Source organism: Marmota monax, unplaced genomic scaffold, assembly GCF_021218885.2.
Source record: "Marmota monax isolate L192 unplaced genomic scaffold, Marmota_monax_Labrador192_F-V1.1 WCK01_AAM20220418_F8-fsc00038, whole genome shotgun sequence".
Classification (NCBI taxonomy): Eukaryota; Metazoa; Chordata; class Mammalia; order Rodentia; family Sciuridae; genus Marmota; species Marmota monax.
In genome coordinates this window covers 13,522,746-13,594,834 of record NW_026692498.1, presented here as the reverse complement: position 1 = coordinate 13,594,834, position 72,089 = coordinate 13,522,746, and the positions used below count along the sequence as shown (strand labels likewise).

At 36.3% G+C, this 72,089-nt stretch overlaps 6 protein-coding genes and 1 non-coding gene across 7 annotated transcripts; 3 read left to right on the top strand and 4 right to left on the bottom strand.

Moving 5' to 3' along the window:
* Nucleotides 1–5,706: 5,706 nt before the first annotated feature.
* Nucleotides 5,707–6,654, top strand: LOC124092730 (olfactory receptor 5B3-like). The gene has a single exon (XM_046444536.1). It carries the CDS (start codon nucleotides 5,710–5,712, stop codon nucleotides 6,652–6,654), a length of 945 nt encoding a protein of 314 aa, XP_046300492.1. The 5' UTR covers nucleotides 5,707–5,709.
* A 9,545-nt stretch (nucleotides 6,655–16,199) lies between these two features.
* LOC124092729 (olfactory receptor 5B3-like) lies at nucleotides 16,200–17,144 on the top strand. The gene has a single exon (XM_046444534.1). The coding sequence runs from the start codon at nucleotides 16,200–16,202 to the stop codon at nucleotides 17,142–17,144; it is 945 nt and encodes a 314-aa protein (XP_046300490.1).
* Nucleotides 17,145–24,769: 7,625 nt separating this feature from the next.
* LOC124092728 (olfactory receptor 5B3-like) lies at nucleotides 24,770–25,714 on the bottom strand. Its single transcript, XM_046444533.1, has one exon. It carries the CDS (start codon nucleotides 25,709–25,711, stop codon nucleotides 24,770–24,772), a length of 942 nt encoding a protein of 313 aa, XP_046300489.1. The 5' UTR covers nucleotides 25,712–25,714.
* Nucleotides 25,715–43,117: 17,403 nt separating this feature from the next.
* LOC124092811 (olfactory receptor 5B3-like) lies at nucleotides 43,118–44,050 on the bottom strand. Its single transcript, XM_046444620.1, has one exon. The coding sequence runs from the start codon at nucleotides 44,048–44,050 to the stop codon at nucleotides 43,118–43,120; it is 933 nt and encodes a 310-aa protein (XP_046300576.1).
* Nucleotides 44,051–44,624: 574 nt separating this feature from the next.
* Nucleotides 44,625–44,697, top strand: Trnav-cac (transfer RNA valine (anticodon CAC)). The gene has a single exon. It is a non-coding gene; the product is annotated as a tRNA-Val (tRNA).
* An 11,128-nt stretch (nucleotides 44,698–55,825) lies between these two features.
* On the bottom strand, nucleotides 55,826–56,749 carry LOC124092833 (olfactory receptor 5B3-like). The gene has a single exon (XM_046444643.1). The coding sequence runs from the start codon at nucleotides 56,747–56,749 to the stop codon at nucleotides 55,826–55,828; it is 924 nt and encodes a 307-aa protein (XP_046300599.1).
* Nucleotides 56,750–67,612: 10,863 nt separating this feature from the next.
* On the bottom strand, nucleotides 67,613–68,539 carry LOC124092790 (olfactory receptor 5B3-like). Its single transcript, XM_046444597.1, has one exon. The coding sequence runs from the start codon at nucleotides 68,534–68,536 to the stop codon at nucleotides 67,613–67,615; it is 924 nt and encodes a 307-aa protein (XP_046300553.1). The 5' UTR covers nucleotides 68,537–68,539.
* Between the last annotated feature and the right edge of the window lie 3,550 nt (nucleotides 68,540–72,089).

Below are 72,089 nucleotides of genomic sequence, written 5' to 3'. Positions count from 1 at the left end.
AAGAGGACCTCTTCGAAAAAGAGGACCCAGCAGGTTTTCTCAAGCCCTTCTATAAGTGCACTAATCCTAATCATGGTGGCAGAACTTAATCACCTCCTGAAAGGAAACTCAATCACATTCTAAAGGCCCACCTCTTATCAGAATCATAATAGGTCTTAGGTTCCAACATGTGAGTTTCAGGGGGGTGGGGACCACAACTTTCAAATATATTATAGCATATGTTAACTCAGATATTTGTGTTTTTTTAAAATTATTTTATTGTGCATATTCAAAGGTTGTATTTTGTGTTCCTCTCTTGTCAGATCACACTATGGACTACCGTACTGTCTTTACAACTGAAAATTGAGGTGGAAGTGTAGCTCAGTGGCAGAGCACAGTCTATCATGCACAAGGCTTTGGGTTTGAGCTCTAGCCCTGCCAAAAATAAAAACCCTACAAAACTACTAAAAATAGTCATAATGATTTCTATTCTATTCTATTCTATATATATGTACATATACATTCTATATATATGTTTGTGTATATATTTTATATATATGCATATATATATATATATATATATATACCCATATTATATACACAAACACACACAAAATATGAAATAATTGGTTCATGTTATTATGAAGGCTGAGAAGTCCAAATCTGCAGGGGGGGCTAGCTTGCGCATGACCTGGGAGAGCCAACGTGATATCTTCCTGCCCTGAGAAAGTTATGATAAGTGTTCTTGGGACTGTGGACTGAGAGGCAAGTATGTAAATGAGGAAAATGAATGTTCCTCTTTCGTTGTAAGAAAATTTTAAAAGCTTTTCTAGACTAAAACTATAATAATAATTTTGGTGGGTATGTAAGAAGAAGAAACAAATATATTCACTAAAATTTCTTTAGATATGTTAAAGAATGACCAAAAATGAAAGTAAAATAAAAGCAATGATTTTAAAACTTCAAATAACAAATGTTGATAAAGGTATTAGATTATGTAAGTGACTGGCTGGTATGAGTTCAAATTGCAACAATTTCTTTAGAAAACAGTTCAGCAGTTTTTTATTAAAATAAAAAAAACACCTGACTTTGACAAATCAACTTGACTCAACACATTTACTCATGTGACATGAAAGCCCATGTCCATGCAGCTGCTCCAACAGATGTTTGTGCATCAGTCTTGTTTATATTCACAGCCTTATTTATAACCACAAAACACTAAAACCAACATAAATGCTCCTCAACTGCAGAACCAAAAATCTGTAAAGTCAGGCTGGGGATGTGGCTTAGTGGTAGAGAGCTTGTGTAGCTTGAAAGAGATTATGGGTTCAATCCCAACATTACAAAACAAAACAAAACCTTGTGAATTCTACATAATAGATGCTACTGTTCAATTAAAAAAAACAAAAAAACAACAACAACAACAAAAAAAACAACCTCTTCTGTCTCACGGGTGGCCACAGGGATGGACGTGAAATGATGAGCTAAAGATGTCAGACTCAGAGATCATATAGTCAAGGAACTGCTAACAAAGGCAAAAATGTTTGTGAAAATACAGTTTCTTTGATGCCAGTGGGAGTAGGTAGGAAAAGAAATCATGAGAGAAGCCCGGAATTGGTTTAGGTGATTGTCATAGTGGTTAGTGACTACACATTAGACAAAATCCTTAGGCCTATCCACTAGTATATGTGGCTATTGCTTTATGAACAAAATGAGTTATTTAGAAAATCTAGAAAGAAGAAAAACCCAAGTGATACAAAAGCATTCATACACGGCAAAATAATCATAACTAAGTCAATTTCCTCAAATAGTTTAATTGCTTTTTCCCTAGGAAAGCAAGATCAAGGGCTGGAGCTGCCTCATGGGAAACCTCCAGGGATCTCCAGGTCTCTATAATTCTCTCCAGGTCCCCATGCGTTTGCCTCTGAAGTCCCAACATGACTCAATATACATTGCTCGGAGTGAACGCACGCCATGCTGTGCTTCGCTGGTCATTGTTTACTGTGTGAAGGACAATCACTGAGAGCACATTCAGGCCTTCTTCTGACGTGAGGATTTGCTATAGGACTTCAACCATGGTCAGGGAGACCCTCGATGATGAAAGTTTTCTTCATTGACATTTAAATGATGACCTCTCACAGGATGCTTTATAAACCTCTGTTATTTGTTATTTATTTTTGTTTTAGTTTCTACAGGCACATTCAATGAATTACATGAAAGATATAATCTTATCATGTTTATTTTGCAAATGAGGAGGAGATAAGAGATCCCTCTATGAAACAAAGTATTAACAGTAAATTCAGAACATGATCCATGTTAATGTTCTTTCCTCTGTTTTTCCATGCCTTAGACAACTTGGATACTTTGACGACTACCTGAGAGAGATCCTCTAAGAGAAGGTATGAGGTACCCCAAGGCTGACTTTATGATCAGACTGACATCTTGGATGGGATGTTCTTTCTCCCCCGGCAAGCTGGTAAGCACCTGTGTTCTGGGATTCATGCAGAAGTAAGGACAGCTATCTTACTGAGGTTACTTAAAAACAGCAAGAGGTGGCTTCAGTGTTTTTTCTAAAAATTGAGGGGAATCTGTTTTATGACTGACAAAATGAGGCCAGGGATTCTCTCTAGTAACAAGAACAAAAAATAAGATATAAGCTGGAGATTTTCTCCTTTTTTTATACATTCACCTAACACTGGAGGTGAAAACAAACAAACAAAGCCAAACAAATAGAAAATTCAGAAAAGTGAAATGATCTTCTTTAAACTACAGAAGTGTCCTAAATGAATTAACAAGCTACCTACCAACTGTGGAGTGTGGGAGAGAAGCAATCTTTCATGTTTACCTTACAAATACAGAGGAGGTATGTGGCTCTTTGAAAGACACAGAAAGAATTAATGGCAAAATCAGAACTTGATCTGTTAATCTTCTTTTTTTCATGTCCCTGCTTTAGAGATTTGGAACCTGTACAATACCCATTGCTGATTTTATGATTTCAGATTGACTATTATGGACTGACTGTGTTTTGTTTTCTTGCAAACTAGTAAGTTTCAGCAGTCCATAAACATTTTAGTGAGAAGTTTAAGTCATGTAAAAGCAGTGGCCTGTCTACACCTACTATGACATATATGAATGGAAAGAAGTGTTTTACAAATATTTCTCAAATGGTGAGGTTCAGACTGGGAAATCAATGACAAATTATGTATTATAGTGGATTTAGTGATGTATATGATAAATCACATTGTATCCTAAAAATTATAAACTAACATTAAGATAGTTGAAGCCCTGATTGATTATGTGGTGATATTATTTGCATCTCTGTGGAGATTAAAAATCAAAAAACAACAAAAAGAAACCTAGAATAAAAAATGATCTTCTTTACACTACAAAAGGGTTCTAAATGAATTAACATGTTCTGTCCTGCCTTTCAACCATTTCATGCTTATTTTTGGAAGGTGACTTTAAGTCTAGAACCTTGAGTCTTTCTCATAATATGTGTATAATATTAGAGTATCACACACCATCTCAAATTCTCAGTGTCCTTATGGATAAAGAATTATAATAATTAATGTAATTTGGTCCATTTTTCCCCATTACCTCCCCTTTCCTTCCATGTACATAGAATAATGAATCCCAATTTGAGGTATAATTATAATGCACCAATTAACCCAATGGAAGTGAAACCAGTAGAGTAGAGGAGCAGGATTTGGAAAAGGAGAATTGAAGGAAAACAGGAGGTTCTGGGGAATGAAGTTGATCCAATTATATTTGTTTATGTACAAATATGTCACAACTAATTCCACTGCTATGCATAATTCCAATGCACAAATAAAACATAATGAAGAATAATACTAACTACATTATACCTGCACACACAAAACACACTTGTATGCAAACTCCTTATCATTTGTTGTATAACATGGTACATGCTAACTGTGATCATGTGTGTTAACATCAGCCACCGTGATGTCTTCATGGAATAGACTTGTAAATTGAAGTGTCACAGGCTAAAGAGACAGATGTTAGGCAAAAGTAGTTAGTTTTGGAAGGATATTTTCCAAAGGCTTTAATTCAAATAAAGAAGTTGAAAATACTCTTTCTATGCAAGAATCAATTCAACTTAAATCTTTTACAATATGGAACTTGCCACGAGACAGATCTGTCAGCTAAAGACAGCCCCAAAACTGAGTACTCTCAAGCTTGGTCTATGATTTGGCTATGGGACATCAGTAGTGAGAGAAAGAATAGGTTTTAAGAACAATGGACTCTTATGTCCAAATTAAAATGGGTAGCAAGGAAGAAATTTTAAAATGATAAGATCTCATGGAATTTCAGAAGCAGAGATCATACACTTGAATCAGAACAGACTGAGAATCACTGGAGAGCACAGAACAGGACATGGGCCCTAACATGGGAGAAGAGGCCCACTGGGGAGTTATGTTCCAAGAGTCCAATGTCACCCCCAACGAAGCCCCGCATGTTGGCATCCACCTTGACTGAACCAGGACATAGGTCATGATCGAAGCCTAAGGAAAACATCATGATGGCTACACTCTGCAGGCTGTGCCTATGCCCAGTAGGCTGTAGTCCTCTTGGCATTGTCTTACTTAGCTCTCACAACATCAGCTCAAAGCAGGTCTCTTCACTGTCTTCATTTTACAGATGGAAATTGGATGTCTGAGGGGTTGGGATAGGACCAGTGACTCCTGGGTGGTAAATGGAAGGTCTGATATGCATCTCCTCCAAGAGTTTAAGCTCCAAGTCTTCTGTGCCTTGATGATGTACCTTCACTCAGAACAGCATCCCAGGCATCTCAGGGTCCCACCACCCTTGGTTACCCTACCACACCTACTGTGCAGAGAGATGTGCTATGATGCTTCAAAGCCAAACCCATCTTCAACCTAAATCAATAGTTTATGCTTCAATCACACCAACCATATCAACGTGGGCAGGTATGCTGAGGATAATAAACATTTTATGATGGGAAAAAGGTTAAAATGCAATTCAAATTTTTTAATTTACTTATGATACTTTTGTTATTAAAGAGGGGTCAATTTACCATTCTGGGTTTTTATTTCTTTATTTGTCATCCAATTAGAGGCAAATATATAGTGAACAAGATGAAACTACCCTCATCTATCAAACCCTTTGTTCACCATAAATTCAGTTAAAATACAGATGAGACCCTTAGACTTAGGAACTACTCAACACGTATAAAAGTTTTCATGTGTCCAGAGCCAGGATTTTCAACTAACACTTGTGCAAATGATGATTAAATTACTGTACCTCTTGTGCTTTAGTATATACATGAGGAAACAACCAATAGAACCCATGATGTTGAGAGGAGCCAGTGGATACACAGCCTCAGGGCCTTCTGCAGTTCTGGGAATGTGGGCAAAAAGGAGGGTCAGTTTGTAATGAATTCAGCAGAGGAGCCTGGGCAGATTCATCCTTAATAGTCCTTATGATCAAATTTTTAATTGACTACATGTCAGATAACAAATGTGTGTAGTTTTAAAAATTGTGTATGTGATTAAGATTCTAAAGATTTGACAGTATGTAACCCTTTGCATAATTAATGCACCAAATTTGATTCTGATAGCCAGGCTATTTCTGGCGAATCTCAAAGTACAACATGTATGCATGCTTTCAAATTCAATTAATTTCTTTATCATTCTGTTTTTTTCCCCTCATGATTATATAATATATAGTGATTGTGAGGTATCACTGATGGAAAACAGGACAAAAGTGACAGAGTTCATCCTGCTGGGACTGACCAAGGACTCAGATCTACAGCTTCCCCTCTTTGTGACCTTCTTCCTCATCTACACCATCACTCTGGTTGGGAACCTGGGGATGATCCTGTTGATTGTCTTGGACTCCCGTCTCCACACTCCCATGTACTTTTTTCTTGGTAACTTGGCTCTGGTGGATTTTTGCTACTCTTCAGCTGTCACTCCCAAGGTCATGGCTGGGCTCCTTTTAAGAGACAAGGTCATCTCCTACAATGCGTGTGCTGCTCAGATGTACTTTTTTGGAGCCTTTGGTACTGTTGAAAATTACCTCCTGGCCTCAATGGCCTATGATCGCTATGTAGCAGTGTGCAAGCCCCTGCACTACACCACCACCATGACCACACGTGTGTGTACCTGGCTGATCTTAGGCTCCTATATTGTTAGTTTCCTGAATGCCTCTATCCACATTGGGGACATGTTCAGTCTCTCCTTCTGTAAGTCCAATGTGGTCCACCATTTTTTCTGTGATGTTCCAGCAGTCATGGTTCTCTCTTGCTCTGATAGGCATGTTAGTGAGCTGGTTCTTGTTTCTATTGTGAGCTTCAATATCTTTTTTGCTCTCCTAGTTATCTTAATATCCTACATGTTCATTTTTATCACCATCCTAAAGATGCGATCAGATACAGGACATAGGAAGGCTCTGTCCACCTGTGCCTCCCACTTCACTGCAGTCTCCATTTTCTATGGGACTGTTATCTTCATGTACTTACAGCCCAGCTCCAGTCACTCCATGGACACAGACAAAATCTCATCTGTGTTCTATACTATGGTCATCCCCATGCTGAACCCTGTGGTCTACAGCCTGAGGAACAGGGAAGTCAAGGGTGCCTTCTTGAAGATCAAGAGTTTATTCATTTGCCAGAAGCAAAGTAATCTTTAGGATTTTGAATTTTGGTGCACAATTGCTGGGTTCATTTCTCTCACATTCCCTCCATGTGCTGAGTTGCATTTTATCCCCACACTAAAGTTCTTTTGTGATATTGTTACCTGTTCTTGTCTGGAAAAGAAAAAAGAAATATTTTGTCCAGAAAAACAAAATGAGAATAGCTCTCTTCAGGGTCTGCTTGTGAAAACTCTCACTGACGAAATATTTCTATTTCCAGAAATAGAGGAAATTCATGCAGGTGTCCCATGAGATCACATATAGATGGATGAGGTATATTTACCAGAACTAATTGTGATGTCACTATTTGTGGTGGTTAATTTGTTGGCTTGAGTAGGTTAAGTGATAACCAAGTAGCCACTGAAGCATGCTTCTTCATGTGTAATTGTGTCTCCCAAAGAGTCTAGTATTTGAAATAATAGGCTTATGAAAGAAGATTTGCCCTCATCTATGTCAGTGGCCATGATCCAATCCATTCAGGCTTCCATGAATACAGCTGAAATGGAGAAGCACTTCTTCTTCTCTCTCTCTCTCTCTCTCTCTCTCTCTCTCTGTATGTGTGTGTGTTTCTCTGTCTCTCTGTCTCTGTCTCGTTCACTCTTTCCCCCTTGCCCTGTCTCTCTTTCACTTCTTCAGCTGGGACACCTGTCTTCTCTTACCCTTGGACGCCAGAGCTACGGATTTGGCCCTGGGTTGTCTTAGACTGACACCATTCACACTCAACTTCTTCTTCGTGGTCATTTGAATTCAGACTGAATTAAGCACCTGCTTTCCTTGTTCTCCAGTTTGTACACAGCAGCACGTGAAGGTACTTCCCAAACTCCAAATTATATGATCTGATATTTCTAATAAATCTCCTCTTACGTATCTCTCCATATCCTACTGATCCTATTTCACTGGAGAACCCAGACTAACATACTAGTGTTTAATAAATCATAAATTAATATTTGACTTAGGTACTAGAACAAAACTTTGTCTGACATTTCTTCATTTCCTTTACTGCTGTTCTAGGAGTCCTTTTGAGAAAAACTGTGATATATTATTAGCATATGTGCTTTGGACTTTTTAATGAGAGATAAATAAATGTTATCTCATATGAATTCATATTTCCATTTGACTAACTCATTTTGTGTCTTCCACGTGTCCACATTTTAGTTTTTAAAAGGATAAAAAAGTAGATAAGAAAATTCAGGAATGATAAAAGCATTTTAATGTATTCATCTATTACCACCAACTTTCATCTTGTTTAAAAATTAAACTGAGTAACAAATATTATTTTAAATTTCATCTGCAAATGCTTTGAAATCAATGCTGACATTCAGTTTTACTTAAGCCGAGTTACATTCTCTCTTGTCATTCCCCAGTCTCTCTCTTTTTTATTGATTTCTTCTGTATTCCTTCACAACTCCAACCATGCTCATGCCTCAGGGTCTTTCACTTAATATTACTTATATGAGAATGTTCTCACCCCCCATTCAGACCTTTGCTTCAGTGTTTCTCTAACATGGAGTCCTTCCCTGACCACCTTTATATATTGGTTCCTGTCTACTCACTACCTAAACCTTCCCTCATCCTATATTATTCTTCACAGTTCTTATCACCCTCACCTATTATATACTTGTTCAGCTGTATCTCATTTATCTCCCCCAAGCAGAATGTGAACTTCACAAGAGCAGTGACCTTGTTATGTCCACAACATAAACGTCAGCGCCTGAATACATGTCTGTTTCATAATGTCTTCTAATACATGTTTGTTAAATGGATGAATAAACTAATTGAGCTTTGAGTTTAATTTTACTAATATGTTGACTCTTTGAATCATTGGTTTTGTGATGACTCCTATTTTGAAAGCCTTCTAGATCAATATCCAGTGCATTCCAAAGGCACAGGTAATTTTCTGCTCTTTTGAAATATTCTTTCTACATTTTCAGTTCTCACACTCCTTGTTTTTAGACAAACTGATTTCCTTGAAATCCCATCACAAAGTTGATCATTTCAAGCCCTCTCATAATGTTTTTTGGGAAGTGAGGTCTCATTAAGTGTCAAGTAACATTTGATAGTATCAAACAATTATAATTCAGAAGGACACATTAAATATAGAATTACTGAAAGAATTCATATGTGGTTATACTTGAGCAATTACAATATTACACAAATTATAAAAAAATTCTAAATTTTTATGTAGAATATAAATGTGACAATATTTGTCATTAGAAATGTGATATGTTAACTACTCTAATCTAAAGCACAACCTTCATGTTTTTAATTTTGATTTGGAGGGACCTCAATGTGGGGACAAGTGCATGGAGTACTGCATACATGGCATACATTAAGGGCGTCTAAGTGGCAGGCCACTCCCTTGTGAGTGGCAGACTGCGTACCCTGTAGGCACAGCCCTGGGTGTGAGGCCATGTGTCCAGTCCCTGCGCTTGCCCCATGGCCCACTCCTTAATTGGTTGCTGCAAGGACAGTGAGCAGAAATTGTATTGGTGGTTGCCTGTAATCTGCCTAGCTACTGCTTGAGTATATATACGTGATATCTGTGCAAAAAATCAGACCTGCTTCCTGCTTGTTCTCCAGAGGTCTTGATTATTGACTCAGCAGCCACACTCTCCTCTACCCTGTTCCATGGACCTCCTTGCTGGACGAGAGAGAGAGAGCTCACACACCTCAATGCTATACAAAACCTACCTATAGGAATGGGACTCCACCTGGGGTCTGATACTCCTAGAAAGCATGAGGCGTCATCTTAGCATTTGTAATACTGGGCTCTAACCTGCTGTGTGGTTGTGATGCTCCATGTGGAGCAATATCATCTAACACAGATCTTCACTTCCATATTTGTGGTGAAAGTTCTCCAACTGGAACCATTTCTAATTACTATTTTAATGATTTTGTAGTATTCTAGAATTATCTCATATTTATGGGAAAATTTCAAAGATAGTGTAGGATGTCACAGTATCCCACCATGGCAAGCTCAATAATGTCCCCCACACATAAAAAATCCGTGTCCTAATTCTGAAACATTTCAATGTTCAAGGTGCCAAAAAGGACTGTGCAGACGTGGTTTTGGATTCTAATGATGAAAAATTATGCAGGATTATCTGTGTGTGCTCCCTAAATGCAATCCCCTATACTTCACAGGATAGAGTTAAAAAGATTTAACCACAGGCAAAAGAGGAGCTGGAAAAGTCACCAAGGAAACAATATTGAAGCAATAAGACCACAAGCATGTGCCGCAGTCTGGCTGGGCACAATCAGGAGCCACTTGTCAAAAGAAACTAACTTTATTTTTAGAACCACACACGCCAAACAAAACAGCCTCTCAGGAAAAACCCTCAGAGCCTCAACTGCCACCACCGGCTTTCCACAAGCCTCTCTCTCCCCCCCAAGCTTCTCTCCACCTCCCACAATCCTCCTGCTCTTGAGGCCGATTGGCTGGGTCACGTGGGCGGAGCCAGAAAAGTCCCCCAATGAGCAGCTCCGTGGTCTGAAAGGGCAGGGAAACAGTCCAATGAGCATCACCACAGAGGAGCCAATCAGCTAGATGTTGCTGGGGCCGCTGTGAGCCAGTCATCAGCTGGCAGCTGGAAGTTTGCTGGAAGCTGGAAGTTTGCTGGGGCCCCTTCGGCTGTGGCTCTCAACATCTCCCCCTCTCTGTTTAAACAACAAGCATGTGGCTTAGGGACCGTGCCTGCCTTAGGTTGTCCAATAGTACATATGGTCCTTAGGTTGGTACCATTGCAATTGGATCTTACCCGTCACTGACTACCGGTCCAGTATACAGCCACACCTGTGGAGAGGTCTTTGTACCAGTGGGGGGGTGAGGTTCTTTGCCTCACCTCTGTTGGCCCCCAAATTTTAGCTGGACGATCATGACAAGCAGAAGGGAGGAAGATACACCAAGCCAATTGACGGCTCCTTTTGGAAAAATTGTACCACCAATGACATCATGAGCAAAAATACCCCAACACTACCACAAGTCGCTGCACCAACAGATAGTTCACAATGCGTACAGGTGAGCTCACAATGTGTCCAGGCAAGTTCTGCAAGCAGTTCAGTGATGGCTATTGTAGAAGCTGTAGATTGGTTTTATCTTTGACTTCACCAGCACTGGGATGAAGATAGGAATTCTGGCAATAATGGCTAAAGAAAAAATTATGTAACATTACAGAAGGCACTAAAAGAAAACAATTTTCTTAACAATTTACATTATCTTTAAGAGAATTACTAAATATAATGAAAAGGAAAGGTGAAAGTAAACAAACAGATCATTTAACCTTCGTTTTTAACCAAGCATGGAATTCCACAACCCCTGGAGGATGGAAGAGGCAAGGATTGCAATGTACCCTGGAGCCTAGGAAGGTACAATGGCTCATGGAGATGATTTCACACTACCGGTTTCCAGAACTGAAGAAGAGTGATATGTGCAGTTGTAACCTCCAAGTTTTCAATAACACTTTTCCAGAGTTGTAACAAAGATCCTTGTTACATTTTTCATTGTTTTTTTTTCAGTGTTTACGTGTAGTAACAGGCCATTGAGGTACCCCAATCTACCATTTTTCCTGTTTGGGTTTATATGGAATTGGTAGTTGAATTTAGGGTGCAGTAAACAAACCAGATTAATCTCTCATCTTACTATACTTAATCTACTGTAATGCCATTGTCATATAAGTTAATGTATACAGACACCAGATATTAGGTTCTGATATCTGATATCATGATTAAGCCTCCTACAGATTTGTTCCTTGCTCATGCTCCTACAAGTTCACACAGGCTGTGTGGGTTAGTTGAGGGCTCTGTCTACATCTCAAAGATGAAGGCACCTGCTGGGACAGAAGCCTGCTGGTTCCTAGGGTAGGAGAAAAGACAAATGGAGAATCATGCATGGGCAAACACATATAGTGATTCTTCCTCAGTTCATCAGCCAGAACTATTACATGTCCTACCTAGTCAAATGGGGCAGGAAGATATGAGGAGGCAGAAAAATTATTTTAGTAGCTGTACTTTTGTGACCCATGTTGTTGTATCAGATTGATAAACAGTGAACTTAGTAATTATCCTGTAGAACCCCCAATATGTGGACAAATTGTGCTATGCTTTGTGTATATGTCGTGTAACACTGTTCTTGAAAATCCTATGAGGATGACAAGATTTTACCATCTCTTTTGTTATGATAGAGAAGCTGAAGTTTGAAAAGGCTAAATCCCTGCCTCTATTTGAAGGGAAGTAACACAGATGCATAGGACAAACGTGTCATGATCACATGTGCCTGTCCTGAGAATTCTCTGATCAGTCAGCTTGAGAGTGTGAACTGAAAGCAAATGTGCAAATAAAAAAAAAATGACTCTCATCTTTCTTTTGCCAGAAGAAATCATTCCTAGGCCAGAGCTGTAATAATGGTATATGGGTAATAATGGTAGGTGTTAAAAATAAATCAGGATTTGCAAAGGAGATTTCTGGAGATGTATTAGAGAACAAGCAGAAATGAAAGAGAACAATAATAATTTTAAAAGGTACTGTAGAAAATGTTGATAAAGATGTGAAAAAAAATTTGAATGGATTGCTAAGGGGAGCTCAAATTGGAAGAGTCTCTTTAGAAGACAGGTTGGCAGTTTCTTATTCAGAAAACAATTCTTATTTGAGAAATCATCCTGCCTGCTAGGTATTGAATGACATGACATTAACACCTATGTCAACACAAAAATATTTCAGTGAACACTTAGATCAGCCTACTTATAATCACCAAACACTAAAACCAGCACAGATGTTACTCAACTGCAGAATGGAAAAAAAAATAATTTGTATATAGTGAAATACTACTTCGAAACAAAAATATTGTCCTATCACATAGGTGACAATAAGGATGATCGCAAAGGATAAAATGAAAATATCAGACTCAAAGACCAAATATTATAAGATATATTTAAGGACATTCTAGCAAAGGCAAAATAAGATGATGGCAGGTGTAAGACGTGAGAGATGTTATGAAAGAACAACTCAGAGAATTTGTTTTAGTGACTGCAGTAATGAATACAAGATGACACACTAGACAAAATTCTTGGAATTAGATACTAAAACTATAGGGGTTACCCTATGGAAATTATGCATTAATTAGGAAATATAAGAAATAACAAGTAACACCAAAACATGTGTGCACACTAAATATAACCAGCTTAACCCCCACGGACTGTTTAATTGCTTCCTCCCTAGAAAAGTAGGATGAGAACTGCAGATATTCTCCTGGGAGGAATCTCCAGAGGTCTCAAAGTCTGCAATCCTCACCAGATCTCCAAGATTAGCCTCTGAAATCCCAGTATGACTCAACGCCACATTGTTTTAAAAGGGTCACATTCATGGCCCTCCCCATTGGACACCAATTATTCATCTGAATGATAATCAGTGCTTACTATCTATGGGCCATCTTCTGACCTGAGGATTTGCTGAGCCTTCAAACCCAGCCAAAAAGACTCAAATTTTAAAATTTTGTTGGTTGACTTTGAAGTAATCAGCTCTTCACGAGATATTCACTAGACTTCCTGTGTTTGCCATATTCAGACACAACATTATGTGAGCGATGTAATCTTATCATATTTGTTTTCCAAATAAGGAGGAGGTAAGCTACTCTTCCACAACACAAAGAATCCATGGAAGACTCAGAAGTTGATACATGCTGATGTTCTTTTGTAGAGATTTTGCAAACTTTTGATTACTTCCCGGGATCTCCTCTGATGCACTCATGAAAGCCCATGGCTTACTTTATGATTTCAGATGGAATGTTCTCAATTGACTCTTCTTTCTCTTCCAATAGTATGGTAAGAGTATATATTCCATGAACATTATTAGAGGGAAGCATAGTTCATGCAAAAGCAGAGGTGCAGCTATACTTACTGTGAGTTGTTTTTAAAGAGAAAGAGCTGTTTTCAATGCTGCTCTTAAAACAGGAAGTGAGCCTGTTGTGTGGATGCCAACACTTTTGTCATGGGGAATTTAGCAGTGCTATTTCTCCAAAAATATGGACAAAAAAGTAAGACATATTGCACATTGATTGTTTAGCTGCTGATGTCATCTTTTCTCTATATATTTACCTATTGCTAAAGATAAAGAAAGAAACAAACAAACAAAAAATCATCAACAACAAAACCAGACTAGTGAAATGATCCTTTATTAAATTACAAGAGTCCTAAATGAATTGGCATGCTCTGAATGCATTATAATTTTCCCTATAGTCTCACATAAATTATTACTATATAGATTATTACTACATATAATACTAGATACATCTAGTGTTTATGATGCTGTGACTAAAAGTATACATTTTGAAATTAGGTTGAAGATGGCTTTAAATTGTGAATTTTTAGTCTTTCTCGTTATTAGCTATATAATGTTTTTGAAGATCAGATAACTGCATACAACCTGGATTTACTTCATTGTAATGTAAGAATAAAAATACAGAATAACTAATAACAATCCTTACATGCACACACACACACACACACATACGCACATTCATACACAAAGCCATTATCATTGGTTATAAAATTTAATATTTGCTAAAAATGTTCTTGTAAATTAAAGGTTGGCCAACATAATGACTTCATAAGGGCGAGCTCAAAAATTGGAAATGCCAAAGCTCTAGCAGGCAAATGGGAAAGAATAGTAGTTAATTTTGGATACAAATGCTTCCCAAGGCTGAATTCAAATAAGAAAGAGCGAGGTGCAGTGTGGCATTCCTAGAGTCCCTGTTGATCTGGAGACTGAGGAAGATGGAACAATTAAGCACGGAAATTCAAAGCCAGCCTAGGCAGAACAAAGTGAATGAAGAAGTTTGAAATACTGTTGCTATACAATGAAGCATTTAATAAAAATAGATGTTGCCACCACAATAGGTCTTTGAGCCTCAAGACAGCCCATAAATAGATCTTTCAACCCTTGAGCTCTGTGACTTGGCTATAAGAGTGACAAGAGAAAGAATGAATCTAAGAAAAATGGATCTTTACTCAAGTAAAAACACAGATTTTAAGGAAGATTTTTTTTTTTTTAATAAATAGCTCACATGGAATTGCAGGAGCAACAATCATTTGTTTAAGGTAAAGATAGAGAACACTGGAAATCACAGGAAATGTGAGTGGTCCTAATGCAGGGGAAAAGGCAAGTTGGGGAGGGAAGAGGGAAGCTTCAAGACTATAAAGTTACTACAGCCAAAGCCCTGGATGTCAGCATTCACCTTGATCAAATCAGCATGGACCATAATCCCATCCCAGTAACAGAATACCTGGCACTCAGGAGGCTAGGCTTAATACCCAGCATTCTATTATTTTTAATGCACTTCCTTATTTAACTTTCACAATAATACCTGAACATAGATCTCTTTTCTGACTTCACTTTGAAGATGAAAGTGGGATATCTTGGGGAGGTAGGTTAGGACTAGTGTCTATTGTGCGGTAATGGCAGCAGGTTTGATATTCGTCTCTTCCAAGACCTAAGCTTTGTGCCTGCTATGCTAGATGACCTGCCTTCACACAGAATTGCATCTACCCACTGAACTTGCTCCACCAACCTGTGATCCCAGCATGTGGACAGTGCATACAAATGTGCTATAATGATTCAAGAGGTAAAACTCATCTTCAGCTTGATTAAAAGTTTGCATTTTTAGGCACATGGTTTGTCAACTTATGTAGATGTGCTGGTGATAATAAGCATGAGATTGTGGGGGAAAGGTCACAGTGCAACTCAGAGTTCGAAAAGTTAGTCAGTACACATATGTGGTTGAAAGAAGGATCATTTCGCTCTTCCAGATTTTGTTTGTTTTACCACTGATGAAAGGCAAACATACATTGAGCAAGATGAGTTTTCCACCTATTCAGTCATTTTCAAATTCACCATGAATCCTAAACACTGAGTTGGAAACAAAATGAACAATGAGTAATTATGAATTTATTTAAAAACAATTTTATCTAAATTTAAATGAGACCCTTAGACTTAGGAATGAATCAACATGTGTTAAAGATTGGCATGGGTCCAGGGCTGAGGTTGTCATTAACACTTGGGCAATTATGACTAAATTTCTCTTGTGGTTCACTATATACTTGAAGTAACGGCCAATTAAACTCATAATGTTCTTGGGAGGAGACAGTGGATATACATCCACAGGGCCTACAGCAGTTCCAGGCAGGTGGGCAACAAGGAAGAGTCAGCTTTTACTAGGTCATCAGTAGTGAACTGACCCATAGAGTCATACAATTAATTTTCATCAAGCAATTAAATTGTCCACAAGTGATAAAATTTCAAAATTGCATACATAATTAAGATTCTACAGATTCAAGGGTATGGTACCCTGCATGCAAGTAATGCATTCATGGTTTTTCAAGAACATGCTTTTCTGGAAATATTCCAAGTACAGGTTATTGTTATACTGGCAGTATTGTAAAGTATAGTTACATGTTCTAATTATACTTTCCAGTTTTGATTCAAATTCTTTGTCATTCTGTTCTTTGTTGCTGATGTTGTTACAGACCATGTAGGATTCTCAGAAAACATCAATGGAGAACAGGACAGAAGTGACACACTTCATCCTGCTGGGACTGACCAATGACCCTGGTCTGCAATTTCCCCTCTTTGTGACCTTCCTCCTCATCTACACCATCACTGTGCTTGGGAACCTGGGGATGATCCTGTTGATTCTCTTGGACTCTCGTCTCCACACTCCCATGTACTTTTTCCTGGGAAACCTGTCTCTGGTGGACTTTTGTTCCTCTTCTTCTGTCACTCCCACAGTCATGGCTGGGCTCTTGATAGGACACCAGGTCATCTCCTACAATGCTTGTGCTGCTCAGATGTACTTTTTTGCAGCTCTGGTTACTGTGGAAAACTACCTGTTGGCCTCAATGGCCTACGATCGATATGCAGCAGTGTGTAAGCCCTTGCACTACACCAGCATCATGACAGGAAGTGTGTGTGCAAGTCTGGTCACAGGCTCCTATGTGATTGGTTTCCTAAATGCCTCCATCCATATTGGAGACACATTCAGTCTGTCCTTCTGTTTGTCCCATGTGATCCACCATTTTTTCTGTGATATTCCAGCAGTCATGGTTCTCTCTTGCTCTGACAGACACATTAGTGAACTGGTTCTTATTTATATTGTGAGTTTCTGTATCTTTTTTGCGCTCCTAGTTATCTGGATATCCTACATATTCATTTTTGTCACCATCTTAAAGATGCACTCAGGCTCAGGACATAGGAAGGCTATGTCCACCTGTGCCTCCCACTTCACTGCAGTCTCCATTTTCTACGGGACAGGTATCTTCATGTACTTACAGCCCAGCTCCAGTCACTCCATGGACACAGACAAAATTGCATCTGTGTTCTACACTATGGTCATCCCCATGCTGAACCCTGTGGTCTACAGCCTCAGGAACAAGGAGATAAAGAGTGCATTCCTAAAGGTCAAGGATATTTTTATTTGTTGGAAGAAAAATAATCTTTAGAAGTTTTGTCTTTCCTTTGTGGATGCATGATTTCTGGATTTATTTCACTTAGCTCTTTTCCATGTATGTAGACATTTTATGGACCACACTGAAGTTAAGTTCTAGAAATGATATCCTTAGATCTGCAAGTATTATTTCTTGAATTTAGTACCTAAAAGAGAATGGTTACAATATCTTAGGACCAGCTTGTCAAAAACCCCATTTTTTAAAGATATTAATGCATCCATTCATTTTACATGTGGTTTCTTTCTACCACATTCAAATGCAAATGTACATAATACGGACTCTAATGGACCCATAAATAGAAGAAACGCATGCAGGCATCCCATGATGACAGGTACCCATGGATGTAGATGATTTACCAGAATTACATGTAATGTGGTTCTTTGTGGTGGTGAATTTCATGTGTTCAACTTTACTGCATTGAGATATCCAAATAATATGATCTAAGTCAACACATCTTGTGTTTCATAATAATGGGATTACATAGGGAAGAAATAGATTATACAAGAAGGCAAGCACACATATATCAATAACAAAATAAAGAAGAGATATTCATTACAATAGCAAATTTAATTTATTTAATGGTGTTGTAGTCAGAACTGGTATTCATAGCTGCCCTCTTCTGCTAATCATTCTGTTATTACCTTTAGCTTTAGCAAGCACATCAGCTGGTCATGTTCTTACTTGGTGTGAATATCCAAAACTTCATTTCTGAAGGATCTGGGATATTAGTTGTTCTGCTTTAATTGAATTGTTATAATTTTCCTTGATACTTAATCACAAGGCACATTTATACTGAGAGAAGTCCTAAGGGATCTCCTTTATTCCTGATGTTTTCTTCTTACCCAATATGCTCAGAATTGTTATCAACAAGTGATTTTGTTTCTCTCATTGTCAAGATTCATAGGTCCAGAAATAGGTAAAAATGGAAGTGACATCAATGGGAGTGAGAAATGCTTCTCCAGGAGATATGAGAGTGATTCTATTGAACTGGAAGTTAAAATTGCTGCTTAATCACTTTGTGTTCCTCATGTCTCTGAACCACCAGGCAATGAAAAAAATTAATGGTGATCGATCCTAACCTTTGGATGGATTGAATCATGAGCTTTCCTACATCTCTGCCTCACATTGAAAGGCAGCCTTCAATTCTTCAGCCTTTGTTAACTCTCCAAGCTTACTGATTTGGACTTGCTCACCTCCAGAATTGTGCACAGTCAATTCCCAATAATAAATGCCTCTCTCTGCTTTTTTCCTCTGTTTCTCATTCTATCTCTCCCCATTTTTACCTCTTTGCCTCTGTACACAGGTATGCACGTGCACACACTTGTATATATACCAAATACCAAAATGGAGATGTAAATGCTTCATTTTCATTAGGAACTTAAGTGTAAATTCACCAATTAAAATAAAGATTTGAAAGAATTTATAAGAAAAATAGAATTAACCTGAATAATGCCTATAAACACCTGTTTGCATTGAAAGAAACAAACTGGAAGTAAAAGGAAGGAATATATATATATATATATATATATATATATATATATATATATATATATATATATCATACTAATGGAAACCAAAACAGGTTTCTTCTTAGTATGATGATACTAATAATAGAATAGACTGGCAGTCAAAAATTGTTCTTAGAAGAGTGAAATAAGACATCGTATATTGATAACAGGGACAATTAATTAGGAAAGTGAGTGTAGATAATATATAAATGTGTATATATAAAAATGTGTACACACACACACACACACACACACACACACACACACCAGAGGCCCAGAATATAAAAGCAAATGTTGACAACAGAAATAAATGGTTCTGCAATGAGGGCTGAAGACCTCGGTACCCCCATTTCAATAATGAATACAATAGCTAGAGATAATCAATAAGAAGCAGAGCATGTGAGCAAACCCACAATCTAAGCCATACAAACAGATATATACAGAGTACTGTTCCCAAGAGCAGTGGAATTCCAAATTGCCTATGAATCAGTCAGTTTGACAAACCCTATATTAGGCTGAAAACCCAGTCTGAATAAGCTTTAAAGATTTAACTCAGATAAAACAGCTTCACCAATCCCAATGCAATGGCACTAGAAATAAGTAACAAGGAAAATATTAAATATTCACATAAAAGTGATGAACAAACTCATCTATAATCATTCAGTAAAAAATACATCAAAAGAAATGTAAAAAATAGTTATAGAAAAACAAATTTGAAAGAACAACATATCCTGTTTTGTGATAGGAAGCAGACACAGTGGTCATAGGAAATTTATAACTCTAAGTGACAAAAAATAAAAAATAATCTCAAGTGTTTAAGCTAACTTGAAACTTTAAGAATTAACTGTGAAAACAGAATCTGAAGGAGCACAAAGAAGGAACTATGATTAGAGCAGAATAAACAAAACAGAATGTAATAAAATAATAATAAAAATCAACAAACAAAAAATTGATTATTTGGAAAGATTATTCAAAATGATAAATCTCTATAGACTGACTATGAAAAAAGAGAAAACTCAAATTATTAAATTAATAAGTGAAAGCAAGGATATCATGTCTGCCCTTATAAAAATAATATAACAAAATATTATATATAGCTGCATACCAACAAACTGGATAACAGATAAAATTCAAATTCCTGGAATACACACTACTAAAACCGACTGTAGAGAAAAAGGAAATCTGAATATATCTACAAGTGTAGAGAGTGAATCAATCACAAATAACTTCCCAACAAATGAAATTCCAGGATTTTCCTGGTGAATTCCCCCAAGCAAATGTGCCATAGTAATAAAAATTATCACATGGATAACACCTGGTGAGGATTTGTATTCATTCCAGTGACTGCTGTTAACAAAGTACTGAAATGTGGAGGTTTACAACAGCACATATTTTTTCTTCCACAGTTAAGGAAACCAGAAGTGTGAAATCATCTCCACGAGCAGAATCAATGATCTCTCAGAGCCATGGTCCCTTCATGGGCTCCAGAGACACTGCGTTTCTTGCCTCTACCATCCTCCATGGGTTGTGGAATTTCATGCCCTCTGGTCACCTGGCTTCGGTTTGTCACCCTGGTGACTTTGTGGAATCTTGTTTTGCCTATGGTTAAATGTTTCTAACTGTATTTCATAAGGATACAAGAATTTTTTTCATTTTTATTAGTGCCTTATAATTACACATAACATTGGGGTTCATTTTGACATAATTATACAAGCATTCGCACCATTTCAATTCCCAGTACATCCTCTTTCCCTCTTCTCCTCCCTCACTTGCTCCCTTTCCTCATTCTACTGGTCTTTCTTCTATGTATTTATAGCTCTTTAAAATTAGTGCATTATAGATATACCCAAAGAGGAAACTCACTGTGATACATTCATACACACACACACACACACAGTAGTTTGGTCAGCTTCATTCCACCATTGCTCTCTTTTCCCATCCCTTCTCCCTCCTCTTCAATCCCCTTCCTCCATTCCACTGATCTCTCTTCTATTTTCGTGGGATTCCCCCCCTACCTTTTTTCTCTATATTTTTAGGACTCACAGAGATAATCCTAGATGATGTCATATTCTTTTTAAAACATTTCTTTTTATTGGTGTGCATTAATTATACAGAATGGTGAGTTTCATAGTGGTGTCTTTGTACATACAGGGAAACTTAATTTGGCCAATCTCCTCTCCAGTATCTTCCTACTCCTTCCCATGCTCCCTCCTCCTAATTCCTCCTTTACCCTAAAGGTTTTCCTGAACTCTTATTCTTCAAATCCTTAACTTGCTCACATCTACAGAGTCCTTCAGAGCCACATAGAGGAACACTGAAAGTTTCAGAATTGGGACTTGGATCTCTTTGGGATCCATCATTGTGCTGCCACAGTATCATATGGCAGCATTACACAGTCTCTCATAATTTTCCATAAATCCTCTGAAACTATATAATTAAATAATCCTTACAATGATAATTAGGAGTGATTTCCCTAGAACCAGGACTATAGAAGAGAAGTGAATACTTGTTTTATATTACACAGCTGCACAAGGAACAGCAAGACCATTATTGTACATTTGATCCAAAACTACAAATAAAACAATGCTGAGGCCTCCTAATTTATAGGAGTTGCAAATCACACATGGAGACGTGTTCCTAGGTATAGGTTTTGCTTACTGTTTAGCTCCCTGAAGATTGAAATGAGAAGGTTGTGTTTCCTATTAAAATGTTGAATGTACTTTATTTTTTTTCTAATGGCAAATATTATCAAGTTTATATTCTACTTAGAATTTAGGATCATTTCCATTTATCATATAATTTGTATATGAATAGCAATTGTTCAAACATAATCAGATAAGAATAGTCTAATTTATATTTCATGTGTTTTATGATTATAAGATAATACTTCTATAATATATCGCTTGTCTCTTAATGAGACAACACTTCCTACTAAACATTATAAGAGGTTTGGAATGACTGACTTGATGTTGGGGTTTAAGGGAGGCATTTTTCCTATAAATAAGGAGTGTGAGATTGAGTGGCAATGCAGAAAAATATTGTTCCAGCAAAACAGAAAATTAGCTGTGCCTCTTCAAATGCACTGAATGTTGATCTAGAAGGTTTTCATTATGCAGGATTCATATCCTAAAAAAAGACTCAAAGCTTCAAAATATTAAACTCAGTACAATTAACACAATGATTTTATTTATTTATTTAATAAATATTTATTAGAATCGACTGTAAAACATTTATGCAGGTGCTGATGATCATGAGAGCATAACAAAGTCACTCTTCTCAGAGTTGACATTCTAGTTGGGGGAGATAAATAAGATATAGCTGAACAAATGTATACTGGGAGAAGGTTGATAAGAACTATGAAGACATAGGAGGAGGGATCATCTTACGTGGTGAGTGAAGAGTGACTATTTCATGCAAGTGGTCAGGGAAGGACTCCATGACAGGGTGACATTGAAGCAAAGACCTGAATGGAGTGAGGGCATTGCCTCAGGGAACACGGCTCTCAAAGGCCCTGGGCAGGAGCATGCTTGGAGTTGTGATAAGAGAGAACACAACTCAACTGAAATAAAAATGAATGGTCCGATTTAACAATCAACAATCTCAAAGAATTTGCCAAAAGCAAAATGCTTACTTAGTAGTCTGAAAGTTTGAGGTAATACAATTCCACTACAAACTTTGATTTTTAAATACTCTGAAAGTTTGTAGTAATACATCAGTATGTTAAATATACTTTAATTTCTCCGGAATTTTCTTATTGTCTATTTTATCCTTTTGAAAATTAAAATATGGCTATCTTGCTTGTGAGAAGGACTTAGTCAAAGAGAAATATGCTTTACTCCTCACACTTCAGATAGAGCCCTAATATCCAGAGTATACAAAGTACTCAAAAAATTAGACAATAAGAAAACAAACAACCCAATCAACAAATGGGCCAAGGACCTGAACAGACACTTCTCAGAGGAGGACATACAGTCAATCAACAAGTACATGAAAAAATGCTCACCATCTCTAGCTGTCAGAGAAATGCAAATCAAAACCACCCTAAGATACCATCTCACTCCAGTAAGATTGGCAGCCATTAGGAAGTCAAACAACAACAAGTGCTGGCGAGGATGTGGGGAAAAGGGTACACTTGTACATTGCTGGTGGGACTGCAAATTGGTGCAGCCAATTTGGAAAGCAGTATGGAGATTTCTTGGAAAGCTGGGAATGGAGCCACCATTTGACCCAGCTATTCCCCTTCTCGGTCTATTCCCTAAAGACCTAAAAAGAGCATGCTACAGGGACACTGCTACATCGATGTTCATAGCAGCACAATTCACAATAGGAAGACTGTGGAACCAACCTAGATGCCCTTCAATAGACGAATGGATAAAACAAAACGTGGCATTTATACACAATGGAGTATTACTCTGCATTAAAAAATGACAAAATCATAGAATTTACAGGGAAATGGATGGCATTAGAGCAGATTATGCTAAGTGAAGCTAGCCAATCCCTAAAAAACAAATGCCAAATGTCTTCTTTGATATAAGGAGAGTAACTAAGAACAGAGTAGGGATGAAGAGCATGAGAAGAAGATTAACATTAAACAGGGATGAGAGGTGGGAGAGAAAGGGAGAGAGAAGGGAAATTGCATGGAAATGGAAGGAGACCCTCAGGGTTATACAGTAGAGGGGGTAGAGAGAGAAGAGGGGAGGGGAGGGGAGAGGAGGGGAGGGGGGATAGTAGAGGATAGGAAAGGCAGCAGAACACAACAGACACTAGTATGGCAATATGTAAATCAATGGATGTGTAACTGATGTAATTCTGCAATCTGTATATGGGGTAAAAATGGGAGTTCATAACCCACTTGAATCAAAGTGTGAAATATGATATATCAAGAAATTTGTAATGTTTTCAACAACCAACAATAAAAAAAGAGAAATATGAATTCATATGAGATGCCACCATTTTTGCATCTCTTGTTAAACTGTGCTAATAAAAGTGCATATATAGCATATAGTTGTATAGCATACTTTTTTTCTCAAAATAGAACTATTAGAATGATAGTGAAAAATTAGAAAAATATCAGCCAAAATTTGTATTATAATACCAAATCAATATATTATATTATGTTTGTTAAACTTGAGTATATAATGTTTTTATCAAAGGATATATATATATATATATATATATATATATATATATAAAATAAATTTATATATATATCCTTTATTTATATATTATTTTCATATAAGAGGAAATTTATTATGGGTATTGCCTTTTGTAATTGTAGAGGCTGTAAAGTTCCTTAATGTGCTATATTTAAGCTGGAGACAAAGGAAAGCAAGTGGTTTATTCAAAGCTCTAAAAAGGAGGTAAAGTAGCTGATGCTACTCTTGAAGGAAGACCTAAGGCCCAAAATTCAGGAACAGATCAGAGGACAGATCATAGAGCGAGAGAAGATGGATGTCTCAGTTAAAAGAGAGAGAGGGAAATAGAGAGGAGTGGAGAATTTGCCCTTCCTCTACTCGTTTGTTCTATTTGGGTGAGCCCTCGTTGGATTGGATGATAGACATGTACATTAATGAGGACAGATCTTTTTACCTACATCCACTGTTTTAAATACTAAACTCTATCAGAAACACAATCACCAACATAAAAGAAAAAGTATTTTCCCAGCTATCTGGGAATCCAGTCGAATCAACACATAAAATTAACCACCACAGTTACATTACATTTAATTCTGACAAATTCACCACACCCTTATGTGAGTAATAGCATAAGACACCTGCTCCATTTTTTTCTGTTTGTGGGCTATTTTCTTCACTTGTTCTACATATGTGTGTGTTAACATGTGGTACAAAGTTTACATGTGAAATGAGTGAATACATAAAAACCCTTAATGAGGGTTTTGACAAGAAGATCCCAAGATAATTTAGTCATTCTCACTCAGGTATTTATTTCTGGGTATAATATTTCCTTTTTCCCAGTAAATAAAGGTTTACAGAAGTAAGGGTATCACGGCAAGAGTGTAACGTTAGTGTACTCTCAATGTAACTCAGTACAAGAAGATTTGATAGGGATGAATCCAGGAATAGTGCATATCACAAGGGTAAAATCAAGATCCTAAAGTTTATTTTGATTCCAAAAATTTAATGAATTTTTGAGCTTTAAGAAAGCACTCTTGACCTCCTTGTTCCTCAGGCTGTAGACCACAGGGTTCAGCATGGGGATGACCATAGTATAGAACACAGATGCAATTTTATCAGTGTCCATGGAGTGACTGGAGCTAGGCTGTAAATACATGAAGATAACAGTCCCATAGAAAATAGAGACTGCAGTGAAGTGGGAGGCACAGGTGGATATAGCCTTCCGATGCCCTGAAGCTGAGTGCATCTTTAAGATGCTGATAAAAATGAGCGTGTAAGATATCCAGATTACCAGAAGAGCAAAAATGATGTTGAAACTCACAATGTACACTAGAAGCAGCTCATTCACGTGTCTATCAGAGCAAGAGAGAACCATGACTGCTGGAATGTCACAAAAAAAATGGTGGACCACATTGGACTTGCAGAAGGTGAGACTGAATGTGTCTCCAGTGTAGATGGAGGCATTTAGGAAACCAATGACATATGAGCCTGAAATCAGCCAAGTACACACACTTGTCATGGTGGTGGTGTAGTGCAGGGGCTTACACACGGCTGCATAGCGATCATAGGCCATTGAGGCCAAGAGACAATTTTCCACAGTAGCAAAGACTGCAAAGAGAAACATCTGAGCAGCACATGCATTGTAGGAGATGACCTTGTCTCCTAGAAGGAGCCCAGCCATGACTGTGGGAGTGACAGCTGAAGAGTAACAACAATCCACTAGAGATAAGTTACCGAGGTAAAAGTACATGGGAGTGTGGAGACGGGAGTCCAAGAGAATCAACAGGATCATCCCCAGGTTCCCAGCCAGAGTGATGGAGTAGATAAAGAGGAAAGTCACAAAGAGGGGAAGCTGCAGACCTGGGTCATTGGTTAGTCCCAGCAGGATGAAGTGTGTCACTTCTGTCCTGTTCTCCATCAGAGTTATCTCCAAGTAACTGCATGCCCTATAACCACTAGAAAAAAAAAAAGAAATGAAATAAAATTGGAAATTATAGCATAAGATGTATTCTGGTACTGTAGAAACAACTAGTATTTCAAGATTGTCTGGAAAAATTATGAACTTCATAATAAAATTGAATGCATTAATTATATTATAGTGCTGCATAACATGAATCTCAGGAATTCATTGGATCATGTGAACAATGATAAAATCTTAAACATTTGTTAAGTCACAAACAACTCAAAATGATAAATATGACTTGCCTGGATGTATCTATTTATGAATCAACTTCTCTTGAGCTCAGTAAAAGCTAAGACTTCCATGTTGCTCACCTGCAAGAACTGCTGTAGACATTTGAGGTGTGTGTTCAACATTCTTCTCTTCAAAATACTATGAGTTTGGTTGGTTGTCACATTCATATAAATTATACAGCAGAAGAAGTTAAGTTATTCCTATTTGCAAAAATATTAATTGATGATCTCAGCAACCCTTCAATGTATAATAAATGTAATAATAAATCTAAATCCAAAGTTCTGAAGTGAATTTAAATAAAACTGTGTTTAACTGAGCTTAAAATGACTCATTATCTCCTTTGGTTCAAACTCAGCATTTGAGATTTCACAGTGAATAAGATAATGGTTGATTAGATGGTAATTCCATTCTCCTCTCATTGGAGGTAAAACAAAACAAATAAAACAAAAATTCAGAATAGTTGAAATGACCCCTTTTTTCAATGACAATAGTGTCCTCAATGAATTAACAAGGTCTGGGTTGAATGGTAAAATTGCCTGGAGCTCTCAGCATCAAGTCTGCAAATGTTGACATGGATGGTGTGGTTTTAAGCATTAACTATTGATTAGCTTGAAGAGAAGTTTCCCTTCTAAACCACTGTAGCACATCTCTTTGCATAGTAGATGCAGTTGGATAACTGTGGTAGTGGGAGCAGGCTTATCTTGCAGGTGCATTTCTGGGCAAAGGCATATCCTCAAAAGTAGCAGGCACAGAGCTCAGGTCCCTGGGAGAGACACATATCACACTTACCGTTTCCACCTGAGTGATACTGGTTCTGAACCATCTCACCTGAATATCATATTTCTACCTATAGGATCAAGAAAGCAATGAGACCTACTTTGAGGTATTATTGTGAGAATTAATTAAGATAGTAAATACATAAAATACAATAAAATGCTAAAAAAAACTTAGAAATGTTAACATCCCATTATTATTAGGATGGGATAACAGCTCATCTTGGTTTGATCAAAGTGGTTGCCAACAAGCAGGCCTTCAGTCCTCAGTGAGATAAAAGAATTCTTGAAGCTTCTCCTCCCAATTTACCTTCTTCCCCATTCAGAGTCACTGTAATATTGTGTGATCATCAGTGTTTCTCAGTCTGCCCTTAACCAAGCATGTGATTGCTGTTCCTAAATTCCATGTGGGCCACTGTTGTTAAAAATTTCTTCCTTGAAATCCATATTTTAGCTTGTGTAAGAGTCTGTTGTTCTTAAAACTCATTCTTACCCTTATTGCTGTCATCAAATAGCCAAACTATAGACACAGTATTGAAATTTTTCATTTTATGGCCTGTCATTAGGTCACTAACTTTATTGTAAGATCCCCATTGTACCATATTTTATTTGAATTTGTTTCTATGTCATAACAGTAACTTTCATTTTTTTGAAGTCACTATTATTCCTTAACATTTCTCTCCTAAGCCTTTGGTCACTTCAATTTATGAACCTGCCCCTGAAGACATTGTAGTTGCCAGTCTTCACACACATGATCACGTTTACCATATACCATGCTTTAGAATATATTTTCTAGAAGAATAACACATGAAAGTTATAATGTATTTATAAGTAAGTGTGCATGTGTAAGTTAGGCCGTGTGCTTATTCCTACTGCACAGTAAGGAAGCAGGATTTGAAAAGGTATGCAAAGTTAAATAGAGAGTATGAGGAAGATTTGAGATTTCCAAGTTAAATTCACCTCCTGAGAAAAAAATGATATGATTATGAAAGTGTTGTAATGCAGATCAGAGCATGTTAATTCACTTAGGACCCTTTTGTGGTTGAAAGAAGGATCATTTCACTATTCTGAGTTTTAGGGTTGTTTTGTGTGTGATTATCTTTTAATCCCTAATAAGGTACAAATGTATAGTGAATAAGATCATATCACAAATAAATAAAGCTTCACCTCTTAATTTTGACTCGTGTCTTCAGAAAGAAGCATGATTTGTTATATAAATCATTGAATGTATCATGCCCACCATTTTGACCTTTAGACCCCAGATTTACATCATTATTTTAGAAATATTTTGAAAGCATCTCTTTCTATTTGCAAATAACTCACATCAATATTTTAGGAATATTTTGAAAGCACCTCTTTCTATTTGCAAATAACTCATAGGAGGTTTGACAACCTACTGCTTTTGAATGAATTCCATTTCTTACTTAAATGTTTATGAATTATAGAAGTTTAACACTTTGTTACAGATGAAAGAGGAGTCCATCCAGAAGAGTGATTTTGAAATATGAAAAACAGATGTGCAATTTTGCATAGGTACTGTTAGAACTTTCTCTCAGGTCATGATAAAAACATTCCAAATTCTCCAAGGAGGGGAAAATGGAGGCAGCGATATCAACACTGGTCAACTTCTGAATCTACAAATTCTTGCTGTGCTTTGTAGAAAACTACTTACCTCCTTCTTATTTGTAATACAAAGATGATCAGCAACTTCTCTCACAATTCATAGATCATCTTTGTAAATAATAAACAAGAGAGGTCCGTAAAACGTGGTGAAGGTATTGCCATTTAAAAATCAATCCATGTGATTTTTATCTTCTGTTTCTCTGATCTTGATTGAAGGCTCACAGGAAATCCTCACTTCAGAAGAAGGGCTGTTTGCACTAACAACAATTGTCATTCATATGAAAGACACAGAGTGGGGAATGGCATGCATGTGTCCCTTCTAAAATGACAATATTGTTTAGTCCTACTGAGATTTCAGAGGCTAATGCATAGAGATCTGGAGTGAATTATAGAAACTCAGAGATCTCTGGAGGTTTCCCCTATGAGACTATCTGAGCATCCACATTCCGTTTTCCTAAGGTTGAAGCAATTAACCTGTCTGTGGGGATCAAGGTGGTTATCATATTTTTAAAATAAAATTTTTTTTCAACTGATAAATGCAAAACAAAAATAGTATATATACATATGGGTACCTAAGATGTTTATATATGTGTATATATGTGTGGATGTATACATTGTTTAATGGTTAAGTCAGGTTAAACATGACTGTCCAACACTTACCATTTTTTTTAATACTAACAACTTTAAAACTCTTTTGTCTACTATTTGGAAATGCATGGTACATAATTGCTATCTATAGTCACCCAAATATGCATGGTTCTCTCTGATATTGTAAATAGTGCTGCAAGGAACACAGTGGTGAAGAGGTCTTCCTGACATGCTAACTTCATTTCCTGTGAATTTAGAGTCAATATGGGATTGCTGTACCACATCGTAGTTCTATTTTTTAATTTTTTCATAACCTCCTTACTGACCAGGCTAATCTACTTTACCACGAGCAGGGTGGGTAGAGTTCCTTTCCTCCACATCCTGCCCAGGCAGGGCTGGTTATTTTTAATTTTTTTTTTTGAGAAGGCCATTTGTACTGTGGTGAGGTGATATCTCATTGTGGTTTTGATTTGTCTTCTGCAGATAATTAGTGAACTGGAGCATTTTGTCATATTCCCACTGACCATTTTTATGTCTTGCATTTTCAAATGTCTATTGCCCAGTTTTCATCCCATTTTTTCTGTTGAGTTTCAGAGTTTCTTCTGTGTTCTGTATATCAATCATTTTTCAGATGTACAAGTTTCAAGTATTTTCTACCATTCTGTAGGCTTTCTTGCTAATCTGTTGATTGTTTCTTTTGCTTCTTAGTTTGATGTGATCTCATTTGTCTATTTTTGGTTTTGTTTTCTGTGCTCTTGTACAGGCAGTCTTCTCCGAAATTCTTTGGCAATTCTTATGGTTGAAGCTTCACCTTACATTTCTTTCTATTAGCATCACAGTTTATATTTATATACTTAAGCTTTTAATTCATTTTGAGTTGATTTATAAAACAGGCAAGAGATAATTGTCTAGTTTCATACTTTTTTTCATGAGTTTTCAGTTTCCAAACATCACTTATTTAAAAGGTTCTCCTTTCTCCAATCTGTGTTCTTAGCACCCTTGTCAAAAATCAGTCTGAAGATAATGTGTGGGTTTACTTCTGGCCTATTTTAATCCCTGGTGTATGTGTCTATATTTATGCCACTCTGCTGCTGTTAGAAGCATACAGTTTGGGCAGAATATTGTCAAAGTAGCCATACTACCAAAAGCACTGTACAAATTCAATGCATTTCACATCAAAATTGCGTTGATGTTCTTCATAGGAATAGAAAAAGCAGTCATGAAATTTATTTGGAAAAATAAGAGGCCCAGAATAGGCAAAGCAATATTAGCAAGAAAAGTGAAGCAGGAGGAGTCATAATATTGGAACTTAAATTATACTACAGAGCTTTAGGAATAAAAACAGCATGGTTTTGGCACCAAAACTGACATAAAGACCACATGAATATAATAGAAGACACAGAGACAAGCCCACATAAATACTGCTATCTCATACATGTCAAAGGTGCCAAAAACATACGTTGGAGAAAAGTTAGCTCCTTCAACAAATTGTGCTGGGAAACTAGGAATTCCCATAGAGTAGAATGAAATTTACCCTGTATCTATCACCCTGCACAAAACCCAACACAAAGTGAAATCAAAGACCAAAGAATAAGAATAGAAATCCTGCACATGCTAGAAGAAAATGTGAGCACAACACTCAAAAGCTCAGGAACTGACTTCCTTAACAAGACTCCTAAAACATAATAATTGAAATAATAAATCAATATTTGGGATGGCATCTAAGTACAAAGCTTCTTCATAATAATGGAAACTATCAAGAGTGTGAAAAAAGAGCCTACAGAGAAAATCTTTGCCCCTTGCAAATTGGATAGGGCATTAATGTCCAGGATAAACAAAGAACCAAACCAAACCAACCAAACAAACAAAAAAACCCACAAATAAACCAGTCAATAAATGGGCAAAGGAACTAAACAGACATTTCTCAAAAAAATAAATAAATACTAATGGTCTGCATTTATATAAATAAATGTTCAACATCTCTAGCAATTAGAGAAAAACAAATTAAAATTACACTGAAATTTCATCTCATTCCAGGAAGAATGGCAACAATCAAGAATTCAAGTAACAAAAACAACATTGAAAATCAGCAGAGGGAGGTAGTACCCTAAAGAAAAAACTAATTGAAGAAGAAAATCAAGTAAATTTAAATAACAAAAATAAACAATTGTGGCTGGGAATACAAACCATGTAGCAAAAATAACCCTGAATGTTAATGGCTTAAACTTACCAATCAAAAGACATAGGATAGAAGATTAGATAAAAAAAAAAGACCCAACAATATGCTGCCTCCAGGAGACTCATCTGATAGGAAAAGACATACACAGACTGATGGTGAAAGGTTGGGAAAAATCATACCACTCACATGGACTGCGGAAGCAAGAAGGGATTTCCATCCTCATATCAAGTAAACTAGACTTCTAGCCAAAGTTACTCAAAAGGGATAAAGATGGACATTACATACTACACAAGGGAACCATACACCAACAAGACATAACAATCATAAATATATATGCCCCAAACAATGGTGCAGCTATGTTCATCAAACAAATTCTTCTCAAGTTCAAGAGTCAAATTGACCACAACACAATAATCTTGGGTGACTTTAACACACCTTTCTCATCACTGGATAGATCTTCCAAACAAAAGTTGAATAAAGAAACTATAGAGAATGGAGTAGTTTTCCTCATTTCCCCTTCTGAGGATTTGTCACTAATATACAGAAATGCCTTTGATTTATGGGTGTTGATTTTATATCCTGCTACTTTGATGAATTCATTTACTAGTTCTAGGAGTTTTCTGGAACTTTTAGGGTCTTCCAGGTATAGAGTCATATCATCAGCAAATAGTGCCAATTTGAGTTCTTCATTTCTTATGTGTAAACCTATAATTTCTTTCATTTAACTGCTCTGGCCAGTGTTTCAAGAACTATGTTGAATAGAAGTGGTGAGAGATGGCATCCTCTTTTATTCCAGTTTTTAGAGGGAATGCCTTCAATTTTTCTCCATTTAGAATGATGTTGGCCTGGGCTTAATATAGATGCCTTTATGATGTTGAGATATGTTCCTGTTATCCCTAGTTTTTCTAGTGTTTTGAACATAAAGAGGTGCTGTATTTTGTCAAATGCTTTTTCTGCATCTATTCAGATGATCATTTGATTATTATCTTTAAGTCTGTTGATATGATGAATTATATTTATTGATTTCGGTATGTTGACCCAACCTTGCATTCCTGGGATGAATCCCACTTGATCATGGTGCAAAATCTTTTTGATATGTTTTTGTATTCAATTTGCCAGAATTTTCTTGAGAATTTTTGCACCTATGTTCATTAGACATACTCGTCTGAAGTTTTTGTTTGTTTGTTTGTTGTGTGTGTGTGTGTGTGTATCTGTGTCTTTGCCTGGTTTTGGAATCAGAGTGATATTGGCATCATAGAATGAGTTTGGAAGTGCTGCTTCTTTTTATGTTTCCTGAAATAAATTGGAGAGTATTGGTATTAGTTCCTCTTTAAAGGTCTTTCAGAATTCGGCTGCGTATCCATCTAGTCCTGGGCTTTTCTTGGCTGGTAGACTTTTGATGGCTATTTTGTCACTTGAAATTGATCTGTTTAAATTGTGTATATAATCATGATTTAATTTGGGCAAACTATATGACTCTAGAAATTTGTTGATGCCTTCGATATTTTCTATTTTATTGGAGTACAGGTTTTCAAAATAATTTCTAATTATCCTCTGTATTTCTGTAGTGTCTGTTGTGATATTTCCTTTTTCATCATGTATGTTAGTGATCTGAGTTTTCTCTCTCCTTCTCTTTGATATCATGGCTAATGTCTGTCAATTTAATTTAGTTTTTCAAACAACCAACTTTTTGTTCTGCAAATTTTTTTCAATTGTTTCAATTTCATTGATTTCAGCTCTGATTTTAATTATTTCCTGTCTTTTGCTGCTTTTGGTGTTGATTTGTTCTTCTTTTCTAGGGCTTTAAGATGTAGTTTTAAGTCATTTACTTGTTGACTTTTTGTTCTTCTAAGGAATGAACTCCATGCAATGAACTTTCCCCTTAGAACTGCTTTCATAGTGTCCCAGAGACTTTGATATGTTGTATCTGTGTTCTCACTCACCTCTAAAAACTTTTAAATCTCCTCCTTGATGTCTTCTGTAACCCATTGTTCATTCAATAGCATATTATTTAGTCTCCAAGTGTTGGGGTGGATTTTATTTCTTATGTTATCATTGATTTCTAATTTCATTCCATTATGATCTGATAGAATGCAGGGTAGTGTATCTACTTTTTTATATTTGCTAAGAGTTGCTTTGTGGCCTAGTATATGGTCTATTTTAGAGAAGGATCCATGTGCTGCTGAGTAAAAAAGTATATTCTCTCATTGAAGGTTGGAATATTCTATATATGTCAGATAAGTCTAAGTTATTGATTGTATTACTGAGCTTTATAGTTTCTTTGTCCATCAAAAAACTTTAAATTCCTTTGTCTACCTTTCTGAAATGTAGGGTACATTATTGTTATCTACAGTCACTCTATTTTGCAAGGTTGTTTCTATTTTTATTGTAAATAGTGCTGCAAGGAACATGTGCAGAGATCTCTCTGACATACTGACTTCATTTACTTTGAATTGATAGTATTGGGATGGCTGGATCATGTTGTAGTTCTATTTTAACTTTTTTGGTAATCTCCACAATTTTCCACAATGGCTGTGTTAATTTACTTTCCTGCCAGTTGTGTGCAGGTCCCTTCCCTCCACATCCTTTTCAGAATGAGTTATTTCTGAGAAGGCCATTTTTACTGCAGTGAGATGGTACCTAGTTTTGGTTTGATTTGCCTTCCCTTGATGATTAGTGAAGTTGAGCATTTTGTCTTTACCTGCTGGCCATTTGTGTGTCTTGGATTTTCAAACACCTTTTGCCATTTCTTTAAATTTTTCTTTTTCTGTAGAGTTTGGAGTTTCTTCTGTGTCCTGTATATCACTTCCTTTTCAGATGTACATGTTTCAAATATTTTCTACCATTGTGTAGGTTTTCTTGCTAATCCCTTGTTTCCTTTGCTGTACAGAAGCTTCTTAGTTTGATGGAATTCCATTTGTCTATTTTTGGTTTTATTTTCTGTGCTTTCAGAGAAAGAGTCTTCTGCAAAATTCTTTGGCCAGACCTATGTTAAAGTATTTCTCCTATGTTTCTTTTTATGGGCTTCATAGTTTCTGTACATACACTTACATTTTTAATTCATTTTGAGTTGATTTGTGAAACTGGTGAGAAATCATTTTCTACTTACCTAATTTTTTTCATTTGAATGTTCAGTTTTCCAAACACCATTTATTTAAAAGGAATTCTTTTCTCCAATGTGTGTCTTAGCACCCCTATCACAAGTCAGTTGACTGTAGGTGTGTGGGTTTCCTTCTGGTCTATTTTGTTCCCCTGGTGTATGTGTCTGTATTTATATCACTATTTTGATGTTTGAATATTATAATTTTGGCATTTTGTTAGGGATGACATTGAATATATAGGTTTCTTTGGGTAATACAGACATTTTAATATTTTAACAATGTTGCTTTTTTTTCAATCCAGGAACATGAGATGTCATTCCATTTCTTTGTGACCACTAATTTTTTTCATCAATATATTATAATTTTTATTATAGAAAATTTTTACTTCTTTAGTGAAACTTATATCCAGGTATACTGTTGCTATTGTAAATGGATTGCTTTCTTTATTTGTATTTAAGATAATTTTCTATGGTGATATAGCAATGTTGCTTATTATTGGATTTTCATTTTGTAGCCTGCAATTTTTGCTGAATTTATTAGTTCCAAAAGTTTTTCAGAACCTGTTTTTTTCTGAACCAGGATTTTACCACAGACCCTTCAAATGACCCAAAACAATCCTAAAAAGGGAAACTCAAACTGCTTGTTCCACATCACCTTCCCTCAGCCCAATCCAGCCAGAGCAGTAATCCATTTTCCTCTACAACAGTAAGACTTCCCTTAAAACAGAGGGTGGATTGAGATGGGGCAAAAGGACAGACAGTGCAGATAATGAATGACTGGGTCAGGAAGGTGGGGGCTGATTCAAAAGGAAATACAATCCTAATATCCCCAGAGCACTTCCCACTCCTCCAACCTGCTGCCAAGGTTACCTGAGTCCTGGGAATTGTTCTTCTCAGCAAGTACCCCCTGGTGGCTCTATCTACATCTTTGCTCTCTGCCGCAGCCCGGCTGGCTGGGCAAAATAACTGGGGGGTGACGAACAACTTGTGTATGTTGATACAGCAGGAGTAGGAGCCGTTTATTGCAGGACAGGAGCAGTATTTATACATTCCACACAGCTTATCTAATTAGCATAAACTAGATACATCAGTCAACCAATAAGGAATCTCCACACTTAATGGCTCGCTGGTGTTACTTCACAAACCACTCCCTCTGGCATTTTGCCAGGCACCATCCAGACTTGTTTACAGACTCTAACAGGTCACTCCATCTTTTGGTCATCATATAGGTAAAGTGAGAGGAGAGAACATGAGAAGAAAGAAAAGAAAATCTAAAATCTATAAAAGTGGCAAGACACCTCTACTCCCTTGGGCAAGAGCTCTGGACCCCCTCCTCCCCCACCTTCTCTGTTCTATTCTTTAAACAAAACTTTTTGCTCTTGCTCAGCGTTTCTCACTGTTCTATCTTCAACACTGGGGAAATGAGACCTGATCTTGGTTTATAAGACTGGTTTCAGTAGAACTGTGGAATATAGAAGAAACAGAAATAGAAAAAAAAAAGTTTTTCGGTGTGTCACGAGCGGTTTCTACAGACTCAGTCTCAGGCCCAGTTAGATTCAACCAAATCTATTTTATTAATGCTCATCACACTTCAGACACACATTCTAAGTCCTAACTAAGTCTCCACCCAAGGGTCCCAGACACTCACCTGTGACATGTGTTAAGTCTGTGTCGCTAGAACTAGATCTGGGATGGAGGAGTCTGGTGCAGGGGGACAACAGCGATGGTCTTTCTGTCCGAGTCCTGTTAGTCCCTCTGGCCCCCAAAGACTGGGTTTTTTAAGTCTTAGTTCGATTTTTTTTTTTTTGTGCTTGCAAATGATAACTGGGTGAGCTCTGGGGTTTATGCCCAGGCATAGACTCTCACATCACTATCTAAGTCTGTCTAAGTTCTGCAGTTTATCTAAGTTTTGCAGTTTACATTACATCATGTACACAGTGCTTACAGACATTATCGAACTCACACGTTAATTAATATACTGCACAGTCAATAATCCTATAACATTTTCTGGCACTCATATGATGGTGGAGATTTGGGAGTTTTCTAAATGCAATAGCAAGGGTTCTTCAAACAGTAACAATTTGACTTTGTTGTTTACAAGACAGATGTCCCTTAATTCTCTCCTCTGCCTGGGACTTCTAGCACTAAGTTGAATAAAATGTGATGAAAATGAGCATCCTTGCCTTGTTCCAGATCTTAGAAAGATTCCCACATTTTCCCATTCATCATAATGTTAGTTGGTTACATAGTATGACATTTATTCTGCTGAGCTATTTTCCTTCTAGTTTGTTATGTATATTTTTAATCATGAAAAAAATCCTTTTCTGCATGTATTAAGATGATACGGTTTTTGTCCCCAGTTCTATGGATGTAGTGTATCTTGTTTACTCATTTCCATATCTTGAACATCCTTACATCTGAGATACACTCCACTTGACCATGGTGAATAATATTTCAAACAGGCTATTGAATTCTCTTCATGAGTATTCTGTTGGAGAATTATGCATATATGTTCATTGATACTCACCTTCCAGTTTCATTTTTGTTGTTCTTGTGCCCTTTATGTGTTTTGATATGATGGGTAATAATGACCTCATAAAGTGTATTTGGAAGGATTCTTCCTCCTCCTCCTCCTTCTCCCTCCACCCTCCCCTTCCTCCTCCTCCTCCTCCTCCTCCTCCTCCTCCTTCTCCTCCTCTTTGGAACAACTTAAGGAGAATTGGTATTATTTCTTCTTAAAATGTTTCCTAGAACTCAGCAGTTTTTGTTTTTGATAGTAGGCTTTTTATTATTCCACATCTTAACTGGTTATTGCTGTATTCAAGTTTTTCTATTTCTTCTTAATTCCATCTTGGTTGTTATATGTGTCTAGAGTTGTCTCCATTATTTCTAGGTCATAAAATTCGTTTGTGGAGCATTGTTCATAATAATCTCTATTGAGCTTCAATATTTCTGAAGCATCCATTATCTTTCCTTTAATCTCTAATTTTATTTAATTAAATCTTCCCTCTCATTACTGTAACTAATGACTTTCTATTTTGTTCATATTTTCAAAGAACCAGCTCTTTATTTTCTTGATCTTTTTTAAGTTTTGTTTGTTTTTATTTCATGTATTTTCCTCTGTTCTATATTATTTTGAACCTCAGATTACTTTTTCATTTAGATTCTTCTTCTTTTATTTAGTTCCATGAGTTACAGTGATAAACTGTTTATTTGCAGTCATTTTGTTTCTTTCTTTTAGATATTAACTACTACGAACTTCCCTAAACACTGCTTTTGATGTATCCATTGACTTTAGAATGTTTCCATTTTCATTTGTTTCAATAAATTTTTAAATGTCCTTCTTGATTCCTTTCTTGACCATCTGCTTGTTCAAAAATAAATTGTTTAATTTTCATGTATTTATATACTTCTTAAAGATTTTTCTTGTTATTGATTTTGACTTTCATGTATTGTGGCCAGAAAAGGCATTTGATGAGATTTCAATATTTAAAGATTTGTTGAGACATTTTATGGTCTTATTATCTAGCCTCAAGAACATTGTATGGGCTGAAGAGAAAAATGCTAATTCTGCCTTTGTTGAGTGCAGTTATTGGATGAAGTGTTCTCTAGATGTCCCCTAGTTCTGGAAGTGATGGTTATCTCCTGTAGATTTAGTGCTAAAACTGCTGAGATGAAATCAATCCTAGGGGCACTTAACTTAAAATGCAAATTGTATTCCTAACCTAACAGTGTGTCTACTTTAAGACTGAAGGCACTGACTGTGAAGGTATTGAATCGTGGTGCCTGGAATAGAGATATGTAGGAAAACCCTATAGAAACTCAAGACATCCAGCCCATATATTCTGATGAGTCTTATTTGTCAGTAGAATTAGCCTTTCTACCTCCAGCAAAATAAACCTCTACATTGTACCTCAGGGAATTAATCCTGATTTGCCTAAGGTAAGTTTCCTTTGACCTTACACTTAACAGTCAAAATTTGTTGAATCACATTAAGGCTGTTGCTCTGCAAGATAAATGGATGGGTTGCAGGACCTACCACCATGGCTCTTTGCTTCTTGATCTTTACTAGACTCAAGTCTCAGATACCCCCTAAGCAGCATGTGACATATGGGGAAATGGACTAATCTCCATATGAACTGCTTATGTTTTATAAATACGTGGAATGAAACCTTGGGCACATATATAGGAAAAGATAGTAAGGTTTTAGTTCTTGTGGAAGAAAGCAAAAGCTGAATCAGGGCAAAATAATAAGATGAAGACTCTCTGTCAGAGATTCTGCATTAAATGTTTATTTCAGGGAGTTAGTAAGGGTTCAACGGGTTGTTTGTTTAGTTGGCTTAAAGGTAGAATCAAAGGTGGCAATAACATGAGAATTAGAAAACCTGACACACTGTGGCTTCATGAAGAGACTCAAATACAAGGACAAGTGGAATGGTAGAGAGGATGTGTTATTTTAAATCTGCTACCCACTGTAGGATGGTAAGAAGCAAACCTTTGAAACTGAAACCATCAGATTAATTGGGTCCCACCATTGCAGAGTAAATGCTACCACCCAAGAACAAAAGACACTAATACTGAGCTCCCCGAAGATATAATTTAAAACATGAAGGTCCAGATCTATATTAGTGTGCAGAATTTACCTATGTTTTCTACTAACATACCCAGTCATGTATAATCTACCTGCAATGTTAGAATCATTTCAGTTAATTGCATATTTTGGTGTATGTAATAATCACTCAAATATAAGCAGATATGCATCTTTTCTCATTTATCTCTAAGTATTTTTTTTATTTCATACTTGATTTTTTCAACTATCCATTGGTCATTCAATCATGTATTAGTTAGTCTTCAGGTTATTAGCATAGCTTCTATCTTTTATTTTATTATTAATTTCAAATTCATTTCTTTATGACCTTATAAAATACAAGGTATTATTTCTTTATTTTTTTATTTTTTTTATTGGTTGTTCAAAACATTATAAAGCTCTTGACATATCATATTTCATACATTAGATTCAAGTTGGTTATGAACTCCCAATTTTACCCCAAATACAGATTGCAGAATCACATCGGTTACACATCCACATTTTTACATAATGCCCTATTAGTAACTGTTGTATTCTGCTACCTTTCCTATCCTCTACCATCCCCCCTCCCTCCCCTCCCATCTTCTCTCTCTACCCCATCCACTGTAATTCATATCTCTCCTTGTTTATTTTCCCATTCCCCTCACAACCTCTTATATGTAATTTTGTATAACAATGAGGGTCTCCCTCCATTACCATGCAATTTCCCTTTTCTCTCCCTTTCCATCCCACCTCATGTATCTGTTTAATGTTAATCTTAACTTTCAGGAAGAGCAGGAAGACAAGGTATTATTTCTAATGTTTGGTACTTGCTAAGAGTTTCTTTGTGGCCTAAGATATGGTCTATTTTAGAGAATGTTCCATGTGCATCTGAGAAGAAAATGTATTCATTCATTTATGGATGAAATATTTTATATATATATATATATATATATATATATATATATATATACACTAAGTCCAAATTATTAATTGTATTTTTTAGTTTTATTGCTTCTTTATTTAGTTTTTGTATGGAAGATCTATCGATTGGTGAGAGAGGCATGCTCACCAAGTATTATTGTAATATGATCTATTTGATTCTCAAGATTGTGAAGGATTTGCTTCATATATGTAGATGCTCCATTATTTGGGTCATAAATATCTAAGATTATTATATCTTATTGATATATATTCCCTTAACAGTATGACATGGTCTTCTTTGTTCCTTTTGATTAATTTTGACTTGATGTCTACTTTCTCAGATGGAAGGATAGAAACCTCCACTTATTTACAAGATCCATATGAATAGCAAATTTTTTCCATCCTTTTACAATCAGTCTGTGGATGTTTTTGTCTATGAGATGAGTTTTTTGAGACAACATATTGTTGTGTCTTGTTTTTTAATCCAATCTACCAGTCTGTGTCTCTTGATTGATGAATTTAGGCCATTTACATTCAATGTTATTATTGAGAAATGATTTTTATTCCCTGTCATTTTGAATTATTTCTGGTTTTTAATTTAAATTAGTTTCTCTTTTGACTGATTTTTATTTTAGTACATTTTCTCCCTTTGCTGGTTTCATGTTTAAGTTTTTTCTTTCTTTTTCATGATATATTTTATTTATTGAGAATGTTTTGTAGTTCATTCAATTAGTTGTGAATTCTTTTAACTTCTGTTTATCATGTAAAGTTTTTATGTCATTGTCAAATCTGAAGCTTATTTTTGCAGAGTATAATATTCTTGTTTGGCATACGATTTCTTTCAGAGCTTGTCATATATTATTCCAAGACCTCCTAGCCATGCACCCAGAACCCAAGTCAGAACCACTTTAATACCTCTGTGAGACAGTGGAGGGAAGTCAGAGTAGGAGTTTAGATCCATGAGTTCCTGGCTGAAATCAATACATGAATCTGGCAGATGCCAACTATGAGATCTAAAGTGAGCCTAGAAAATAAGGAGAATCTCTTGCACAGTGAATTTCTGGCATGGAGACCATTTTGCTGAGGGGTAATGCAGATTAGAAAGGCCAGAGAAAGCCCACCCCCTGTTTCTTTGAACCCTACAGCAAGCAGGACCAAAGGAGATTCTAAATGGGATGGAGTGACTGAGCACAGTGCTGGGAAACAGTCCTGAGAAGCCAACACAGCACGGTATCCCTGAACAATAGAACCAGTTAGGGGTTCAACTTCCTTTCCCACGTGGTACCCTGGGGAGAGTAATGGGGTACAGTCCTAGAATTGTATTGACTAATTAACACCCCAAACTCCCCTCATAATAAAGCACCTGGGGCATTACCAGTCCAAATGCCCACCCCTGAGAGCTTCAATTGCAGCAACTCATCACACAGAGCCCAAAGACAATGCCCAGGAAGTCAATCTGTGAGCATCTTCCACAACTCCTCACACCACCCAGCTGAGAAGGGAAGCTGAGAATCAGAAACTCAGTTTGGCACAGACAGGAAGCAAAACCCCTCATTGACTATTTTGCTATTTTTTTTTTGCTTTTGTTATGTTTTGATTTGTTTCTGAATACGTACTGATTGATAAATGATGGAAATTTATGTATTTATATACATACATATTTGTTTCTGCTTTTTTTAAGTTTTAGCATTTCTTGATGATAGCTATTTTTTCATGCATTTTATTTCTTTTTTTCCTTGAAATTCAGGTTCTTGATTAGCATATTTTGGATTGTTTTCTATTGACTTTTCACAACTATGTTTTCATTTGTCCAAATTTTTCTCTTTTTTCTTGCCAATAGCCAAATTCTGTTGCTCTATTACTCTTCCTTTAATTCTCTTCCCTCTATTTGTTTGTCCTCCACTCTTATAAACACATCATACATCACCTCAGCATATATCCTACTCACCTCTTGAATCTACAAATATTTTTCTATCACCTCAACTTTTCTGATTTTCCTCTTAAAGAACTCTGCGTTTAACTGGATACTTATGCATATTTATATATCTTTATTTTTTCTCATTTCTACCCTTGCACTTGAAGGCAATTATTTTTCATGGATCAATATATTGAGGACTAAGATATTTGATTGTATATATGAACTTTGTTCTTATACGTTTTTATTTCTTTTCTGTATTTTTTCCCATTTGAAATTTCCTATTTTAAAATTTTATTTGTATTTTTCTCTCATTTTTGGATTCCCCCAAATTTTGGTGTCTTTTTTCCTCTGCTAATAGCCAAACTCTATCCTTTCTTTCATTCTTTCTTTATTTTTTTACTTCTACTTTTCTCCTCCTCTGACATAATCATCACATTCTACATTACTTCTGTTCTATCCCTGAAATTGTAAACTCTTATATAAACTCACTGTTTTTACTGTGAGCAAGAACTGATCATATAATTTCTGATTATTGTAACAATCAACATTGTAGATTTTATCACAAGATCTATTTGGTTTAATGTTGTAAATTGTTTGCATTGGTTGTTGTTATTATCTGTCTCCCTCTAAACTGTCAGGTACTAGAAACCTTGAGGGACAGTATAATTCCACAAGATAAAATTCTACTGCCTCGAAATCAACTGCTAGATGAGCAGACACACACACACACACACACACACACACACACACACACACACACACACAATAAAAACCAAAAAACCCAAAACTTAAAAACCCAGGGAACAAATTGTCTCAAACAAAAATACAACAAAACTGAATTCACTGACTGAATTCAAAATTGATTTCAGGAGTTTAGAATGTTCATATTTAAATTCATCTGTGAGGCAAAGAATAATGTAAGGGGAAAAATGCAGAAGAAAAAATTACATTAATAAAGAGATATAAATTCTGAAAAAAATTAAGCAGAAATTCTCAAAATGAAGGAATCAATAAACTAAATAAAATTTCATTGGAATCTATCAAGAGCAAAGTAGACCATTTAAATATGGAATCTCAGGCAATGTGAACAAAATATATAATCTTAAAAATAAATTTGACCATGGAGAATAGATGTTAAGACACCATGAGCAGGACTTTAAGATATATAGGATAAAATGAATATACAAAACTTAAAATTTTCCAGGATAGAGGAATGCTTGGAGATACAAACAAAAGGAATGCATGACATTTTCAATGAAATAATACCTAAAAATTTTCCAAACCTTAAGAGTGAAAGGGAAAATCAAATATAGGAAGTATACAGGACCCCAAATATACAAAATTACAATAGATCCCCACCAAGGCACATTATTATGAAAATGCCTAACATTGAGAATAAGGATAAATTCTAAAGGCTGCCAGAGAAAAACATCAAGCCACATGTAGAGGGAAACCAATTCAAATCTCACCTGATTTTTCAACCCAGACCCTTAAGAATGCAATCTTGACCTCCTTGTTCCTCAGGCTATAGATTAAAGGATTCAGCATAGGGATGACCATACTGTAGAACACAGATGCAATTTTGTCTGTGTCCACAGAGTGACTGGAGCTGGGCTGTATATACACGAATATTAGGGTCCCATAGAAAATAGAGACTGCAGTGAAGTGGGAGGCACAGGTAGATATAGCCTTCCTATGTCCTGCAGCTGAGTGCATATTTAGGATTGTGATAAAAATGAACATGTAGGATACTAAGATAATGAGGAGAGAAAAAAAGATACAGAAACTCACAATATAAAAAAGAACAAGCTCACTAATATGTTTATCTGAACAAGAGAGAACCATGACTGCTAGAACATCACAGAAAAAATGGTGGACCACATTGGACTTACAGAAGATGAGACTGAAAGTGTTCCCAGTGATGATGGAGGCACTCAGGAATCCACAGACATAGCAGCCTATGATCAGGTATGAACACACACTAGTTGTCATGGTGGTGGTGTAGTGCAGGGGCTTACACACTGCTGCATAGCGGTCATAGGCCATTGAGGCCAACAGGTAGTTTTCCACAAAGGCAAAGGTTCCAAAAAAGAACATCTGAGCAGCACAAGCATTGTAGGTGATGATTTTGTCTCCTAGAAGGAGTCCAGCCATGACCGTGGGAGTGACAGCTGAAGAATAACAAATGTCCACCAGAGACAGGTTGCCAAGGAAAAAGTACATGGGAGTGTAGAGACGGGAGTCCAAGACAATCAACAGGATCATCCCCAGGTTCCCAACAAGATTAATGGTGTAGATGAGGAGGAAGGTCACAAAGAGGGGAAGCTGCAAACCTGGGTCATTGGTCAGTCCCAGAAGGATGAACTGTGTCACTTCTGTCCTATTCTCCATCAGTTACCTGAGAATCACTGAGTGTTCTATAGCTATGAGAAGAAAGAACAGAATAGTTGAAAATTGAAATTATATGCACAATATTTATTCTTTAATTGTAGTAATAAGTTGACATTCTCTAGTACAAATATGACCTTCAGGATCAAATTGAGTGCAAGGCTAATATAGATGGTCGCACGCTGTAGCATCTCAGGAATCATGTAAACAATTCATTTTTTTTTTCAAATATTAATCTGAGATGTAGTCAGTTAAACTGCTTAATGAAAATTATTTCTATGGTCATATCTCTCAATCCACCAAAGCCTCCTAGGAAAAAAAATGAAACTTTCACATTGCTCACCTTCTAGTAATTGCTGGAGGCATATTAAATGTGCATTCTGTGTCTCCTCTAAACAACATTATGAATTTGTTTCATTGTCACATTCATGTAAATATTGATGTAAAACAGGTAGAATAACTCATTCATATTGGTGAAATCTTTAATTAGCCATCTGTGCTCTGGACCCATGCCAATTCTTAACCCATGCTGAATGGTTTCTAAGTCTAAGGAGCTAAAGTGAATTACAAGGGGGCTGGGGATATAGCTCAGTTGGTTGAGTTTGTGCCTCACATGTACAAGGCCCTGGGTTCAATTCCCAGCACCACCAAAAAAAATAAAAAATTAAAAAATAAAGTGAATTACAAACAGCATTTGGGGTTTCATAGTGATCTATAGGAGTGATTGATGAGATGGTGGATTCATCCTCTTTACAATAATGTGTGCCTCTCATTAGAGATAGAAGAAATAAGCAAATGTATAACAGTGAAATGGTTCTTGTTTCAAACAGAGAAGACCCTAAATTAATTGATAAGCTCTGCGTTGTATATTAACCTTCCCCAGCAATCTCATGCTTATCATCAGCAGCACATCTACACATGTTGATACTGATGTGCCTAATGGCATGACCTTTGATTAGGCAGAGATGAATCTGACTCTTGAACCAAAACAGTAGCTGTAGTTGGTTAGCTGGGATGGTGGGATCATTTGTTGCCTGAAGAGGGGATTGAGACTGAAGGCATATCAGATTCAGATGTCTCAGAGTTCAGATTCCTAGAAGAGATGCACAACGGACCTACTGTTTACCACCTAAGTGTCACTGGCCCTAACGTAACTCCTATGAACATCATATTTTCATCTGCAAAATGAAGACATTAAATAGACCTACTTTGAGATATTCTTATGAAAACTAAATAATACATAAAAGAAAATAAAATGTTGGGTGCCTAGAACATCCTGATAGGTGCTAACCATCATGTGGCTAGAATGGGATAACAGTCTTGCTGGTTTGATGAATGAATCACATGTGAGGTGGATGCTCATATTCGAGCCTTCAGTTGTGGGTGACCTTGATGCCTTAAGCTTCTTTCCCCATTTTTTCTTTTCTCCTCACAATTGGCCATTTAGGTTTGTATGTTCTCCACTGATTCCGTCATTACTCTAAGCATGTGACTGCTGTTGCTGCAATTCCATGTGAACCAGTCCTGTTGAAAATTTCTTTCTTGAAATCTATAATTTGGATACTGCCTACCCTACTTCTTTTAAGTATTTGACACCTTAAATTTGGAGCATTCCCATGAAGACATCATGGTTGCCAGTCTTAATGCCCTTGGTCACTTTTGGTATATACTGTGTTTTTATCTATATCCTAAGGGATTTGAACAGAAGTGCTGTGTAAGTGTGCAGGTGTAAAGTAGGTTGTATTGTTGTTTATATTTTATCAGAAAGGAAGCAGAATAAGAGAAGTTGGGCGAGGCTCTACAATTTAGGTAGAATGAGAAAGACTCAAAATTCACAAGTGAGAGCCACCTCCCAAGAATCAGCCTAAGACAATGGTGAAAGATTTAAATGCAGTTCCGAGCCTGTTAATTCATTTAGGATCATTTTGTACTTTTAAAAAAGGATCATTTCACTTCTGGGATTTTGTTTCTGTTTGCATTTTAAACTTTGATGACATTCAAATATAGACTGAACAAGGTAAGTTCTCTAATCAATCAAAGTATCATCTGTCATACTTTTTGTTTTTATTTCTTTAGTTGTTGAAAAAAAAGCAAGATTTGTTCTATGCATCACTAAAGTCTCCATCATAGATGTTTTGATGTTTATTCATAGACTTGCTTCAGTTATTAGGAACTTTCTGAAATATTTCTTTCTGATTTCGAATAACTCATAGCAGGCACAGGTAGCCCAGTGCTTTTGCATGACTTACACATCTCCCTGAAATGTTACGGAATAGAGAACTCACCACTCTGATAGAAGTGAAAGGCAGTTTATCCAGATGGGTACTTTTAAATTCATTAAGTCAGGAATGAAAAATGGAACAAGTGCTCTGAAGGAGGCCTCTCTCAGGTAGTTGTCAAAAGACTCCATGTTCTCTAAGGCAGCAGAAAAGGAGGAAAGACAGTTAACATGGATCTAGTTCAGACTCTATCATGAGTTCTTTCTGTTCCCCAGGAAGAATTATTTACCCCCCCCCTTCTACATAGAATACATAGGATAATGTTACTTCTCTCAATTCATAAATCATGTCCATATATAAATGAAGCATCCAAAGAACATCTCATAAAAATAATATCATTTAAAAGTCAACCAAAGTGATTTTTTTCTTGGAATGTTTCTCTGACCATAATTGAAGGCTCATAGCAAACCCTCAGGTTTGAAGAAGGCTGCATACCAACAATAATCATGCAGATGAAGAAAGGATATCCAGTGGAGCTGGCATCTAGTGTGTTTCTTCTAAAACAAAGTGATGTGGAGTCTTTGGGATTTCAGAGGCAAGTACATGGAGATCCAGAGAGAATTATACAGATTTGGAGACTCTGGAGATTTCTTCTGTGAGACTATCTACAATTCCCTGTGCTGATTTTCTAAGGAAGAAGCAATTAAAGAGACTTTAGGGATCAAGCTCATTATTATATTTTTAAAATTAAATTTATTTTTACTGATAAATGAAAACACAAAAAAATGTATATATTGACTCGTACCATTGGATTGTCTTATACACAAACATAGTGTGTACCATTTAAGCAAAGTTTAACATATCTGTGTCTTCAAATACTTATCATTTATTTGAGGTAAAAACCTTTAAAATCCTTGCTTCTGGCTTTTTGAAGTGCACACTGCTTAAGAGTTACCTGTAGTCTCCCTTCTGAGCCATGACTCACTAGATCTTCTTGCTCCTAACAACACTCCGACCCCCTGCTATATCCATCCTCTGGTAAAAACTACTTGATTCTTAACTTCTGTGAGAAGGACTTCTCAAGATTCCACACATGAGTGAGATCATTCAGAAACTGTCTTTTGCTTGACTTATTTCACTTTATATAATGATCTCCTGTTGCCAATGACAGGATTTCATTCTTTGTTATACCTGAGCCAAATTTCTTAATGCATATGTATCACATTTTCTTAACCCACTTATCAGTTCTTGGACATTTAGTTTGTTTCCATATCTTAGTATTGGAAGCATCACACAGAGAACACTAGGGTACAGATGTCTTTTTGACATACTGATTTCATTTCCTTTGAATTCATTTTTTAATTTTTTTTGAGTGGGGAGTTGAACTCAGGGGCATTCAATCACTGAGCCTCATCCCCAGTCTTATTTGGTATTTTATTTAGAGACAGGTTTTCACTGAGTTGCTTAGTGCCTCACCATTGCTGGGGCTGGCTTTGAACTCGCTATCTTCCTGCCTCCACCTCTGGAGCCACCTGGATTACAGACGTGTGCCACTGCCCCTGGCTGAATTCATTTATTAACTATGGTATTATGGATTGAACCCAGGGCTCCCTACCATTGAACTATATCCATGACCCTTTTAAATTATTTTTATGTATTTATTTTTGAGTTAGGGTCTCCTAAACTTGCCAATCTGGCCTCAAACTTGCCATCCTCCACCTCAGCCTCCTGAATAGATGCAATTAGTAGACCATGCTTACCTAATTTACTTTGAATTTAAACTCAGGGTTAAAATTGGTGGATCACAGTTTTCCATATGGTTGTGATAATCTGTATTCCCACCCACAACATACAGGGTTGCTTTCCTTTCTTCTACATCTTGCCAGCACTAGTTAGTTTTAGTTTTTCCATAAGGCTGCTTTGCTGTGGTGAGGTAACATTTCACAGTGATTTGGATTTGTATTTCCCCGATGATTAGTGAAACTGAGCTTTTATTCATATACCAGTTGGCCATTTGTATGTCTTTGAGAAATGTCTGTTCAGGTCTATTTGCCCATTTTGTAATCAGGTTATTTGCTTGTCTGGGTTTTATGTTTTGTTTTGTTCTGTTTTTCTCTGGGTTTTGGGTTCCTTCTATATTCTGAATATCCCATGCCCTTCTAGATGGATGTAAAGTTTTCAAATCTCTTCTTCCATTATGTAGGTTGTCTCTTCACACTCTTGATTATTTCCTTTGCTGTGCACAACCCATGTGTCTTATTTCTACTTTAGTTCTCTGAGATTGGAGGTTTATTTGTAAAAATAAATAAATAAATAATGCCTTTACTCATCCAATGTCCTAAACCATTTCCACTGGTTTTATGATTTCTGTTCTTATGTTCATATCTTTCATGCATTTTGAGTGGTTTTTGAACTGAGAGAGAGGGGTCTGGTTTGTTTTGGGTCCTTTTGCCTGTGGTTATCCAACTCTCTCCATGTCATTTATTAAAAGACTATGTTTTCTACAAGGGACATTTGATAAGTCAGTTGCCTATGGACCTGTGGGTTTACTTCTTGGCTCTCTATTTTGCTTCCTTGTTCTATGTCTCTAACTTGATGACATCAATGTGGCTTTAATTCCTCCAACATGGTTATATTTTTCCCTCAGGTAGTTCAATGCTTCCTGCTTTATTATTTTTGCTTAAGATGACTTTGGCTTTTCAGGAACTTTGAATTCCATTAAAAAATTTTTGGTTTCTTTTTTTCTATTTCTGTGAAGAGGTCATTGTTATTTTGATAGGGATTGGTATCTAACTGTATCTTCCTTTGGGTTTTACAGGTATTTTAACAGCATTTTTTTTCTTCCAATCCATAAACACAAGATGTTTTTCTATTTCTTGTGCCATCTTCATTTTTTATTGATATTTTGAAATTTTCTTTGAATTTTTTTCTTCCTTGCTTACATTCATTCCTGTAATTTATTTTTTTGGTAGATATTGTAAATGGAATTAACTGGTTTCTTGATTTCCATTTCAGAGAGTTCACTATTGCATATAACAATGCTACTGATTATTGAATGCTGATTTTGTATCCTGCAACTTTGCTGAATTCATTTATAAATTTCAACAATTTTTGGGGGGTGAGGTTTTGGGATTTTCTGTAGGTCCTATATCTCTTTTCAACCTTGAAAATGTGATTTCCAAAATGGATGCACTTTAGTTCTCTTTTGCTTGATTGCTCTGGCTAGAACTTCCAACACTCTGTTGATAAGAGGTGAAAGTGAGCATTCTTGCCTTGTTTCAGATCTGAGATCAGCTTATCCCCATTCAGTTCAATGTTAGTTGTGGGTTTAATGTAAATGGCCTTTATTGTGTTGAAGTATGTTGCCTCTACACCTAGTTTGTTCAGCATTTTTTAATAGAGGAAGTTTAAATATTATCAAATGCCTTTTTATTGGGGTGATAACATAGTTTTGTCATCATGTTTATTGATTTGCATATGTTGACCCTTCTTTCATTCTGGGATGATTCCAACTTGACCATAGTGAATAATCTTCCAGTTATGCTACTGTTATCTGTTTGCTAGTGTTTTAAGAATTTTGATATGTTTTCAAGAATATTGGCCTCTTTTATAGTTTTTTCATTGTGTCCTTACCTGGTTTTGGTGTCAGAGTATTGTCAGCTAAGAAAATATATTTCAAAGAATTCCTTCCTCTTACATATTTGGAATAATTTAAGGAGAACTGGTAACAGTTCTTTTTCCTAGAAATCCATAGTGAAGACATCTGTCATGAGATTTTAATTGTTGTGAGATTTTTATTATTGGTTCAATATTCAGGATTTCTGGTACTTTATGATCCAATCTTGGTTGGTGTCCATTTTATAGGTTATTGAATTTCCTTTTGTGTAGTTGTTCATAGTAATCTCAAGCTTTCGTGTTTCTGATGTCTGCTGTAAAGTTTTCCTTTTCATCTGTGAATTGGTTTATCTGAATCTTTATTTTCCTAGTTTTCAAGCCAATGATTCGTCTATTTTGTCTATCCTTTGAAGAACCAACTCTTTGTTTTGTTGATCTTGAGAGTTTAAGGCTCCATTTTTTTCTGGTTTGAATTTTTTTCTTTCTTTTTTTTCCTCTCTATTTTAGTTTGCTTTGTTCTTGTTTTCCTAGTTCCTTGAGATGCAAAGATAAGCTTTAAATTTAAGATCCTTTTGCTTTTTTTGATGTAGGTATTGATTGCCACCAACCTCTCTCTCAGTACTGCTTTTGCTCTGTTAGGTTTTGGTATGTCGTATCTCAATTTTCATTTATTTCAGTACATTTTAAAATGTACTTCTTAATCTCTTTCTTGACACATTGGTTGTTCAAAATTAGCTTGTTTTCTTTTCATGTATCTCTATGTTTTCCATATTTTTTTTCTTATTACTGATTTCTACTTTATTGCATTGCGGTCAGAAAAGAAAAACAGTAAGATTTCAACTGAAAATTTTTGTAGAAATTTTGTGGTCTATGGCAAAATCTATTTTGAAGAATGTTGCATGTGCTGATAAGAAGAATGTGTATATTTCATTTGTGTCATAAAATGTCAGTAGATGTCTGTTTGTTCCCTTTGGTCTGAGTGCAGTTGACTCTGCTGTTCCTTGGTTGGTTTTCTACTGGATGATTTGTCCATTGATCAAAGTAGAGTGTGAGAGCCGACAAGTATTACTATTATAGCGAGCATCTCTCTCTTTATATTAAATACTGTTTGATTTAAACATTTGATACTTCAATATAATGTGCATAAATATTTAGAATTATTACTTCCTTTTGTAAATCAATATTTTTATCAATATATAGAGAACTTCTGTTTCTTCTTTTTTACTTTAAAAAAAAATTTAAATCTGTATTATCAGATATGTCTTCTGCTTTCTTTCAAATTCTGTTTGCATGGAATATTTTATTCCAATAGTTCACTTTTTATCTATCTATATCCTTAGAGGGGAAGTAAATTTCTTGTAAGAAATACATAGTTGGGTCTTGTTTTATTATCCACTCATTCAAGTGTCTTTTTTTTTTACTGGAAAATTTAATTCATTTACAATTCAACATAGTCATTGACAGGTAAGGTCATACTACCACCATTTGGTGAGTTGTTTTCTGGTTTCATTATAACTCCTTTTCTTATTTTACTTTCTTATATTCTCCTTGTGATGAGGAGATTTCCTATGGTAGTGTGTTTTGATTCATTGATTATTGTTTTGGGGTTGACTGTTTTTGTTTTCTTCTTACCAAAACACACACAAGTGAATTTCCCTTTTTTTTACTGTAACAGGTTTTTGCAAAGGTAGTACTTAAAATGATTATAAATCTAAGAAATGAAATAAAATAGTGAAAATAGACTGATAAGAAAACTCTCCATTTGCACTCCATTCATTCCCTGCTATGTTGAATTTTTCATATCCCTTTCTATATCTTTCTATATTTCCTAGCTCTTAAAATTCATTTAGTTAGTTAAATTTAAACTTTTGGTTTTGAGCCTTTCATCAAAGATATGAATGATTTATGCATCACGCTTACAGTATCAGAGCACTTTGAATGTGTCTGAGAATGACTCTTACCTGTTAGTTTAATAGCTCCCATGTGGACTGTCTCTCTCTGTTTGAAAACTTTCCTTTAGCACTTCTTGTAGGACAGGCCTACTGAAGATCACTTCTCTTGGTTTTTCTTTGTCTGGAAATGCCTTGATCTGTTCTTCATTTCTAAAAAAAAAAAAAAAGATCTCCTCTGGATTCCTGGTTGGCAGCTTTTTGTTTTGGGTTTTTTTTCCCCCCTTTAGCCCTGTGAAAACCTCTTGCCACTCTCCTGTGGCCTGGAAGATTTCTGTTGAGAAGTGTGACCATCTGGCCAATTGTGACACCCTTATGTATTACGTGTTTTGTTCTGTTTGTGTTTTGTTTTGTTTGTTTGTTTTCCTCTTGTGGCCTTGAGAATCTTGATCTTTTTCCTTAGCCAGCTTGACTATGAGGTATCTTGGGATGGATCCAATTGATCTAAACTGGCTAGTATCCAGTGACTATGACACTTGACCCAGTAACTGAATCTTACTCTTTTAATACTGTTACAATCTTCCCTCAAGTTTTCTGTATTCATCTTCATTCTGTTTTCCTTTTACTCTTCTGAATGTGCATTTTCAAGCTTCCTTTTGCCAAGATCACAAATTCTTTCTTCTGTTTGATCTGTCTGCTTTTATGCCTTCTGTTGTGCTTTTAATTTACCTGAGTATATTTTTTCACACCCAGGATTTCTCTTTAATTTTGTAAATAGCTTCCATCTCTTGCTTAAACTTTTAGAGTATTGAATCACTTCTCTGTGTTTTCCTCAAGCTCATTGAGTTTCCACAAAACATCTCTTTCAAATTCTCTAAGAGTCATCCCATACTTCTTACTATCTGGCCAGTTCCTGCCATCTTACTTGAAGTGTTACATGAGAACATAGTTTCTTAAGACCTCTTGATACTTGTTGGTATGCTTTATCATATGATCATTATTGAGTTGTGTATTTAATCCAGTCTATCCAATCTGAAATTGATTGCACTTGTCTTCCCAGAATTGTTAAGAAGGCTGCTTATGTTTTGTGGCATCTATACCACTTCCACTAAGTGTTTGAGCACTTAGTTACCCAGGTTCAAAATTCCAGGAGTCTGCTGTTGATAGGTTGCTACTGTTTTAGTACTAGAGGGCAATCTAAGCCCAGGTTTGTCCTACGTCACATTTGATGTGTTGTTCAGATGATCCGGGGGAGTGTGTAGCAGGCACAGATCATCCATATAAGCCTCTCTCTAGGGAAAAGGTAAACCTCCATTCTTTTTCTAGAGTCACCATCCTGTGGTGACTTGTGCTACACCACATGCTTTTCCCAATGGTAGTCTAGAGTTTTGTCTTTTGCATCTGCCTAGTCTTAGTTTTTGCCAGCCACCAATTAATACCAATGAAAAGTCTTGAGCTTACTCTGCTGACCCACCCCAAAATAAATGTGCCTTGTTTCACACTTGTCTTCCTGTGGTAGGTGTTGGATTGGTGAAGGAAGTCCCTTGCCCATTCAGGTTGACTATTGTCAGGTTGTGCCTGAAGAACACAGCTGCTAGTCTTGGGTACACACTGTGGCACATTCCACAGTGGGCACTGCTGTAGACCAAAATTGAATACCTCCTGCCTGTGTGCAGGTCTCTGTCTGGTGCTACAGAAGTTCCAAAGTTCCACTTTTGAACACAGGCCTGTGGATAATCGTGTTTCCCAACATTATCTCTTTTAGTGTAGATGGATGTCATAATTATATATATATATATATATATATATATATATATATATATATATATATCCTGTGTATCTAGTTTGCTTTGCCTCAAATTCCTATAAGGAGTAGGTGGTCTTCAAATTTTAGCTTCTCTTTTGTTCCAGAGGATATATGATATCATGTCATCCTCAAGGGGTTTTCAAGAAGAAAAGTACATGACACTTATGGAATTTATAGCACAATCTTTACAACATATTGAAGCTCCATGAGTTAAATATTAATACTGTTTATTTACAAGGTATTATACAATATGGTTCACGTTCACAAAAGTAATTAATCTTCTGATTATATCTTCCTGCCCCATTACAGCTAAACAGGATGAGTAATAGTTCTTAATTATTTGCAGGAGGAATTGTTATTTTTGCCTCAAAAGTCAACTTATTGGTGCAATAGTACTCAATGTTTAATTAATCTGTTCCTTTGTTTACTAAATATTTTTGAGAATCTACTATGAAACAGACATCTCTTCAGGTACTTATGAGTATGTTGTGAAAAAAAAGATAAAATCATTGTTCTTGGGAATTCATATTCTAGATGAGAAAAATAAATGAGCAACAAGTAAGTGACTATGTCTTTGGAAAGGGGTGATAAGAACTGTGAAGAACAACATAGGAGAGTGCAGTGTGTAAGTGGGGAGTGCAGAGGGACTATTTATAAAGGTGGTCAGGGAAGGACTCCATGACAAGTAACATATCTGCAATGGCTTGAATGGAAATAAAACATTCCACACAGGGAATGGCTATTGCCAAGGCCCTGGGGCCAGAGCATGGATAAAGTTGTGAAGCAATAACAAGAAAATCAGAGAAGTGGGGTGGAACTCTAGGGAGCGGCAAGAGAGAACAGAACCCAATAATGTAAAAAGGAATGGTCAGAATTAAGTTCAAAGCATTTCAAAAATGTCCAACGTTATTTTTTTCTCAGTATAAATTTTCAACAACCTGAAAAACCTTAATAATATATAAATACATCAAAACTGTTGTTACTTTTCCTCAATATCTCTGGTGCTCTGGCTACATACCCTTTGAAAATTAAAATAGAAATCTGTTGTTTATATCAAATGACTCAAAAAGACATCTTAATTCACGTGAGATTCCAGATTTATTCATCTATTGTTAAAATATGCAAGGTAAAAGGATATACTTTCATTTAATGAGTTTCATTTTTTTCCTCAAATTGGGACTCTTACAATGGGCCAAGGACCTGAACAGACACTTCTCAGAGGAGGACATACAATCAATCAACAAGTACATGAAAAAATGCTCACCATCTCTAGCAGTCAGAGAAATGCAAATCAAAACCACCCTAAGATACCATCTCACTCCAGTAAGATTGGCAGCCATTATGAAGTCAAACAACAACAAGTGCTGGCGAGGATGTGGGGAAAAGGGTACACTTGTACATTGCTGGTGGGACTGAGCACTGATTCGTTATGGCATGGGATATGGAATCGTGATTATGGAGGTGAAGGAGGACCAGCTTGGCTATCTGTAAATTGAGAATCAGGAAGGCTGGTGTTATAACTCAGTGAGTAGAAAGGCCTGAGAGAGGTGGGTAGAGGGGTAACTGTGTAAGTCTTGGATAATGAGGGCTTGAAAAGTACTAGCTATGCTGTCTAAGAAAGAACATGGATGTTCAGAAATGAGAGAGGGGATGACTGTTCTTCCTCCCCTTTGTGTTCTGTTCAGGTGAGTCCTTACTGAATTGTACAAATGCCATTCACACTGATTGAACAGATCTTCTTTACTTCTTTTCAAACTATACTGCTTCAGAAATATCCTCTCAGCTGCACAGTAAAATGGTTCCCTATTTGTGTATCCTTTTATCCAGTCAAAGAACACATTAAATTCAACACCAAAAATATCCACATGACATTTAATTCTGGCAAATTAGCCACACCCATGTGCAAATATGGTCACAATACACCAGTCTCCATTTCTTTTCCTTGTGAGATTTTCTGCAATTATTTTACATATATTTGCATTGATGTAGAAAAAATTGCATGGGAAATTATCGATTGTATCCATACCTCTAATAAAGCTTTTGATAAGAAAACACCAATGTATCAGATATATTCTCATTGCGGCATTATGGTTCTGAATCTGTTGTTTCCTTTTTTCCTAGACCACAGTCTTTTGCAGAAGTAAAAAAACTTGAAGTCAGGTGGGTCTTAAAATGTGACAAAACATGGACAATGAAAGGAATGAACAAGTATTATGCACCCCAACAAATTTAATCTAAACTCTAAAGATTATTTTGCCACTAAAACAATCTTTGAGAATGCATTCATGACCTCCTTGTTCCTCAGGCTGTAGACCATAGGGTTCAGCATGGGGATGACCATAGTGTAAAATACAGATGCAGTTTTGTCACTGTCCATGGAGTGACTAGAGAGAGGTTGTAAGTACATGAAGATGGTGGTCCCATAGAAAATGGAGACTGCAGTGAAGTGGGAGGCACAGGTGGATATAGCCTTCTGATGGCCTGCACTGGAACGCATCTTTCCAATTGTGGTAAAAATAAATATGTAGGATATTGAGATAACAATAAGAGCAAAAACCACATTGAAGGCACAGACAGGAAGAAGAACAAGCTCATTCATGTGTCTATCAGAGCAAGAGAGAACCATGACTGCTGGAATATCACAGAAAAAATGATGGACCACATTGGACTTACAGAAGGTGAGACTGAAGGTGTCCCCAATGTAGAAGGAGGCAATCAACAAACCAGAGACATAGGAGCCTATGATGAGACATATACACACACTAGTTGTCATGGTGGTGGTGTAGTGCAGAGGCTTGCACACTGCTGCATAGCGATCATAGGCCATTGAGGACAGAAGGTAATTTTCCACAGTAACAAAACCTGTAATAAAGAACATCTGAGCAGCACAAGCATTGTAGGTGATGACCTCATCTCCAGGAAGGAGCCCACCCATGACTGTGGGAATGGCAGCTGAAGAGTAGCACAAGTCCACCAGAGAGAGGTTACCCAGGAAAAAGTACATGGGAATGTGGAGACGGGAGTCCAGGAGAATCAACAGGATCATCCCCAGGTTCCCAACCAGAGTGATGGTATAGATGAGGAGGAAGGTCACAAAGAGGGGAAGCTGCAGACCTGGGTCCTTGGTCAGTCCCAGCAGGATGAAGTGGGTCACTTCTGTCCTGTTCTCCATCAATGTTGTCTGAGAATCTCTTGATGTTCTATAGTCAAGCAGGGGTAGAAGTACAGAATAATGAAGACATTGAATTGCTATAAAAAATATGCATGGAAAATGGGTTATTTCTTTATACCAATACCTATAATTTGGGATTCTCCTGAAAAATCACATCTTACAAACCAAATGTGTTGCAGTTAATTACATACAGGGTTGAATTCTGTGAATTCAAAGACTCTTTATGCATTATCTGCCCAATTTTAAAATTTTCTATAATTCTTAACCAAGGTGTAGACTATTTAATAATTTAATGAAAATATCTGTATGTACCTATCTGTGAATTCATTTCTGAGCTTAGGTAAAGCTGATGCTTCCATGCAGCTCATCTGCCCAGAACTGTCATCTGCTGTCACTCTAGATGCACATTTCCTGTCTCCTCTCAGCAGTGTTATGATTTTATTGAGTTGTTATACTCCTTTAAATTATTAAGCATGAGAAATCTATTCTATTGATACAAGTACTATTTGTCAATCTCTATCCTGGACTCATCCCAACTTTAACCCATGTCAAGTAGTTCCTAAATCTAATTTTTTAAACTGGATTTCAAACAAATTGAAGTTGATTCACTTTACAATTTTTCCTTGGCTCCTTTGTCCAAAACTGTTTAGGGTATAACTGTGAATCAAATGATTGAGTGGGTGAAAATTTCACCTTCTTCACTATGTTTTTGTTTTATCAGAAGAAAAGTAATAAGCCAACAAACAATGAATGAAATGACCCACTCAGCTAAAAAAGAGTCATAAATGAATTGACAAGCTTTGAATGCATTTAACAGATGCCCCAGAATCTACACAATCTAAAGCCTGTTATCAGCAGAACACCTACACCAGCTGACAGTGTGAAATTTGAATAAGTTGAAGATGATTTTAATTCTTGATTCGTGCCAGCAAATCTCCATACACAGTAATGTGGAGGGGTGACTGGTGTGGTAGGAGTATGCTCCCCCTGCAGGGACAGTTCTGAGAGAAGGCACATCAACAGGATTGGCAGACATGGAGCTCAGGTGCTTGGAAGAGATGCTGCCTTATGCCCCCTACCAGGCATTCATCCTAAGGTAACTCCCCTGAGTGTCATATTTCCAACTGCAGAATGAAGACAGTAATAAGACTTGCAGTTATTATCATAAGAATTAAATAAGTAAGAATTAAATTAAATTAAATAATTCATAAAAACTAACATTTAAGATATCTGGACGGGGTACTTGTCTTTACTTTGGTTTTATCGACCAGCATGCTGACATGCAGGTCTTTTATTGTGGTGAGTTGAAAGTCTTTGAACTTTTCTGCCCAGTTTGCCTTTCTCCCCCTATGAGGCCACTGAGATTTTCTGTACCTTCTGTGTTTCTCAATCAGTCCTTATTCCAAGCATATGATTACAGCTCTTGATAGTCCACGTGAGCCAATGCCTTTTAAAGTTTCTTTCTCGAACTCCATATTTTAGTTTGAGTAACAGAATTCTTTTTCCTTAAACTCATTCTTTCATTCATTACTGTCACTCCATAGCCAAATCACAGAGACAAGCACTGGAAGCTTCAAGTTTTATGGGCTGTCACTTCTGTTTTGGTGGCAAGTTCCACACTGTGAAGTGTTTGATTTGAATCTGTTCTTGTGTAACAGTATTTTGAATTCCTTTGTTGGAACTGTAGCTTGGGGAAGGATATCCATCCAATACTAACTATTCTTCCTGCATCTTTTTCTAAGCCTCTGGCAATTTGAAGTCAGCCCCTGAACACATTCTTCTGACCCTCAGCAGTCACGGCACTTTTAGCTTACATTGTGTTCATCAACCAGTGATCAGAACTTTGCATATAAAAGTGTGTTTGTGCGTGCACGCGTGCACATGGGGAAATTGAGAATATGTGGGAAAACTTACATGCAGCTCAGAGCTTAGTAATTTATTTAGAATCCTTGTGTAGTTTAAAGCAGGGTAATTCACTTTCTGAGAAGTGAGAAGAAAATGTATATAAATAATATGAAATTACTACCTAATCAAGCAGAATGTCATGTTTTAAGTTTGGTTCACATTTTTGAAGATTCCACTATTGTCATGTATATAAGAAATATAACTGATTTTTCATGAGAATCTCTAAGTTCCCTCTCAAGGAATTTTTTTTTTTTTTGTACCAAGGATTGAACCCAGGGGCACTTGGGTTCCAAAAAAAGCCTCATCCCAGTCTTTTAAAAAAACATATATTTTATTTTGAGACAAGATCTTGTTAAGTTGTTTGGGACCTCACTAAGTTTCTGAGGCTGGTTTTGAACTTGGGATCCTCTTGCCTCAGCCTCCGGAGCTGCTGAGATTCCTTTCATGGAAGTTTCTGACATGTGCACCACCTCAGTTTTTTGGAAACATTGAAACCATCTATTTATCTTTCATATTAAATCTTAGGTATAGATGCTGCTCAGATTTTGTATGAATTTTATCCTCATTTAAATGTTTATAGAAACTTACAAGTTTTCTGGAAAAGAAAGAACAGTCAACCCGGAACAAGGAGACTGAAATTTCCACCAGCCCTGGAATACGGCATAAGTACCATTAACAGAGCTCTGTCTAAGGTTCCATTTGAAAGGTTCCAAGTTCCCAACACAAGGAAAAACAGAGGAAAGAATAAGAACATGAACCAAGTTCTGAATCTCCAACTAATTCTGTTTCCTTAAAAGATTCATTTATTACTTCTATATTTGCATAATAAGATTACATATCTCCAATAATTCACATAACTGTATCTGAAAATAAATAAATTAATAAAGATCCACAAAACATCTCATGAAGAAGTTATCATGTAAAAGTCTTACCTACATGAGTTTTACATGTTTAACTGTGATTGAAGACTCACAGGAAGTCCGAGGTCAGAAGAAGACCTGTTTGCACTAACAATAATTGTCACGCCGATGAATAAATGATGCCCAATGAACATGGTACGTAGAGTGTTCCTTCTGAAACAGGTAATTTTGAGTCATGTTGGGATTTCAAGGTAAATACATGGAGATCTGAAGAGACTTATAGAAACTTGAGACCTCTGGAGATTGTCCCATGAGAGTACCTGAAGCTTCTGATATGACTTTCCTAGGGAAGGAGCAATTAATGTGTCTGTGGGGAGCAAGCTGGTTAGTTTTAATGTACATACAGGCTTTTGCATCATAATTACTTGTTTTTGAATGAATGCATAATTTATGTACAGTAGTACCTTCAGGTATGGTATACTGAAGTGTATAATTCTAAGAATTTTGTCAAATGTATGGTCCTATAACCACTACTACAATCACCTGGATCAATTTATCTGAGCTTCTGTTTGATGAGTGCTCCAACCCAGTACCTCTGACAAGTAAACTGTTTTTATTCAGTTTTGCCATTGTTAAAATGTCTTTATAAGAAAGATTATAATAGAATGCTGTAAATAACTGTACACCAATGCATTGGATGTCACAAATGAAATATAAACTCCTGCAAATGCACATAGTACCAAAACCAATTGTAGACAAAAAAATCTGAATAGACCTATAACACATAAAGAGATCGAATTGTCTAACTTCCCAACAGAGAAAAGCTCAGGAACAGATGACTTTTTTGGTAAATTCTCCCAAACAAACATCCAATAGAAAAGAAAGAATATAGCTGGGTGCAGTGGTGCATGCCTGTAATCCCAGTGTCTCCTGAGGCTGAGACAGAAGGATCGAAAATTCAAAGCCAGCCTCAGCAATGGTGAGGCGCTAAGCAACTCAGTGAGACCTTGTCTCTAAATAAAATATAAAATAGGGCTGAGGATGTGGCTCAGTGGTTGAGTGCCCCTGAGTTCAATACTTGATACCCCCCTGCCAAAAAGAAGATGAAAGAATATCTTAAAAGTAACTTCTATCACTTTCATTTGCATTTTGTTTTATTAGATGCTTAAAATCACATGCCCATTCCTAACTGCAAAAGTTTGGAGAGGTCCCTAAACAGAGGACAACTACAATATTGGTTAATAGCCCTAAGCATCAGAGTTGGTTACCTAGAAGGATACACTAACTTACTTTTTATTTTTTCTGTGTTTTCTCATTATCATTAACACTCAGTTTATATGCAGTGAAGCGCATATGACATAAGTCTATATCTTGATGAATTTTTGCAGATGAAACACCATGTACCATAAACAAAGATACAAACAAGATACAAAATCTATCCAACACCCCAAAGATATTTTCTGCCCTCTGTCACCATCTGCAAAGGTAACTTGTAATCTGACCTCTACCATAACACAGATTAATTATTCCCAGTGTTGAACAACATATAAGTAGAATTTTATAAATGTAATCTTTCTAGTCTTTCAATAAAATGTATATTTGTGAGAACTATCAATAATATAAAATGTAACAGAATGGTTTTGTCTATTGATTACATGAATACAACACCTTTTATTTCCATTCAACTCTTGACGTTTTTTTCCTTTATTGGACAGAGTTGTTATTATTGTACACATCTTTTGGCAGACGTGTGCATTCATTTTCACTGGTTTATCATACAGAATGAATCTCAGGCTCAAAGGTACTTAGGTATAGGGGTGCTGTCAGTTTTCCAAGGTAAATGTACCAATTGAGGATTCTAGTTGGTCCTTTTCTTCCTCAGCATGTTCGTTTTCAGCAAGCGATACATCACTGTGTGGTTAAATTGCATTTCCCTGATGTTTCATTGTCCTAATAACCTTGTTTTTCCTATTTTATGAAGCTCCTATTCAAGAGTTTTTTTGTCCATTTTTTAAAAATGTAATCCTTTATATTCTCTTATTTATATCTTGATGTCCTTTATATATTCTGTATACAAATCCTTATTGGATAACAAATTGCAAACATCTTGCATTATGTGGCCTGTGTTTCCTTTAATTTGTGTATCATAATAAGTAGAAGTTATTAATTTAAAAAATAAATAAAAGAATACAACAGAGAAGAAAGGAGGATTTCTGTTAGTGTCCTTTGGCTGCTACAATCTTTGAGGCTTACAATGACAAATATTTGTTCTTTCTCAGGCCTAGACAGTAGAAGGCCAAACCAGTGTCAGCAAGCTGGAACCAATGGGTCATTGGAGCCCTGTCCCCTCATGGGCTCCCGGGGACATTTCATTTCTTGCCTCTTCCTTGGGGTGGCTGCTGGCACACCATAGCTTGTTGTTTTGGAGTTCACATTTGCAACTCTTTTTTTCTATGTTTCCTATATCTTTCTGACTCTATTTTGCAAGGATATGCAGGATAATGTTTAGAATACACATGGATAATCCTGATGATTTCTCTTTCTTTTTTTAAAATTCTATAACCCTTCATTTAATCTCATCTGCAAGTTCTTTGGGGCACATAGAGTAATATTGAAAGGTGCCATAATTAGGACTTAGACCTTTTTTGGGAGCCATGGTTGAGCTTGCCACAATGTCTTATGGCAGCATTCTGCACTAACTTTGAAAAGGTTCTGTACCTCCAAAATTACTATAACATTAAATACCTGTTTAAAATAATAATTAGAAATCGTTCCCACAGGAGAAATATCTCTAAATAAATGTGAACATTGTTGTTACATTACACTGCTCCAAAAGTAAAGCCTGATTCTCTGAGCACATTGAAGCCCCAAATTACAAATTTTGAGATGGTGAAGCCTCCTAAATTGAGGCGGTAACAACACATGGAGGCTCATTTCTGTGCTTAGGATTTCCATAATATCTATCTCCCTGTGGATCAAAATTGTAAGAATTGTACATGTGGAATGTATATTCTCACTGATACTGATAAATATTATATTTATATTCTACATGGACCATCATTTCATTTTATTGCATAATTCATATAACCAAATATTAAATCTTTAATCTCATATTTAATGGATTTTTAGATTTACTAAATAGTACTTATTTAATATAGTACAAAGGTAAAGATAAAGTAAAAGCAATACCACTGAAGCAGGCAGTCAGTATAGATAGGTCAGTTGAGTCAGGTTGGATCAAGGAGGCCAATTGGAGTTGAGTCCAGGAAGTCAGAGACTATCCCCTGAGGGACTGAAATACCTTCAGAGCCCCTCCTCCACCCTTATGAAGATAACCTACCCCTGCTCCAACCCGTTGCTAAGGTAACCTGCCCAGGAATTGTCCCTCCCTACAGGGAGTTGTAACAGTAGTTAATTAATGTGTCCTGGGCTGCTCCATCCAGCCCTTTCCCCATCATCTGCTTCTCACCATTTTTTTTTTTTTTTGGTCCGTCCCATCTGAACATCTCCTGGGCCTATTCACATAGTAAGAAGGAAGGAGAGAGATAAGGAGATAAGGGGAAGAGAGCAGGAGAACAAAGGAAGCCTAATATATATAAAAAGGCTGGACATCCTCACTTCTTGGGATAACAGGATACCAGCTATGCCCCATTCTCCTGGCAATAGTCAATGTTACTCCTTTTTAAATAAACCCTGCTTTTTATGCTTGCCTCAATGTGCTTCTCTAATTTATACTTCAACATTGTGAGGGAGCAGAATTTGTCACTGGTAACCAGTGGTATCACTATCTTATTTGAGGAGTTGCAGAGATGGGTGTCACCATCAAGGTCCTGATGGGTGTGAATTCCATGACTCATCAACTTAGCTGTTGGTGATACGCAGAAAATATGTGGCTCTTAGAGAATCAGTGATCTGTGATAAGCTTAATCAAGTGTGGAATGCAATCACAGCTATGATTCCAGATGAGCTTTTATGTTGTCTGGAATTTGGGATGCAGCTGTTTGGATCTGTCAAAAAAAATTGTTTTCCTACTTGTTAATGAAAACCATCCAAAAATAGGTTTTACTTGGAAAGGACAGTTTTCAATGTTCTAAATCAGAGCTTTATCAAGTCTTTAGGCATATGCAGTGATTTAGTTCTTGGGGCTTTGATAAAATTTCCCTTCCACAATATCATACAGGTCCATTCCATTAATGACATTATTGTGGTTGGAACTATTGAGCAAAGTAGAATATAGAATGGGAGTAGAGAAAATAGGAAAACAGAAAGATGATTGTGTGAAAGATCATCCAAAATGACACAACTTTGCAGACTGATTAGGAAAAGAAGATACAACTCACTTTACTAAAATCGTAAATGGAAAGGAGACTATGACTATTCATATTATAGAAATAATAATAAGTTGGAATACTAACATTATTGTAATAATATGAAGAATAACTACACAGCAACATATTGGATAACAGATAATATACAAATTCCTGAAAAGACACACAATACCAAAACTGACTCCAGAGAAAGAGAAAATATGACTCTATCAAAAGTGTAACAATTAAATTAATAGTGTATAACATCCCAACTAAAAACACCTATGGAACAGATGGCTTCTCCTGTGAATTCTCCCATACTGGCATATGGTAGTGTTGTGATTCTTACAAGAAACCTGGTGAGGGCTTGAATTAGTTTACTGTGGCTGCTGCAAACTTGGAGGCTTACAACAACATGTATTGATTCTTCCACACCTCTGAAAACCAAAAGTGTGAAAACATCTCATAGAGCTGGAATCAATGGTGGGTGAGAGGCGTGGTCTCTTCAGAGACTTTAGGAGATGCTCCATCTCTTGCTTCTTCCAGCCTTCAGTGGCAACTGAAATTCTATGGCTTGTGGCCATGTCATTTTAATGTTACTTCCATAGTCACACCACCGACTCCTCTTGGTCTATGGTTAAATCTTTCTAACACCCCTTCAAAGCATACAGGGCATTGCCTTTATGTTTTCTCATTCTTAAAAATACTTGATGTAATCCAATTTTACATAGTCCTCCAGGCCCTGAAAGAGAGATATTGGAAAGTTTCAGAAATTAATCTGAGAATCTTTTGGCCTGTTATTGACCCTGCCAGAGTGTTACATGTCAATCACACTATCCTTGAAAATTTTCCACAAATGCAAAATAATTACAAAATTAAATAACCATTGAAACAATAATTTCAATAGGAGAAATATAAATGCAGAAGTGAGTGCTATACTACACAGCTCCACAAGCATAACATGGCCTTCTCAGCACATTCAATCCCCGTAATGTTAAAATCTCTTATTATATTACTGACAACAAATTACATATGAAGGCTTGGATTTTTGCATAGTACTGAGCTTGCTGAGGATCAAAATTAAAAACTTAAATATAATAGTTCCACACACATTTTTAGAATCATTTTAGTTAAATGTAAATTTGTGTTCATAAAGTAATGTTTGAAATATAACCAGAAATGAAGCATTTAATTCCTTTCATATTTAATTTTTTTCATGATTTCCTAAATAGTTCTTACAAGATGTGTTACTTGCCATTGAATAAGACATCACTTCCAAGAAAACATTACAAGAGTTTTGAAATGATCTACTCCATGATGGGATTTGCAGAAAATCATTTTATCTAAAAGTGTGAAGTGTGAAAACTGAAAGAAAATGTGAAAAAAACAGTCTCAGAAAAGCAGAAAATTAACTGTCCCTGTGAATGCACTGCTTATTTATCTTTCAGAACTTTAATCTTATGCAAAACTTGCCATCTCCCTCAACTATTCAAAGGCCAACATGTGGGTACAATTGAGCAAAGAGCTTTATTATTATATTCACTCATTTAATAAACATTTGTTGAGAATCTACTATAGCATAGACATTTATTCAATTAGCAACAATCATGCTTGAACACAACAGATAAAGTCACTGTCCTCATTGAGTTTACATTCTCATTGGGGAAGATACTAAGAAACATGCTAGCAAATACATGAAAGGTAGACGTTCACAAGGCCTATGAAAATTGGCACAGGATAAAGGGACAGTTTCTACAGTGCAATGAAAGTGAATATTTTATAAAGTATCACAGGGAAGGGCACATGACAGGGTCCTATTTTAGAAAAGGTCTGAATGGATTGAGAGTATTCCTCACAGGGAACAGAGTGCAAAACCCTGAGGTAGGAGCATACTTGGAGTTGTGAAAAAGTAGCAAGGGAATAAATGGGTATGGAATGGAATGCAGACTGGGGAAGTGCCAACAGAGAATATAACCCCAATAAGTAAAGAATATATGGGCAGAATTAAAGATCTTCAAGATTTTGCAGAAAGAAAAATGATATTATTATTTGTTTCTCAGGTTAAAGTTTAAGTAGTCTGAAAACTCATAGTAATACATGAATATATTAAAACTGCTTATATTTTGTCTCTATTTTTTGGTAATCTAGTTACTTTATCCCTTTGAAAATTAAAACATAAAGGCAGCGGAGCACAACAGACACTAGTATGGCAATTTGTAAATCAATGGATGTGTAACTGATGTGAATCTGCAATCTGTGTATGGGGTGAAGGTGGGAGTTCATAACCCACTAGAATCAAAGTGTGGAATATGATATGTCAAGAAATTTGTAATGTTTTGAACAACCCACAACAAAAAATTTAAAAAAAAAAAAAAAAAAAAAAAAAAAAAAAAAAGAAAATTAAAACATGGGCATGGTGATTGTGTAAAATGTCTCAAACAGAAATTTAATTCACATGCAGTGCCAGCTTTATCTATCTCTCATTAAATATTCAAAGAAGCACACACTTCACTTCATAGCATTTTTTTCTCAAATGAATACTCTCAAAAGGGTTTAGAAAAAAATTAGGCCTAAATTTACATTTAATATGCAAATTAAATATTACATTTCGTACATAAAACCATAATGTTTTATTTAGTAAAACAGAATCAATAATATATGCATGGACAAATGAGAGGAGATTATTATAGATATGGGCTCATGTGATTGTAGAAGCCAAGACAATCCATGATGTTCTATTTGCAAATCAAAGAACTAGGAAAACTGAGAAGCAGTGTGGGGATGGGGTGACATGTGTCTAGTGTATTCTTGGGGAATCTGAGGTCCAGAGTGAGAGATGTGGATGTCTGGATGCAAGCAAGGAGAGCGGGAAAGGAGAGGGAGAATTTGTCTTTTTCACACCTTTCTTTTCTATTCGGTGAGCTCTTGAGGAATTGGATATTGACCACCCACTATGATAAGAGCACATCTTTTTCACTAAGTCTACTGATTCGGACAACACCCTCTTTTGAAAACCTCCTCCCAAACACACACACACACACACACACACACACATATACAGAGAGAGAGAAAGAGAGAGAGAGAGGTTTACTAGCTATCTGGGTATCCCTAATCTGGTCATATTAACATGAAAGTAGCCACCACAGTAGTCACATTACATATAGGCTAGCAAGTTTACCACATGCATGTGTATGTGTCCTGCATTCACTTTTCTTGTTAATGAACTTCTTGTGCACTGCTTTACATAGATTCATAGGGACATGTGTAGAAAAGTTAGACAGACATAATTGAATAATCAACATTCCTCCTAAGGATTTTTATAAACAATGACAGTAAATCAGACACATTCGCATTCAGAGATTATGTTTCTAGACATAATATTTCCCTTTTTTCTGACAACAGAGTTATGCAGAGGTAAATATATCACTTCAGGAATCTGAATTCAGTATGATTTTTTTTCTTTCTTTTTTTTTTTGTTACCAAGGATTGAACATAGGGGTGCTCAACCACTGAGCCACAACCCCAGCCTTTTTTATATTTTATATAAAACATTTTTATATTTTATTTAGAGACAGGGTCTTGCTGACTTGCTAAGTACCTTGCTAAGTTGCTAAGGCTAGCTTTGAACTTACAATTCTCCTGTCTCAGCCTCCTGAGCTGCTGGGATTATAGGCGTGAGCCACCACACTCAGCTCAGTATGGATTTTAATATATCGCTCATCACCTGGGTAAGATCTAAGAGGTAAGAATATGAGTTTTTTGCATCCTAGTTAAAATCAAATTCCTAAAGATTATTCTACCTCCCAAATGATCATTCTGAAAGCACTTTTGACCTCCTTATTTCTTAGGCTGTAGACCATAGGGTTGAGCATGGGGATGACTATAGTATAGAAAACAGAAACAATTTTATCTGTGTCCATGGAGTGACTTGAGCTGGGCTGTAAGTACATGAAGATTAGAGTCCCATAGAAGATGGAGACCGCAGTGAAGTGGGAGGCACAGGTGGATATAGCCTTCCTATGTCCTGTCTCTGTGCGCATCTTTAAGATTGAGCTAAAAATAAATATGTAGGATATTAAGATAATAAGAAGAGCAAAAAACACATTGAAAGCACAGACAGGAAGAAGAACAAGTTCATTCACATGTCTATCAGAGCAAGAGAGAGACATGACAGCTGGAATATCACAGAAAAAATGATGGACCACATTGGACTTGCAGAAGGTGAGACTGAAGGTGTCCCCAATGTAGAAGGAGGAACTCAAGAAACCACAGAAATAGGAAGCTATGACCAGACATGCACACACACTTGTTGTCATGGTGGTGGTGTAGTGCAGGGGCTTACACACTGCTGCATAGCGATCATAGGCCATTGAGGCCAGCAGGTAATTTTCCACAGTAGCAAAGGTCGTGAAAAAGAACATCTGAGCAGCACAAGCATTGTAAGAGATGATTTCATTTCCTACAAGGAGCCCAGCCATGACGGTGGGAGTTACAGCTGAAGAATAACAAAAATCCACCAGGGACAGGTTACCCAGGAAAAAGTACATGGGAGTGTGGAGATGGGAGTCCAGGAGAATCAATAGGATCATCCCCAGGTTCCCAACCAGAGTGATGGTGTAGATGAGGAGGAAGGTCACAAAGAGGGGAAGCTGCAGACCAGGGTCATTGGTCAGTCCCAGCAGGATGAAGTGTGTCACTTCTGTCCCGTTCTCCATCAGTGTTATAGGAGAATCTCTAGATCCTTTGGAACAGAATGATCAAAAAAAAGAATTGAAATTGAAATTATAAATGCTGGAGTAAGTTAAACTTCAAGATACTCCAGAAACTTAACTTGTTCCATTTAACTTAAACTTCAAGATACTCCAGAAAATGCATAGTCTTAAAAATGAAATTTTTATATTGCTTACCTACAATATTAAATGGCATGATTCTGAGTAATTTCAACATATCATATGCCCAATATTGGATTTTTATACAGTATTTTATTTATTTAACTGAGATGTAGACTATTTGATATCCTGATCAAAACGACGTTTCTGGTATCTGTCTATTCATTTCTTCTGAACACAGGAAAAGCTGATACTACCATGTTGCTCGCCTGTCAAGAACTGATGTGGACATGTTATATATATATATATATATATATATATATATATATATATATATACTATTCTCTCAACAATATTAGTAGCTTGCTTGATTGCTAAATTCTAGTGCTTGGGAATTTTATTAAAATTTACACAGGTATTGTTTGTCAATCTTTGCTCGGGATTCATGCCAACCATTAACCCTGCTGAATGGTTACTCAGTCTAATGGTCTATAAAAAATTAATAGCCAGCTGAATTTACTGATATCACAATTACTCCTTGCCTGCTTGGTTTGAACTCAGTATTCAGGGTTTCACAGCAAACTGAGTAATTTCATTTGTTTACTATGTTTGTCTTTCTCCAGAGGAAAAAAAATAACCAAGCAAACAAACCTAAGGTTGAGATAATACATTCAACTTCAAGAGTCCTAAGTGAATGAATAAGCTCTGACCTGCATTTTCACTTTTTCCAACAATCTCAAGCTGATTATCACCAAGACATATACTCATTGACAATGGTGTGATTGAAAGCATAAACTTTGGATGATTTGAAGATGAGTTTAATTCTTGGGTCATCATAGCACATTTCTATATATCTATTAGCCTGGTGTGGTGGGAGCATATTCCAACTGCAGAGGCAGTTGAGCCAAGGCACATCACCAAATGTAGCAGGCATAGAGCTTAGGTGCATGGAAAAGACGCAGATCAGTGTGACCGTTTACCTTCTAGCAGTCATCGCTCCTAATCTAACTCCCCTCCCTGAACGTCATATTTCTATCTGCTAAATGAAGACATTAGTAATATCTACTTTGGAGTATCTTTGTGAGAAACTAATATGATAATTTACAAAAGGGAATAGCTGTAGCATTATTATTAGGGTGGGTTGACGGTCTTTATGTTGGTTTCCTCAAGGCAGATGCTGACATGCAGAGTCTTGAAGTGTGTGTTTTAGAGTCTTGAAGCTTCCTTCTCCAAATATGCCTTCTCTCTCTAGGGCCACTGAAATTTTCTGTGCTCTCTGTGTTTCTCAGTCAGTCCTTACTCCAAGCATGTGACAACTGCTCTTACAATTCTAGTTGATCCATTTTAAAAAAAAATTTCTTTCTTGAAATCCATAGTGTAGTGTAAAAGAATTTATTTTTTAAAACATTCTTTCTCTCACTACTGTCATGCCATAGCCAAATCACAGAGATAAACATTGCAAGTTGCCAGTTTATGGACTGTCTTTAGCACATAGATCTGTTTGGGTGGCAAATTCCTCATTGTAAAACATTTTGAGTCTGTTCTTGTGTACTAACCATATTTTACATTTCTTACTGGAACTGAAACTTTTGGAAGACTATCCACCCAATACTAACTACTATTCCCTGCCATCTTTCTCCTGAGCCTCTGTCAAATTCATGTTGCAAGTCAGCCCCTGAACACATTTGTTGCAACCTTTAACATTCAGATCCACCTTTAACATATACTCTGTTCTACAACCAGTGAAAAGGACTCTATATGTGTGTGTTTGGGGAGGGGAGGAGAGGAAAGTAGAATTATTATTCTTACATCATCTTTAAGGAATTGAGGGTTTGAAAAGTTACGCAGCACTTTAAAATTACACAATGTAGTGGGAAAAAGACTCCAGATTCAAGAGTTAAAATCAACTTCAACCTAACCAAAATTCCATGCTCTTATCCACATTGCTGTCCACATGTGTAGAGGGGCTAGCAATAGCAAACATGAGATTATGGGGAAAAGATTACAATGCAGTTCAGAGCCTGGTGATTCACTTAGAACCCTTTTGTAGCTTAAATCAGGATCATTTCATCCTTCTGGTATTTGTCTTGTTTGTTTAACTCCAGTGAGAAGCAAATATATAGTGAACAAAATGAAATTATTATTTCATCAAGCACAGAATCATGAGTCTTTTTTTTCCTTCAGATTTTTGGACATATAAGTAGAAATTTTCATCAGTGTCTCCAAATTACCTTCTATGAAAAATTTCTCATTTATACCCCAAAGTCATCTCACTATGTTTAGAAACATACTGAAATTATCTATTTCTCTTTTTAAAATAACTCATAGTAGGTATAACTGCCCTCTTTCTTTTGCACACATTACACTTCTCATGAAAATGTTTGTGGGATATAAAACTTACCAGTTTCCCGAAGAGAAAGAACAATCAATCCAGAATAGGGATTCTGAAATCATAATCAGTCATGGAATATGCATAAGATTATTAGAGGAGCTCTGGTTCTGGTAGTGATCACAAGTTTCCCTTTAAGACTTGAACAAATAAAATAAAGAACATTAGCATGGGTCATATTCCGAATCTTTGATGAATTATTTCTGTGGCCTTGGAAGAATCATTTTACCTCCTCCTTCAATAAACATGATAAATTACTTCTTACATATAATTCTCAGAATTGAGTCTATAACCAACAAATAAAGGAAGCCTATGAAACATCATATGTAGAGGTTATCATTTGAAAATGTATCAATGTGATTATTATCTTTGAGTGTTTGCCTGGCTACGGCTGAAGGTTCAGAGCACAGCCTCAGATCTGAAGGCCCATATGTGCTAACAATGATCATCATGCAGATGAATAGATGATGTCCAATGAAACATGGCCTTGAGTGAGTTCATTCTAAAATAGGTCATTTTGAGTTGTACTGGGATTTCAAGGGCTAACACTTGAAGATCTGTAGAGAATTATATAGACTTGATACCTCTGCAGATTGTCCTCATGAGACTATCTACAGTTCCTGGTCTGACTTTCCCAGCAAAGAAGCAATTAAACTATCTGTGGAGATCAAGCTGGTTAGCTTGAGGACTACATTGTAGAGCCTACAATTATTTTTCAAATAAAAATAAAAGTATAGTCAAATAAAATAAATTATTTAAAAAAGGAAACAATATGGAAAGGTCATGAAAGTAACTACAAAAATAAATTTAAAAGCAAGCATTATTGAATTTTTCATAACCCCGGTGCTTTCACCACATGGTTTTCATAATGCATAAAATATTAATTTTATCTCTAGGTTTATGGGCACAAAATACAGAAAGATGTAATTTGTGACAAAAACTTCAGAAGATGCAGCTGTAGAGGAGCAAAGTATTTGTATACTCTGGGAAATTCTTTGTCATAATCCAGATGAGGTCTCTAGCACTCCCTTGGGTTTTGAACATGCTGGC

Bases quoted from the DNA above. Each gene is read 5' to 3' on its own strand.
- LOC124092730 (XM_046444536.1), top strand. From the start codon at position 5,710: ATGGAAAACAGGACAAAAGTGACAGAGTTCATCCTGCTGGGACTGACC.
- LOC124092729 (XM_046444534.1), top strand. From the start codon at position 16,200: ATGGAGAACAGGACAGAAGTGACACACTTCATCCTGCTGGGACTGACC.
- LOC124092728 (XM_046444533.1), bottom strand. From the start codon at position 25,711: ATGGAGAACAGGACAGAAGTGACACACTTCATCCTGCTGGGACTAACC.
- LOC124092811 (XM_046444620.1), bottom strand. From the start codon at position 44,050: ATGGAGAATAGGACAGAAGTGACACAGTTCATCCTTCTGGGACTGACC.
- LOC124092833 (XM_046444643.1), bottom strand. From the start codon at position 56,749: ATGGAGAACAGGACAGAAGTGACCCACTTCATCCTGCTGGGACTGACC.
- LOC124092790 (XM_046444597.1), bottom strand. From the start codon at position 68,536: ATGGAGAACGGGACAGAAGTGACACACTTCATCCTGCTGGGACTGACC.